This window comes from Styela clava, chromosome 4 (assembly GCF_964204865.1).
Source record: "Styela clava chromosome 4, kaStyClav1.hap1.2, whole genome shotgun sequence".
Taxonomy (NCBI): domain Eukaryota; kingdom Metazoa; phylum Chordata; class Ascidiacea; order Stolidobranchia; family Styelidae; genus Styela; species Styela clava.
Window position 1 is genome coordinate 2606226 of NC_135253.1, and position 72089 is coordinate 2678314.

General features: G+C 36.2%; 2 protein-coding genes and 3 long non-coding RNA genes across 7 annotated transcripts; all 5 read right to left on the bottom strand.

Annotated features, from left to right (window-relative positions):
- Positions 1-2370: 2370 nt before the first annotated feature.
- Positions 2371-6221, bottom strand: LOC120338135 (uncharacterized). Its single transcript, XM_078111852.1, has 3 exons — positions 5552-6221; positions 4932-5018; positions 2371-4606 (listed from the first exon to the last, which is right to left on the bottom strand). The coding sequence occupies exon 3, from the start codon at positions 4473-4475 to the stop codon at positions 3825-3827; it is 651 nt and encodes a 216-aa protein (XP_077967978.1). The 5' UTR covers positions 4476-4606; positions 4932-5018; positions 5552-6221; the 3' UTR covers positions 2371-3824.
- Positions 6222-16783: 10562 nt separating this feature from the next.
- LOC120334410 (solute carrier family 22 member 15-like) lies at positions 16784-28435 on the bottom strand. Of its 3 annotated transcripts, XM_078112273.1 has the most exons (12): positions 28347-28435; positions 26803-26888; positions 22981-23197; positions 22679-22783; positions 22370-22502; positions 21855-21983; positions 21183-21242; positions 20255-20390; positions 19901-20041; positions 19352-19437; positions 18539-18723; positions 16784-18034 (listed from the first exon to the last, which is right to left on the bottom strand). In XM_078112273.1, exons 3-12 carry the CDS (start codon positions 23071-23073, stop codon positions 17858-17860), a joined length of 1245 nt encoding a protein of 414 aa, XP_077968399.1. In that variant the 5' UTR covers positions 23074-23197; positions 26803-26888; positions 28347-28435; the 3' UTR covers positions 16784-17857. The 3 variants fall into 3 exon arrangements, with proteins under 3 accessions (XP_077968399.1, XP_077968401.1, XP_077968400.1); XM_078112275.1 differs by lacking the exon at positions 19901-20041; XM_078112274.1 differs by lacking the exons at positions 26803-26888; positions 28347-28435 and having other exon boundaries at positions 22981-23403.
- A 3892-nt stretch (positions 28436-32327) lies between these two features.
- On the bottom strand, positions 32328-43023 carry LOC144422268 (uncharacterized). The gene is made up of 5 exons (XR_013475248.1): positions 42124-43023; positions 37963-38112; positions 36060-36152; positions 35417-35567; positions 32328-34701 (listed from the first exon to the last, which is right to left on the bottom strand). It is a non-coding gene; the product is annotated as an uncharacterized LOC144422268 (long non-coding RNA).
- Positions 43024-45015: 1992 nt separating this feature from the next.
- Positions 45016-48081, bottom strand: LOC144422241 (uncharacterized). The gene is made up of 4 exons (XR_013475232.1): positions 47924-48081; positions 47015-47232; positions 45640-45810; positions 45016-45150 (listed from the first exon to the last, which is right to left on the bottom strand). It is a non-coding gene; the product is annotated as an uncharacterized LOC144422241 (long non-coding RNA).
- A 6924-nt stretch (positions 48082-55005) lies between these two features.
- On the bottom strand, positions 55006-56580 carry LOC144422250 (uncharacterized). Its single transcript, XR_013475238.1, has 2 exons — positions 56394-56580; positions 55006-55237 (listed from the first exon to the last, which is right to left on the bottom strand). It is a non-coding gene; the product is annotated as an uncharacterized LOC144422250 (long non-coding RNA).
- Between the last annotated feature and the right edge of the window lie 15509 nt (positions 56581-72089).

The window sequence follows — 72089 nt, forward strand, 5'->3', positions numbered from 1 at the left end:
TATTCTGTCAAATATAATTGAAGCATTCCAAGAAAATTGCCAGAATCGTTCTACTTAAAGCTGATTCCGCGCAAAATCCAACTGATTACTGCACTAGATGAATGGATATTCCTAAGTTTTCATAGAATTCTGACAGATGGCTAGTTGGGCCAGATTTTTTGCGATTGACTGAGCGAAGCAAACCGAAGCTATTTGCAATTAGTTTTGGAAAAGAGGACAAAAGAATACAGACACAAACTTTGATGACTCGATGTTGAGTTGCGGAAAAAGAACCGAACCTTGGAAGGAAAAATTCTGACACTAGTTTTGGACCCTACTCGACCCGCGTCAGGATTCTGCCTCCTTGATGGATGACTTCCTGTGAATATTCATGGGGGTGGCTTTGTCGGCAGTCCGCGTGGTTATAAGTTTCAGTTTAGTTCGAGTTGGGGAAAATATTCGAATATCCTATCGAATATTAGAATAACAGTTTACTGTTCTAAAGGTTCATGTAGGCCAGGGGTGGGCAACCTTTTTCGGCTCGCGTGCCAAAATCGGCTAAGTTTAACAACAAAATTCTTCCGCGTGCCGACCAAAATTAAAAACAATTCTTTGGTACTTCCAAAGCAAAAATACATAATAATAAACCTTTCAAACATGTAGGCCTACAGACGGATTCACTATTCGGATATATTATCAGTCCGACAAATAGATTTGATTACTTTTCTTATTCTATCTCAGTGAGACTTCTGCTGCTGCATTACCGCTGATAGAGATTTTACATTGGGTTTATATTATGTATCTTTCAAAGAAATATACGAACTACTGGTTTCAACGTCCAGGCTACTCCTGTTACGAGACGACTTATTAAAATTCCAATCATAACTGAGAACAAAGATTCACAAGCATATGCAGATGATGTAGAGCACTAGTCGGAAAACTTTATGTACTTGCATACACATTCCCTGTAGCGCGCAGGCCGCAATATCTCATCCTTCGAACAAGCGCTAGATTGAATTTCAAATTGTGGCGCATTCACACCTTCTATTATTGCGTTAAAAGCCTGCTACTATGAGATGTGTATGTGCCGTTTCTTAATATATATATATTATTCAACAACATATTGTTTTTATTTACTTGGTATTAATGTGAAGGATGATGTTTTTTGCCACTTGCCCCCACGGTACGTCTTCCAAAGAAGACCTGACAAGCGAGTACGAAGTTTATTCCAAGTGTAATGCATTTCAGATAAAGCTGTTCGCAGCAATATGTGCTTCCGAACGTGCCCATTACTTGTTTTGCACTGTCGCATAGATCAACTGTGGCGCAGTCCTGGGTCTCGGGTCGAATTTTTCGTCGAAGCACATTGGAATGTTCAGTCCTCGTCGCGAGATATCCTGCGTTTTCCAAACATTTTTGAATTTTAAAGATCACAATTAACTCGAACGACATGCAACTGACGCTACATATTTCAAAACAAGCGTCATACAGCAGAACTTGTTACCACATAAATCCGCGTACATACAATAATAAATGTGGGAACAATTTTTGCTTCATTTAATAAATGTCGGGTTGTTCGAGGGCCGCAACAAATTAGCTCGCGGGCCGCATTTGGCCCTCAGTTTACCGACCCCTGTTGTAGAATAGTGCATTGCAAAGTTTTCAAGTTTTAAAAAAATTCTCGGGAATGGCATCCCAATCATGTAATAGTTCGTTTTCTGCACTTCTCTCTTGTATTCCCTTTCCTAATAGCTTATATTTCTTTCGAAATCAAGTTATAACAGTAAGTTAGCACGTAACCCTAACCAACATGAGCTGCACAACTTCATAAATCAATCAGAAATATATATTACGTAACAATGTAGCCAAACGTTGTGTTAATTCCGACAAAATTCGTCGAGAGCTCAGTTGCTACGCCATGATATATATATTTCTTTGAAGCCATGAAAAGACAAAAAGAGTTTAAATAAATAACAGATTGTTAACAAACGATAATGAATAAACGAACACCGAGTTTTATCAGATAATTCAGTCTCGAAACTTTTTATCTGAAATAAGACGATCTCGTTTCTGAGGCCTCGCTCGCATGCCGAATAAATGGGCTCGCGTGCCAAGTTTGGCACGCGTGCCAAAGGTTGCCCACCCCTGAAGTAGGCAGAACCAAGTGGAATTCCACTTGGTACAAAATTAGTTTGGTATTGAATGTAATTGCTTTAAGCTTCATGGCATGTATTAGGGAAATTGTTAATCATATATCCTCGTTCATTATTTTTTTATAGCTTAAAAATTCTAGCTATAGGCATTCAGCAAACGCGAGTGTAGGTAATAAGCGGTGCTATCACCTAACTATGATGTGGAGTGATATCGTGTGATCCAATGTGCGTGTAACACCAGAAATACTTAAAAAGCCCGATCCCAAATAGTTCATCCAACATTTGTTGCTTTGACTTTATTGCATTATCGCAGTAGTAATGAACATCGATGAGTCAGTTTATTCCAGTAATTACACACAATTTAATCTAATTTATCATCATCACTCCAAATATTAGCTAAATAAATAAAACAAACATGAAAAATACGACTTACAAATTGACAAATTCCGGGGCTTAGAAACAGAGGTGCGCTCACTAAAAACTCAGAAAGAAGAGAGCGGCGTGCGGGAGAATTTACAGATGCCAGATTATTGGTCAGAATATACAGCCAAGTTGGCTCCATAAAATATATATTTGGGACTTCTCATGTATTAACCATGGGAATAATATGTGGAAATAATTATTAATATCAAATTTAGGATAATAATCACTCCATTTAGCTGAATACGAATGTACTACGCTTGTAAAATTGAACGATTATCGCAAGACTGGCATGATTGCAAAAAATAGATATTACGAAACACTTTTCGGGAACACAACCTAGTGACCATAATTAAAATGAGGAAACATTTCTTACATACAGGGCCCAAATTAGAGAAAATGAAAAGCATTTTATGTAATTTTTTAAAGCAATAAAAGAAATGTTCAAACAACACAATGTGTGAAACACACAAAAATTAATCAGAAATATTTAATCTGAAAGAATGAGCACCATTAGAGATACATAAAAATGGTAAACGAGAATCTCTAAGGAAAGGGTAGGAATGTGGTACAAGCATAATTCCTGTTGCGGTATGTATGTTGTGAATAGGTGCATGTTATGTACAATGTGTGTGTATGTGCGTGTCACTATATGGCCTCTAACAAGCACAGCTTGCGAACATCCCGTACATAAGTAGAATTTGCAGTACAGACTTTAACCCTTCGAACAATACCATGCTTGTCAGGGTATGTCTCATCAACAATCGCCTTCGGCCAATGACTGCGAGGGGAACTATCATCAAACATCAAAACCAAATCGCCAACTTCCAGATTTCTTTGTGTAGTGTGCCATTTTTGTCTTTCTTGTAGCAGAGGCAAATCATCTTTCTTCCATCTATCCCAGAATAAATCCAGGAGCCCTTGTGAATATCGCCATGTTCTTCTATATTCATCAGTCTTCATAAATTTGTCTAAAGGTAGAGATGGATCAAGTTTGGCAATTAGAATTGAATTTGGTGTCAAAACATTTAAGTCTTTAGGATCATCACTTAGTGGTGTGAGTGGTCTATCATTTAATATCCTTTCAACGCCAGTTAGGAAGAACCACAATGAATAATCTGAAAATGATCGACCATCAGTGATAGCACGTAATGTTTTCTTGACTTCTCGAACTAATCGCTCCACGACACCTGATTGATGACTGGCCAATGGAGGTGAGAAGTGCCATTGAATTTCTTTTTGAGATAATGAATTGTCAATCACATGTTTGTTTCAGTTTCTAATTCCTTCTCTCAACTCTTTCTCTCCGCCTATAAAATTTGTACCATTATCCGAATATACGTGGATAGGTCTTGAGCGTATGTCAGTGAATCGGAATAACGCTTGTAGAAATGCTGATGTATCAAGTGACTCTGCAACTTCAATATGTACGGCACGTGTGGCCATGCAAGTAAAAAGACATCCATAACGCTTGTATTCATTTCGACCAAGCTTGACCTTGATTGGGCCAAGGTAGTCTACAAATGTAGATTCGAACGGTTTCTTTCCAGGAACAACTCTACAGCTGGGGAGGTCTGCCATCCACTGCTCGCCTGTACGAGCAGATCTTTCTCTGCATGGTATACATTCTCTGATGACTTTTCCAACAGCTGATTGTCCCCGTAACATCCAATATCTTTCTCTAACTGACGCAAGAACATGGAGAGTTCCAGTGTGACCTGTATTTCTATGATGCATGTCGATGATCAGCTTTGTTACATGATGGTGAGGTGGCAAGATGATTGGATTCTTCTGTTGCTCTGGCAAATCAGATTTTTCAAGTCGTCCTCTCATACGCATAATACCATCTTGTATGAAAGGGTCACACTTTAGTAGAGGCTTGGCCAGTGTAGACTTCAATTTCTGTTTTTGTTCAACTAGCATTTCTGAGTTCCTCTACAGAAATGAATCGAGATGCAGGAACTCGGTCACATTTAAGATACTTCCATCTCATGTATCCTTGAAAACGCATCAACCAAACCATAGCACGCTGTAGTTTTTCAAACTTGGAATATCTAATGAAAAATGGGGGGAATGGAGATTCATATTCACAATCAGTAGATAAATAGTTGACTCTAAACAATTATCACCTGAAATTGGAACATTACAAGGGCGAGCGGGCCAAAAGGACTCATCCTTGCGCAAAAACTCTGGGCCATCAAACCAAAGATTAGACAAGGAAACTTTATTGGGCATGAGACCACGGGAAGCAATATCAGCAAGGTTTTCCTTAGTACTGACATGTAACCATTGCTCAGGTTTTGACAATAAATGGATAGTATTGACCCTAGTATTGACACTTTCAAATTCAAATACAAAAAATTCATGCGCTCCCTTTACCTTTCCACTGCCTCTACATCCAGTTGATGTTGTCCCAGCAAATCTTTTCGTCATTGCCAGCTCATCATTTGTCTCGATCCAAATCACCTGTAACAAAACAATGTCTCGTGTAAATATTCGTATTGTATTTTAGCTTATAATTTTAATTGTGTATTCCATACTGATGGGCTCAAGCCACTTGACAAGTATTTCTGTCACCAACACATTGTGGGTTGAGGTAAAGCCAAAAATTATATTACTAAAATTATATAACAAAAAAATTTCGCAGGCTTTTTGCCCTACTATTGAGCCCGCTCCTCAATGATCTTGGTCTCCTATTTAGTGTGTAATTTCTTGATATCTATTCTGTTAACTGCCAATGACAAATTCATGCCTACAGTCTAATGCCCATAAGTACACTTATTGTTACCATGCCATTTTACATGCCTCAACTGGGATCCAAACTTAATTGGCATCCTTCTGATTACTTTCATTATGGGCAGTCAAGCCTAATGTTGTATTTGTTTTTACTATTTATAATGCTTCGGTAACAGTGATCCAGGTCAATTGTTTTTATCCTTTTGATTAACTTAATTTTTTTTGTAAATTTTCCTAGTCTACTTCTATGGTATGATACTCACTTCATTGTGTTGTATTAATACTGCTGAATATTTCGATGTATATTTTCCTCATGTCTATACAATTCCCGTATGTGAATCTTTGACTCCAGCATCAAAACACTTGTTAGTCCAGGTCAACATTTCAGCTTTTACACTACTAGCTTGTTTCTGCCTCTAAGTGTCAATATTTTGTTATTTGCATACTTGATTGGTACGGTATTCTATACTTTTACAATTTGTGTACTCTTAACATCCAGTTTTATTTCAATCTGGACACTTATATGCACACAATCGACTTGTGTTGCACTTTACCGTAGCCGAACTATTTACCTGCTATGACAACACTGCAAGTCCGTTTGGTTCACTTAATAATTTCCATGGTTACCTAGACTGTGGTGCATGGAGTCGATTTTCTTATTTTTAAACGGCGATTGCTTGGTTTTTACCGGGTCGCCTTGACGCATCGATTGCGTTTCTTTATTTATTTATTAAGTAATATATTTTGTTCGATTTAATTATATTTATCACGTTTTTGTTAGACTTCCCCGAGGGTGCCGCCGCTCGATAACCAGAATTGGTTTTCGGCGTCTCCTTTCACCCTGGAATGCGGTCTTTTATATTTCCTTTATTTGTGTATGTATAATTCGTACTTTCAGCTTGGTGAAGAAATAAATTACTGATTACTGATTACTATTTGCAACAAATGTCTTAAAACGTTCAGCACGGTTGTTCAAAAACTGAAGCACTGAAGTCGAGTCTGTCCAGTACAGAACTTTATCAATTTTATAATCTAACTCTTTAACAATAGATGTGGCCAACTCTGCAGCAGCAACTGCAGATACCGCTTCGAGACGTGGTATAGTAATAGGTTGCTTGGGGGTGACACGGGAAACGCCTCTCACAAAAACAACATGAATGTTATTTGCTGCATCAATCATACGCAAATAACTCGAACAACCATAACCAACTCTGCTAGCGTCACAGAACAAATGCAACTGTACCTCAGTGGGTGTGAAGTCAGCTGGCTTGAAACAACGAGAAATAGACAAATAATTTAGGTTTGATAATGAAGCGATCCAATTTTCCCAACTTTCTCTAGGTGGGCCAGAAATGTTATCATCCCAGCAATAACCTTTATCGCACAACTCGCGAAGAATAGGTTTTGCGGGCAAGATAAATGGCTGGACAAATCCTAATGGGTCAAATACTTGACTAACCATTGACAAAAACCTCTCCGTGTTAGAGGACGAGGCTCTACATTTATACGTATTACGAATTTGTCAGCATCAATGCGCCAATGCACACCGAGTGTCTTATTTGAGGAATCACCTTGAATGTCAAAATCTACCATAGATGGGGCTTTATCTTCATCGGGTATAGAATCTAAAAGGATAGGATAGGATAGGATTTACATATTTATCCCGGGGGAGAGGAAAGCCGATAAGTCGGCTTATTCATATGGCGAACCACGACCTCTCGTCCGGTTACCATTCCAAGTCGGGTATGGGATTAGATTTACTGTATTGTTTATTTTCGGAAGCATGGACTTGGTGGTGGAGGAAGCCGTAACCGTCCAGCGGTTACGTGAACCACCCAACGACGGCGAGGAGTCCAGCAATCCTCTCGCACATAACCATCCCTGCATGGGATTCGAACCTGCGAACCCACGCAGAGTAGTTAGAGGTGCGGTGGCGAGCGTATTCCTAACGCTTAGCCCGTTGAGCCACACCGCCGCGCCACCACACCGCAAAACAGCTTGGTCATTGCTTATGAACTTAGCAAGATGAAACCCACATGTATCTAATAGCTTACGTAGTTGAGATATAAAACTGACGGTTTGGTCAGCAGTAGGCCAACTTTTCAAACAATCATTCACGAAAAAATTACGATTAACAGTTTCAATAGTGACAGAGTCAGCATTGGATAAATTATCATCAGCTACCTTTCGTAGCGCAAATGTAGCAACAGATGGAGAACTCTTACAACCAAATATATGACTCAACATTTTTAGCTCAACAGGGTCTCGGGATAAATCATCATTGGGCCACCATAGAAATCGCATGGAATCGCAATCAGGTGGATTTACCCGAATTCTATGAAACATTTGACGGATGTCACAAATTACCGCAACGGGTTACTGTCGGAAACGCAAGAGAACACCAACCAATGTATTAGTATTGAAAGGACCTGATAACAAGTTGTTATTCAAACAAGTGCCTTGAAACTCGGCTGAACAATCAAATACTACCCGAATTTTTTGGCCAGTATAGTGATGTGGTAAATATGATGTTCTGTTACTGTGTGGCAATTCATGTATGGGTAAGTATTCTGCATAACCATTCTGGATGTATTCGTGTATTTTATCTTTGTATTTTTGGAAAAGATCTGGGTCTTTCAGGAATTTTCGCTTGAGATATACTAGCCTCTTTTCAGCTAAAAAACGATTATTAGGAAGGGTTACATTATCAGATACCCAGGGTAAGGCAATTTGATACCTACCATTTACCATTTTCACTGTATCCGCCATAATGCTCAATGCTTTCTTGTCGTCGACAGAAAACTCTGTAGTACATGGATCAGCATATAAATCGACAAAATCATGACCACAAATATGACACATAGATAAATTAGTACTTTCCTCAATAGAATTTGCATAACTATAACCTGCTTTCAAAAAATTGACATCGACACAATTTGAAATTTGAGCATTTTTGTCAGGACCTGCTAGAGCCCAACCTAACATTGTATGGTAAGCAGTTGGTGAGCCTTGTTCACCAACACATGTGCCTGAGATGGGAAATTGTCCCAATACATCAGAACCTTTCAGCACTTTAATGGTGCCATTTACTTCGGGGAAAGATAAACCATGCAAGTGTGGATACTGTTCCACTATTTCCTGATGTGGGATAGAGTCACGCAAATCAGGAATACCATCAAAAGTCAAAATATTATTTATACATATTTCGTTAGGCTCGTTAATACCAGTAATAGTGAAAGATACTCTCTTTCCTGAGTGGGACTTTGAACCACTGGCAGTGTGAATAGTACACCCCTCAGTTTCACCTTGAAGGCCTAATCTCTTAGCAATATCAGTGGTGCAAAATGAACGTGACGAGCCATAATCAAGGAAAGCATATGTAAATGAATAACAATCAGAATCATTAGCAGAAACCTTGACTGGTACAACCATAAGTCGCACAGGATAATTTTCTATATTAGGTGAAATAAAATTTGCATGCACATTACTCACACCGGGCCCATTTGAGCCACTGGATTTTGCATTAGAATTAACAGGTTTCTGAGAAGACAGGGTGTCATCATGAAGAAGTGTGTGGTGTTTCTTTCCACAGTTGTTAACTTGCAATCCTTTACGTTGTGTCCTGCACGCAAACAGTTGAAGCATGCCTTGTATTCTCGAACGAAGTCTCTACGCTGTTTGGTATCTTTATCTTTGAACTTCGTGCAGTGATACAGAAAGTGTGAATCACCACAACATAGACATTGAATTTGAGTGTTCTTGGTGAATTTGTTGTCACTTTTCTTTTCCCTTGTAGTTGCAATTGTAGAACTTGTGGTTGTGTATGTCCTAGCTGAGCGAGGTCTAGGGTTAACCTGCTGCCTACTTTTGACATAGCGTTCGGCCATGAGTCGACCATAAAATGTGTTGCTCAGGTGAGCTCTTCTTTCAACATATTCTAGTAAATGCATGTAGGATGGAATAGGACCATTTTTCCATGATTCATCTCTGAGATAGTCCATTTGTACATGATATGGCAATCGATCAAAGATGTCTCGCAGATACGATTGTGCATCAAGCATGTGTTCCTTCTTCCAATGAGAAAGTATAACATAGCAATTTCTCATCTTCACAGCAAGGTCATAAAGCGCTTCAGCATCGTTAGCCTTTAGCTGAGGACCAGCAGTGAGCTGCTTTATAATTGCTTCAATCACCAAAGTTTGATTTCCGAATCTGAATTCCAAAGTCTTTCTTGCCATGCCATATCCTTCTGCTGCAGGTGTTATCACAACCAGATGCTTGATTGCGTCTTTCGCCTTTCCTTTACACATTTGAATGAGCTGTGCTAACTTCACATCAGGCGGATATGGATGTCTATCAATCATGTTTTCGAAGCCTTGGATGAATGAATGATAATACTCAGGGTTACCATCAAATGTAATTGGATCTAGCTCAGGCAAAGTGAACCCTTGACGCACTGTTTGCATAAGTGCAAATATATCATCCTTGCTATCTGCGTTGCTTGGTTGAACATTAGTAGCTGGACGGTTTATGTTGTACGAAGGAAATTCATATGATGGCATCAAACCTTGCCGTGCAAACCTTGCCGTCGTAGTGTTGACATCACAGGCCTGGTGAAATGGCTTTGCAATAGTTCAGGTGCTCTTGTGTTCACAGACATACCAACTTGTGGATAAAAATTTCTTGTGAGTGGATTTAGCTGTGACTGACTGTTGATAGCTGCTGAGCTTGTGTATATTTGCATTCCGCTAGTGCTTTGAAGAAAGCCATTGTCTGCCAGTTTCGCAGGGGAAGCTGGAGAGCTAGAGAACATGGGTTGATGGGAATGCAAATGACCTGAACTTGTTGCAATTGCCGGGCCCATAGACAACATTGGTTCACTCGGGCGAGTGGTAATATGGGTTGGTATGTCAGCAGTGGTAACACAGTTAGACACAGGGTGCATCAAAACACTTTGTGATGTAACAGGGATAGAATCTACAGCGTAGTCTCTGATTTGTAACACAGGTGGTGGTGAGATGCTAGTAGTTTGCGAATGGCGGAAGCTATGCCTTGAAGATCGGACACTACTTGCTGTAGCTATTACTTGAGCTTTTTCCATTTGTAGCTGGGCATTTCTCAAGGATATTTCGAGTTGCAATTCAGCTTGACGTTGATTGAATTCTGCTTGTAGTCTAGATTGAGCCAACTGTGCTTGTGCTTGCTCAACTTTTTCAGCAGCTTCTAGTTCAATTAAACGTGCCTTTGCTAGACTTGAAACAGATGACATTGATGAAAGAGATTGATGAGAGTGACGAGATTTTTTACTTTTGTGTGATTTACTTCGACTTGATGTCACACAAGACTCTAAATAGCTCTGGTATTTTATGTCCCACAGCCTTTGAGTCTCTTCAGCCCTTGCCAGTTGTAATTTAGCCGTTTCAATTTCTTCTGATGCAACCGGGACAGATGCACCATCAGTTCCAAGAGAAATATATTTTTATAATGTTTGCCATGAATTTAATGCAATGTCCAAATTTTCTTTGACTTTTAGGACAAGTACATTGTTCTTAATATCGGATAGAAGTGTTGACAGTTCGTGACATAGATCTGCCACATTTTGAGAATGTACTTCACATTGCTGCTTGAATGCTTGTGTAGGTTTATCATTTGTAGATGCGATAGTCTAATAGTTTAGTTCAGTTAGTGTTGCACACGTCAAATTTAGATTAAATCCAATTTGTAGGTAATAAACGGTGCTATCACCTAACTATGATGTGGAGTGATATCGTGTGATCCAATGTGCTAGTAACACCAGAAATACTTAAAAAGCCCGATCCCAAATAGTTCATCCAACATTTGTTGCTTTGACTTTATTGCATTATCGCAGTATTAATGAACATCGATGAGTCAGTTTATTCCAGTAATTAGGCTACACACAATTTAATCTAATTTATGATCATCACTCCAAATATTAGCTAAATAAATAAAACAAACATGAAAAATACGACTTACAAATTGACAAATTCCGGGGCTTAGAAACACGTTCTGCTGTGAAGTTAATGTTCTGCTGTGAAGTTAATGTGAAGGCCAACATACGAATGGTCAGGGTGGTTTGAGAATTTCTGCATGGTTTGCGAGGAATTCACCCTGTGTCCCAACCATATTTCAACTCTGGTCTTTGAACTAGCGTTTTAAAGATAGATAACTAATAATCAATATCTACTCGAAATAATATTTAATTCTAAACAAAAGTGTAGGGTAGTGCTGTTTCCAAATATGTAACCTTTGAATATCCTACTCGCAGATTTATTTTCTGTTTTTCAGGTCGTTCCGTGATGATCAATACAATAGCTAGTTTATTGAATATAAATGGTGTCAATGATGATCAATACAATGGCTGGTTTATTGAATATAAATGGTGTCTACAACAACAAAATTCGCAGGCTGATGTCTTATCCACGATAAACTTGAATTGACATCTATTACGCCACAATAATTAAATGAAGAAATGATCCTGTGAAATAACAATACTAATTCCTTTATTCCTAATTCCTCTATCCTTGCAGAAGTCAATATCTAATGAAAAAAAAAAACCTTATAACCTTAGCAACCAACATATTCCTATACCCTGTCTTTCTACCTTAATTAATTATAATTACTCATACTTATAAAGTGACTGATAGATTTAAATACTTATTACAATCTGGACTATAATTTGGCAATAATAGGCTCTAGTTTGGGCAATAAAGTGGTCTAGCCCAGTGATTCCCAAAGTGGGCGATATCGCCCCCCAGTGGGCGAAAACAATACAGAGGGGGGCGAAAAAGTCTAAGGGGGCGATAGGGGGGCGATTTCGCGAAAGCTGTTTTATGTTCGGCGCACTTAATTCTGTACTTTGTGTGCATTCGCAGACTTGAATCATGTGGGCGATATTCACACGCGAAAGGATTACTGGTCTCGTCTTTGCAGTAAGGTAAGGTAGTTTGCGTATCCCAGTGGTCGGCAAAATACTGCCGAAGTAAAATAATCTGGCCCGGGACGATTCACTGAATGGACCTTTCCCCGACCTTTGACCGCGGAAAATTCTTTCCATACTTTACCATTTTAAAATTTTCGGTGCTTATTTTAAGAGTGGTTTCGCGAGCTGTGGCCTGTAAAATGGGGTATTTGATTCAAACTATCATTCTAATACACACCATTTAACAATCTGCTTTTTAAAAGTACCGATAAAGAATTTTAGCCTAGTCTATCATAGCTATTTCTACACTAATTTTTGATTGCTGTATTTAAACTGAAACTCATTGAAAGACAAAGTAATCATTGACTTATTTGATTTATATTTAAATTTCCGAAAAACAACTAAATACTAACGAATATAATTCAAAAACGTGAAAATGAGGTAGTGCTCACGACCACCCCTGAAATCTGTCCGAGTGAGAGTGTCTGAGCGCCTGCGAAAGGGGCATTGTTACGTTTTTTGCATCTTGCTGATTGGCCAATGTCACGAAGTAAACAAGGAAGTCTATGTCCGGGGAAATATCCAAACGGCGGTTTTGACGATGAAAATTTTTTATTTATATTCTACGCTCGAGGAGTAAATTACATTTTTTTACGTAACAGAATTTATCGTGAGACACGTTTAGAGTAAATTATACTATATCCTAACAATTTAGTGAACAGCCACTCGTTTAACGAGCCTACAACTTAATTATAATTAGACAAATGGAAACACGCAGAAAAGTTGATGCTGAGTGCAGGGGTCAATAGCGCAGTAAATATTCGAATATATTGCAAAGCAATAAGGAAATAAAATTCATATTCATATTCGGGAGATTCATCATGCTTGATTTTTGTAAGAATGAATCTTCTTAAAGAAAATATATATTTATCAAAATTTCACAAATCGTGCGAAAATATTCACTTCGATGTTTGGAAGTACATATTTGTGCAAACCATTATTTTCGAAAATGAACATTACAAAGAACAAGCAAAGAAGTGGGTTTGGTGATGCCCATTTAGAAAATGTTTCAATCTTGGCGTCGTAAAGCTATCCAGCGTGATTCAGCAACAAGACAGTGTCACATTAAATGTCATTGTAAAATTTTTTTAATAAGACGACTGAGTTGAGTTCACGATTGTCGCAGTTTTCGCGTGTGTTCCGTTTTTAACTCTCCAAAAATATATGCGACCCGCAAAAGACTAGCAACCCTGAATTTTGTCCTGCGATCGACATAAAATTTGCCGACCCCTGGGCCGTAGCCGATAGTCAGTCACGGCTTCTTCCACATCCGAGTCCATGAATCCAAAAAAATGACTGGTTAATTATGGACTGGAGGCCGTGATAGGATGAGGAATCGGGGAGTTTTCCGAAATATTTTGGTGCAGGTCATCAGGCTGTACGAATGAATGAAATGTACGAAAATCATTATTATAAGTTTGGAAAATTAACTTTGTTCTTATTATTTTAATGTGAAATGGGGTGAATTTAGGAAGTGAAATGCTATAAGGCAAGAGTACACGGCGGTTTTTGAGGAGGTAGGACCCTGGATTCTTTCATTTCCGACCTATTATATGGTGAAAAAGGGGTTTTCAGCCGTGCTACTATTGCTATTAGAACAATGAAATCACCTTTCCATCAGTAAATGGGGTAATTTTAGATATAAACAAAACTCGCTGAAGAACACCAAGCTCATCTATCTCATTAAAAAACACTATAAACTATGATTTGTCTTCTTATTTGGTCTGTAATAAATTCGTTTCTGACTTTATATTTTTTTGTAGTGCAGGGGGGCGATGAAGTTGTATAAACTACTTTAGGGGGGCGATGGTCAAAAAAGTTTGGGAACCACTGGTCTAGCCCACCTCTTCATGCACCCAATTCTGGCAACTTTGGTTGGGCATTTTGGCATTTGACTCCATCTATAATCAGCTTGACAATATATTTTTTTATAAAAGTTTATCTTTACTGTTCACTCCCATTTATAAAATTGATCAATTTGGCAGTGGCAATCACCATAAATTTATTAATATGGTGTGGCAAGTAATTTTTATTTATTTATTTTTCATTAACTACCAGTATGTGATTTTTCATGTTCCCTTTACTTAATAACTTCTATATGGTTGTGTGTGTGGGTGCGTGTGTGAAATATTTCAATTATTTTAGGTGAGTGAACACGTAACGTACTTTACCCTATTATCGCCACTCGCCAATTTTCACCACACGCCTTCAGAATCGCCCTGCTGCAGTCGCACTTTCAGATAGCGCTGAATATGAGTTGTTTTCGGATTGCGACGTCGTAAGTGATAAATATTAAACATATTCTGTCACCCGGTGGCGTAAAGACATTTCAATAAAAACATACATTTTTGTAAAATGTAAAAATCAGCTGATATCACGTTCGGTCAACTTTTTGGGAGGGCGGTAATTACTAATTAGCAGCCCAAAATAGCGCGACAGTGTTTATTATTTTAGTTTTTGTCAGTCAGTGTTAGATCGACGTTGAATCAAGTTTGAAATGGGAAGTGTTTGTAAATATCGTGCTGTTGTTAATTATTGTATCCGCAGGGTGGCGATAATTAGGGTTGGATTATCCGGATAGCGGTTAACCGGATAACCGATTAACCAAGAGGTATTTTGCTATCTGAGAACCGGATATTATTGTAACGGTTAACCGGATAATAGAGCAGTATAAATAATGCATATGCGCATTAGTGATTTTTATATTTCTTGTTGAGTGGCCAATGACATCTCTCAGAGCATATAATATTCACTTATATCCACACCACTCTGCATATTTTAGTCATCCGTGTAATGCTGGAGTGAACTTGACTATAGTATTACATCACAAAACACGCAGAAAAATGTGATTATTGCGTATTTGCGGTATAGAAGAGCCCGACTTACCTTAAAATAAAAGCATTTCTACTCTAGATATGAAAATAAATGGTAAGCTGCACGAACAAATCCAATTTCCTATTTTTGCTATCTTGAAAATTCATCAAATTTGAGCTATTATTGCAATTCCAATGAGTATAATTTATTTAGTACAATAAATGCAGATATTAATTAGCTTATAGTTATATATTAACATTTTCTGGAGAAAAGTCGGGTTCAGTTTCGTCGGTATATAACGCCGATAATTGTTTTATTTCGCCCGGAACTGAAATGACCGCAGTATGTTATCTATCATCGTATCTATCTATCGTTAAGAGAGTAGATCTGAAACACACATTTTTGACTGACAATAAGGAATTGAATGCTCACGAAAATACCACGACTCTTGATTTATGAGACAGTGATAGATAAAACAAGACTCTATTTTAGGCGCTGTTGAATCGCCAAAATTTCGTAATAATCGTATTTACTGAATTTACAACAAGGGTAACTTTTCACGGGATGTAATTTCTTTTCAAATTAAAACTGGCATAATGCCGATGTTAATTCCCTAAATAATAACGCGATGCGGAAGAAAACGATCGGCGATGATAACACAATTAGCCTGTAAAATTCAACCGCCTTTATTAGTGACGTTTTCGAAAATTTCAAAATGAGGAGGAAAGGCTGTTATTACATTTATGGTTTTCATGGAACTTTCACAAACAAATTTGTTTGCAAAATGGTCTATAATATTTCAGAAAAGTTTAATGTGACAGACTCTGTATCGTGTCATGTTTTTCGTTTACTCATTTAGGGTGGTGAGTAAAGTTGTTCAAAAACTGGCGCAGCATTGTTTTGGCTCTGTTAATTTAGTTTAAAAGGTATTCGAATGGAAATAGATTTAAAGTTGTGGCCTAATTAGTACAAACGTGAGAATATTTACAGTGACATGTTAAATAAGTGAAGTTTTCAAATTAGAAGAAATTTCTGACCACTTCGGTTTTTTCATAATCATCAATTTGCTTTATTATTAAAATTTTTGTTCAAATGACTTATATTTTCCTATACACATCACGGAATTTGTTCCCCCTATATTCTATTTTTTGGATACTTCTCTCACCGAAATAAAATGTTCGAAATGCACGATTTTTTGTGTTCATGATTTCATTTATATGTATGCTCTTGTGGTATATATTAACAAAGTTTATTTCGTCGTGCAAGAAATCACCAAATATTATAGAAAACAAAATACTATACATGACAATATTAAATTTCATTGCAATTGATAGGAAGGTGCGGATGATCAGAAATGATCATTGTGAGTCTGCGACACTAAAATTTAGTACCAGTCAAAATTTAAAGAAAAGAGGCTCTAGACACAAAAAGAGACTCTTAAAAAACTTTACAATAAAGTAGAAATAATATAAATTTTTACATATTATTTGAATAGGGAAAATAACTTAGCAGTTGGGGGAAAAAAAATTAGGACACAATATTTTCAAAAAATGTTTCATTTTATTATTCCGCTGTACATCGGTACGACTACTGAGCTTAAATTATTATTTATTGACACATGCAATATTAAAATGCACATTAATTCATATTCAAGAAAAATAATACATATGTGAGTATTTACAACAGAACTGTGTGGTGGTATTCGTTCAATTCACCGCGAAAATCCTGCGAAATCGGTTCTCTAAAATCAGCAGTAACTATCCGGTTAACCGTATATTTAAAATACGGAATACCCGGATATATCCGTTATCCGGATAGTGAAAATTATAGGTATCCGAACTAACCCTAATCCCCACTGCTTCTAAGAAAAATCTGCTGTAGCCGCCACTTTGATTCACGGGAGCCAAAGAACAACACACCACATGCGGCTCAGGAACCGCAGGTTGCCGACCGCTTGTCTGAGGAATAAAATGTTCGCCAATCTGATCTCCGAAGGTCTGTTATAGGATTTACATATTTATCCCTGGGGAGAGGAAAGTCGACAAGACGGCTTAACCATATGGCGAACCACGGCCTCTCGTCCGGTTACCATTCCATGTCGGGTATGGGATTAGTTAGTTACGGTATTTGTTTTCGGTAGCATGGATTTGATGGTAGAGGAAGTCGCGATGAGTCCAGCAATCCTCTTGCACACAATTATCCCCGCATGGGATTCGAACCTGCGAATCCCGCAGAGTAATCAGAGATGCGGTGGCGAGCGTATGATGATCCACAACGCCGCGCCATATTATTTTATTTGAGTTGAAAAATTGAGGGGCCGCGCTCGTACTGCTTAAAATCATAGCAATAGCGAAATCAGCCATGACCTTTGAAATGCAGTTTGATCTAATTTTCGTATTCTTCTGTTTCTTTCGTGTTATTATTAAAATTGCTATCGTAGTCCGCCTGTACGTTTTATTTGATGATACAGGTCTGCTTGTGTGGGAAGGCTGGGCAACTGCTCTTGGTTATTGACCCATATCTTTAAATATTCGTTTGTTTTGGTTGGCCGTTGGCACTTGTTGGCAGTTTGAAGAATAAAACTTGATTTTTGTCTCTAACGGCTAATTTGCGTTATGAAAAGTCAAGTCAAAGTTCGTCGTGCCGTTTTTTTCAATTCCGAAAAACAAAAATAAGAAAAGACACGATAAACAATAATTTATTCAAGACGATACACAATAACTATATTCAATTAGTGTAGAGGACATAGTCAATGTTAGCATGTTATCGAATTACAACTCTTTTCGTCGTTGTCTTCTTCTTGTAGTTCCGCTTCTTCAAAGGTGTTCGGAATTAACTTGGCTCGGGTTTCAGGGAGGAAAGAAGCAAAAACACTGCTCAATAATCCCACAATACCAAAGGCAAGAAATGGGTCATTCGATCCAGAAAACACCTTCAAATGAAAAAGTAATCACAAAACGATAACAAGAGAGCTACGCCCAAATATATGGACACGTCTGTTCGCAGTACAGTACGGTTTCCGTACCGTCAGATCACAGTCTACAAATATATTCACACCAAGCGAAGCAGTACAGTAGGACACAAAATGGCGTCCAATGCCCGCAGAACATTCGGTGACGTCATAGCAAACAAAAACAAATCTCACAGAGCTAACAGAAATATTTGAAATAAATAAAAGTAATAGTCTTCTGGAGAAAAATTCCATCTTTAACCACTAAAAATTTCAAAGCAATTGGTCCAGTGATCAAAGAGAAAAGCGGTTTTTTAATATTTCCACTAGGTGTCCAAAAAGTGTCAAATAACAACAAGAACAAGAACAACATAACAACAAAACGATCGTTATGTCCACTAAACGTGTCCAATAATAACGACAACGATATATTTGTTCCGTTACCTTTCAGATGCTGCACAATAGTACTTCTCATAAAAAACTTACCGCAAGATTTGCTAAAAATGGAGCAATTACACCACCAACTCTTGCCCAGAACGACATTGAGCCCAGTCCAACGTTTCTCACAACTGTTGGAAAGAGTTCTGCAGTATATACGTAAATAAGATCAGAAGCTCCGCAGATTCCCAGTTTTCCGAAAACCAAAAGTGTCAATTTGTAGTTTGAGCGATCTGAATGAAAAACGGTAATTTAATCTTTCTGTTTATCTACATTTATTTCCAGATTTACATTTTAGTAAAGTAATATTATTGTTTTTACCAAAAAAATCTTGGTCGGGTTTGTTGTCGACTGAAACGGGATGGCTTATGAAGGCTGAAGCTCTATGAAAGATCAAAAAATTTTTACGATGTCTAACGAGAAATAAAAAAATTCATTCAATCGGCTATAGCTAATTCCAGTTAAACAGATTATCTTCCAGTTACAGCAATTTATAATACGTATGTATTATAGTCATTTGAGACAAAATTTACACTATATAATTAAATTACATTTGATCAATTAAAACTGGATTTAACATGGAAGAGCAGTTAATTAAATTGCTCCAACCAGGCCCCGCTTTATGTATTATGTACTTTACTTTCGTCCGAATCTTTAAATGTATATTTTCATGACAGACTATTTGGCCTGAAATTCTGTTTATGTTATAGAATTTCGTAAACAGCACTTTATTGTGGGTCCGCAAGCATCATTTCGACTTAACGAAAACTGTTCTGTTCGGTAGGCATCCAAGTAATTACATTAAAAAACATATTTTCAAATTTGTAAGGTTGCTATTCTCAGGTAAATATTTGAAATTACCTTGGCCGAAGGAAACGATGTACATGACGAACATACACAGTGCAGCTAAACCCATGAAGCAGACCAGCGTTCGTCTTCTACCAGCCCTGCATTGAGTAAATCGATTAAAACTATATATATATATGGGGATAAGAATTGAACAAATACAATCAACTGAGTATACTTAGCAACACCTCTTCAATTTCTTGCGTTATATACTAATAATATAGCATTTGCTGCTTATTTTCTATGGATGTGGCCATTTTTTATGGAGTCAAATATATCAGTATATAAATATAATCCCGCGGCCGGTTTATAATTTCACCACGATGCCTTTACTCATTTTCAAGGTCATATGATCTGTTCGTTCATTCACTTTCAACGATTCTCGCTTTATTTTGCGGTTATTTTGTAGGTTAATTTTTACCAATAGAACGAATAGATGTTTTTTTTTGGTGGACTCATTCAAGTTATCAGCCTGTCAGTCCCAGATTTTGACTACGTGATTTTTATGAAAGTTCAAAACAAATGGTGAGTTCGAGATTTTTTCCTGTTATGGTATTGGCTTACCATCTTCTCTCCATAAGATAAATCGTAAAGGGTATTGATGGAAGCTGACTCAATCCCGATATTAAATATGCAACATAAAAATTTGAACTAAAAGATCCAGAACCAAGTGTTATGCCGTAAAATACAAAACTTGCGGTGAACCTGAAAATACAACGTGATTTGAGTCAAGATAGACAAACCTAACCGGATATACAATGAAGACGGATTTCACACATGGCTATTTTTTTATATAAATACTCGAACGATATTTGTCCAATCAATTTCATTTCGGTATAACTCTCATTTAGATTGGTCGTATAGATACACATTACGGATGTTATTATGTCAATTTTAGCTATGCAAAATTATACATACCATTGTAAACTTAAAATGGCTGCTCTGTATCGCAATACAGGTTTTCTTATCAAATCTATAATTGAGCCTTCCTCGTCTCTTGAGGCATCTTGCTCTTGTTGTGCATATTCATAATTTTGTTGTAGCATTAGACGATCTAGTGAAATATAACCTTTAAAGTTTAGTAGGAACTTTTAAGTTTCGTAGGAACAAGATACACAACTTTAGCTTCCAAGAACAACTTCGTTGTGTCATATCATTTTCTCAGAAATTTTAAACACATCCCATCCGCACGACGTACAAAATTACCCGTATAGAGTTAATTAATAATAGTTTATGTTCATGGCGTGAATCACGAGGTCACGTTTTCAATGTTAATTCGTTATTTGATCAACGTACATATATACCGTTCAATAGATTTTCAATGTGAGCCGATTCTAGTTTTAAGAAGTTTTAAAATTGTATTCTGTATATCGTGAAAAACTACGAATGAAACCAAATAGAGGTTTTAACGTCTATTCATCCGCGTGGGTGTTGAGAGGTAAAGCGTGGGCTTAAGATTACGAGTCAGAGTAGGTCAACGACACTCTGGTCAGTCAATCCTGGGGATTCTGTTTAATCCCTACATTTGCAACTGTTCAGCAATTCTGTCCTATGATGTAAATGTTTCTTTTGGGAAGTTAAAAATATAATATCTTGACATTCATTCAAGTGTTCATCTAGATCCGACTTCATCCAGGAACGGTATTTAAAACGAGTTTAAAATAATTCCATCTCGTGCCTTCATTGACGTTTTCATTTCTATTGATGTCGACATTGGCAAGATAGCTGTTCTAAAATCTTCTGAAGCTGGTTAGAAGATTCTGTGTTTGTGAATTTCATTTGTGAGAATGTTTTAAAAAAAAACGTATATCTAGAATTATTTAATCCGCGTTTGATATATACGTACTTTCATTTTGATGTCCCTCATCTTGGCGTTCTTTCGCGTTCCCCGGCAGAAGAGCATATTCTTAATATATTAATAATAATTATCAAGCGTTATTGAAATATTAGAATCATATTATAGGAGAATTTACGTATCAGCAATTACACATGTGATTTACTTTTTGTTTTTCGTAAGCAAATATCTTTGAGTGATATTCAAATTTGCGGGCATCCAAAATATTTGTTCATAATCATATATATATATATATATATATATATAATATAAAATAGCTGTGTGGGGCGATCCATTCCACCTTGATAGTTTTTGCATCACTTCTTCTGCGCTGTCTGGTTTACCGCGAGACAACAGCCAACGCGGCGACACTGGGACAATGCTGAAAGGTGTTAAGCTAAATTTCTGCATCAATTTCATGTAATATGCACTTAAACTTTACTAATGTATGGACTAGCAGTATTGAAAATATTGGCATTTCGACAGAACTAGCACGGGATATATAAATATTTCACAATGCTATATCCAATTCACCATCGTTAAATAATACAAAAAATTAAACATCCTCGATATGAAAGCTTGAGATCCATTCGCTTTCCCTCGGACTTTGGCCATATTTTATCAATATTGAGAAAATGCGATTTATATCTTCAAATATATTCACTAACGTATTTTTTCACTTACTATAAAAAACAAATCCAAGAATTCCAGGTATCGTTGTAATAAAATACATTTGTCTCCAACTAGGATAAAGATAGGCAACCCATAGAAACGCTAACATATTTGCGGTGAATCCTATTGCACCGAGAGCACCTGAAAATAGATTCATTCAGTCCTATAGCTGTTGTCGAGCTTATTGGTTTTCGCAATTATTATTTATTCATTTTGGATTAAAATCATATGAAAGTCATATAAGCAATTCCTGTTGTACCAGTAAATGGAATTGGAGTCATTTGTACTCACCGTTCAGGACCCAAAGCTTCGATCCCGTGGTTTCTTGTATAAGTATAGTTGTCACAACACTTAAACCGCCAACAAGGAAGCCTGATATAGCTCTACATACTGTAAAATTGTTGCCAATTTTGACAAAATCCAGTGATAACTTAAAATATCAGAACTAATATGTATCCTGAAAATATATTTCAAATGCTCTTTTTAATTACTTTAAAATCGCAGAAGTCGCAAATAAATTTTCTCACCTATAACCGAAATTTTCTTTCTTCCATAGCGATCGGATAATTGTCCAAAAACGATAGTCCCAGGCATACAACCTACGTAAAAAATTGATTGAAGGAAGCCTGGTATCCAACTGCGATCTTCAGTTAAATCCCACTAAAGTATTTTTGCAATAAAGAAAGCATAACGACTAACTATAGTGATTTCGAATATTAGTTGAAAATCAAATTTTACATAACATGATCCCAAAATACGTGAATTACTAAATCAATGTATATAAAAAAAACGGGAAATCCCTAGATTGTTCACTTAATAAAATGAAACTACGTTACCTGGGACACAATGGTTTCTGCGCCCTGAGCGTGTGGATTGTCATCAAAGGCTGTCGACGGCGCAGCAGAAAACACCAATAAAATCACATCAGGGGGTTTCGACGACTAAATAATAATTATACTTTGTCAGATTTTTGTTTAAAATATTCATTACAATGCGATTTTGTATTGTTTAGTATATATACGATTCTATATTTGTGCCAATACTTGCTACGAATTATGCAATGCTTTGTTAGATTTAAGTTATTGAAGTCTCAATTGAAAATCCTACAGCTATTCGCAAATGACTATATTTTTCTTACCGAAAAAAGGAAAGCCAACGAAGAGAGAAAAATATACGCTCGACTGGAGACCGACCCCACTTCATTATTAAGAGTCTCATCAATATTATTCATCAAATATATATATATATATATATATATATATATTAGTATTTATAGTATCAATTTTATCACTCTTAACTGCCTTTATGTCTGCATATACATGGCAAGGTTTCAGCACCAGAGTTTGAAATTAAACCTGAAGGTAAATGAAAATAACATTTATAGTATAGTGCAATTTTGTACTTCTGCATACTATTTCAACATATCTATAATGATATTTTTGCTATCTTAGCTGGTATGAAAAATCTTTTCAACTTCAGTTGCTAATACCTCCACGAATACTCTATCAATTTATCTAAATCATTACAATGACAGTGAAACGTTAAGATTTTTGTTGGTCGCCTTTTAGCACATTCAATATTTTGGAGATTTAAAATATTTACATAATTTCTCAGTTGCTATCTCGTCTAGATTCGGTTCTTATTCCGCCAACAAATTCTTTTGATTAATTTTCTGTAATAAGCCGCTGGCGATATGACGACCCAATAACTTTGTACGTGGTATTACTATACGGGGAATTTAAATATATTTTGAAGCGATACGCACGTAATCGGTCGATAATTCGGTTAATGTATGGCTGTTTGCATATTATGCCGAACATAGAATTATTATTATCACAGAAGTGGAGCGTTGCTTGTTAACCAATGCAACTTTTTGTTGACATTGTGCATGTAGTTTCCGGTCTTGTCGATTGATTAAATCTGCTGCCTTAAAGTCACATCTAGAAATAACTTTCTGACACGGTCGCTTTAGCTATTTCTAACAAAATTAGAACAGACAGATTGAACGAGTTGAGAAGGCGGATAATTACACGATTAAATAAATACACGAAGCAAAGCTGTTGACCGGTTGTGAAACTCGATCCTGAAATATCGTTGCCTTCGACTCCAACACGTATTCTAGAAAATTACGCATAATTGCACTAAATAGTAGGCTACGGTTGAAATGACGTAAAGTCGGGAGGTAGACGACGGCGATTCAGAACGACCAAAGTAGCAATTCTTGCAAGGTATATGGATCGGTTGTCGTAAATAAAATGAGAAGTATAGAAAAAATTCTGAATGTAGTTGGATCTGTTTACAAAAGAGCTTATTGTATTTTATCGTTGTTGGGTTTTCTATTTTTGGTAAGTTAATTTCATATATGTGTATTGGTCGGAAAAACATTAAGACAGGGTTTCAAGTTTGATGAAAAAGAAAAATGACTCTGTATGTATGCATAGCAATGTCATTTTATATATCAAATAGGTGATATTTCACTGACACAGCACAAGCAACAGGGGCAAATTGTTGTTGTTAACGGTTAAGTTTAACAAACTAAAATTCAACGATAGTTTTAAAATATTTTTTAAGCTAGCGAAGCTTCCAGATCTTAACCTATATCAAATGCCAGACTGTTGAGTTGGACTTAGAGATAAAGACGCATCAAGTGAACACACTCCTGTGTAATCATAGTGTAATTAATCATATCGTTTATATTCATTTGTAAATAACCGATAAACAGCTTGGTCTTGCCGAAAAGGGTGTGGGTGGAATTGGAAGGTACCCGGTTGATGAAATACATCCCGAACCTTGAGTACACGGAAAAAAATATTGCAATATTGACATTTGTTCAGCAGGCAAAATATATAGTTACGAACACTAGAGCAGCAGCGTACAAATCCCGCCCACATCGCTTCATCGAACTGTCGAGCCCGCCGCAAACTGATTTTAAGTGGGGTTTTGTTCAAGTATTACCTGCTTTAGAGCGTGTTGTTATGATGGTCTTCACATTGGCAAATAGCTTACAGCCTTATTACCGATTTAAAGCAAGCTATTTACAATGCAATATCTTTTCATGGTTACAATCCTGGATATACTTCAAACCCAAAATGGCTTGGTTTCCAAGTTGATCCGGGATATCATGGAACTTCGAAACCGCAGTTTTTCCACGTTGCTGATTTGTTTGAAGCGGTTGTTACTCTAAGTTATGTTACCCGCGGAGAAGAGCTGAATTTTATATGGAATATAAATTTTGCCTTTAGATGTAGGAAGAAGTAATTTACTTGTGAGTAACACAGGCTGCGCAATTTAACGGGGTGAGCATGGCCAAACACAACAGCAATAAAATAAATCTCCACCTAACCACTAAATTTTGTATATATAAAAAGTTTTCAATGATCAATAACTTGTTCAGGACTCATATGAAGAGGTATGCGTAATACCATAAAGTGGATTTCGTTATTTACTATAATTGCATATTTAATTCTCACGCTATCTGACCAACGTTCTGACGAAGATTGTTGTTTGTTTATAATCGGCTTCGAAATAGCATTGTGTCTTCATTGTCTATACAGCGATTCTCATAGTGTTACAAAAATTAAATTTAGTTATTTCTGTTGCAGTGCTCTACACTTTGAACTAGAGATCTACCGATGTCAATGAAAAGGCACTGATACCGATATTTGAAATTGTCGACATCAGCGATATTCTAATAACACGTAATTTACATCAATGTAAATACAATTTTGTTGAGTGGTCGAAACGGGTAAAAATATTTGTCTGCGAATAGTATTTACAGTGAACATTATTTCTTCTAAAGCAGCGCTTATCCCAAAAACTTCAAATCCTTTTTTTATTCAAATGTATCAATAATGTGTCACTAGACTCACTTCTATTGGTTTATTAAAATACTTGAACCAAGTGCATCGTAGTATGCATTTTATCTTTGTAGGTATGCAAAGATGATTAGCACTCCCATTAGGCAAATTATAGCAGACATTTCGTTGTGCACAAGCGCACCACGCAATGAACATCTATGGGCAATCACCCAACCACTATACTAACTGTAATGAATTGAATGAGGCAGTAAATGACGCATGCATGTTCCACGTCCACCCACTATAATAACTCATAGTTCAAAGCATACTGGATGAGATCAGAGAGCTGCATATATCGGTTCATTTTTAAGCCGATATCGAAAAAATGGCCGATACCGATACATTGGTACATTTTTACGTCGGACTCTACTGTATATCATTATTCGTTATTTTCCTTTGTGTGTGTGATCGCCGATTATCGTCAAGCAACAGTGGATTGCGTCTGTCTTACTGCATTTGTTGTTTCGAGTATAAGTTCAATAATTATCTTGCTCTTGAAATTATATTGAACGATTGCGGCAGATCCAATCCACAGTCGCTTCCATGACCTTTTTCACAAAATTTGGGCGGCAAATCAGAATTCCATTTCCTGAATCCCATTAGAAAATTTCGCCATGTAAGCAGTGCCATACAAATGCAAGTTTCGGAATCCTGGCACGAAAAAGTAGCGTTGCAAGTGAGGCTCATTTAGTTGTCAGTGAGACTTAGTTTTGGCGTTTATATGAGGATTCGAAAGGTGCGTGTTCTCTATGATTGGTCACTTTGTAATGTTAGAATTTGTTAGCTCCTTTAATTCAATTATTATAGTGACTGTATTATTCAATATTTTTTATTGTGATTTTTCTCTGCATTCGCTCGCATGCATTGTCCTACCTTCAGCGCTACCAAATCGCACACTTGTCATGACTAGAATCCGATTCAGCAAAGGTATTTCCATGGTAAATATGTGAAATGCGTGTAAACATGTAATTGCATGAAGAAAGATTCGATGACCCAATAAATATTGACTATTCTAACAGATAGGCTATCTATTGTGTGCGCATCCAAATCATAAATATAAGTCACACAATTGATAAGATAAAAATCATAAAAGCTCCACTTACCCAGTCAGCTTACATGTGTAATGATCTAATCTAACAGAGTGGAGCTAGATCAATGCCGCAAGACACCCAAACACACTCTTTGGCTACTAAAATAAAAGTAATTTTCATATTTATTCCGGGAGAGAGGAAAGGGAATAAGATGGCTTAATCATATGGCAAAAAAAACACAGCCTATTGTCCGGTTACAAGTCCAGGCCAGGTATGGAAATAGTCAGTTATTTGTTTTCGGATGCATGGACATTCCGCTGTCCAGACTGACATAACGACATAGTCTACTAAACCTGGTGAACCTAGTAAATATTTTTAAGTTTCCACAAAATCAAATGCTAAATCACTCACCAAATAAAGTGTAAAAGCATATTTTTATGAAACCACACAATACATTATTTCGAGAAGTGAGTATTCGTGATAGTAGATTATTCCGTTCTGGCCATCCCTACCAATAACACTTTTTAATACCAACGACTTGCTTAGACAGAGATGTGACATGCCATGCAGCATATTGTTGGATAAACATAACTAAGGTTACAAAATAACTATAACAGAGCAGAAAAGCCTGAAAAGATGATTTAAAAGCCCTGCTTTTGCATCTACATTTGCTAACAAAGCCTTCATAACATTGAAAAATACAGACCCTGAACTACTCATTTTTAGTATAAATATTCAAAAACAAGATTTTTATTTTGCTTTGCAGGCTTGCAGCACAAACTCGACAAAATATTCATACACAGGGTTGGTTTTATGCTTTCCCTTTCTTTAAATCTTAATACTTCTAACAGAAAACTGCTGTTACAGCCTGTAACCAATTTGAATCACGAGATCCAGAGTTTCGAGGATAAAGAGCCACAGATCTACGGTGTTTAAATGACTGTCGATAAATTTGTTTAATTCATTGTATTTCTGAGGGGTACTGATAATGTATGAGGTACTGTAAGGGGTCGACAGTATAAAAAAGTTCGAGAAGCGCTGTTATAGAAGACTATTATTTCAAGGAATCCTTGACAACCTGGAGAAACGTTATTTTTATACAGATTCACGAACTTATATGATATTTTTAAAAATGCTTCTCACTACTGTCACTCCAAGAGTTTATTTATTTTTGGGCATTGCCTTTGAATACTTGAAGCTTACCCTTTATTAAGAACTTTTATATATAGTTTTTTTTTTAATTATTTGCACCGAACTATATATGAACACGAATGTCATATTATTAAACGATGCGGATACTGCTGTCTTAATTAGCAATAGGTAACTTACTTACAAAGAAGCTCAGTATGCTAGGATAAGCAATCACCAAAAAAATTTTTTTATGATTTTCAAAATCAAGGATTTAGATAAGGATAGCTTTTTTGTGACGATAGATCTATCACATGGTTACCATTATTAAGTTGTATTTTTTTCCCAACCAAATAAACATCTTGAATACTAAACTGCCTTAGCATATATATGTACAATTTCTGGATGACCTGAATTATATTTCTAATTTTCTACAGCTAGAGATATTTTAGACTTTAGGAAAATTAGATTATAAAAGTTCTACTTACATCAAAGTGTAGATGCAAACTAAGAATGATATACGCTCCAAATAAATTGCCCACAATATTTTCATCATGAAATGAATGTCTGTATAAAAAAAAAACGACAAGTGTTAAATTTGAGAACCAGTGAAGTGAATATTGATAAAAAAGCTACCGCATTGAAAAAATAGAATCCGCAAATAAATTGATTTTAAGATTATGGAGATGAGTAATCGTCAACTACTTTTAAACGCAGAGGTTTTCAATCGGGGTTTGCAGTGATCTAGGGTTCCGCAAGTGCCCATTAAAAACCGAGAGTTTATTTTATTGTATGTATTATAACTAATGGGTCTGTCACTAATATTGCACTTGCTGCATTAAAGATCATATTGTTTTGTCAGTATTAGGTTTCAAGTCATAAGACACCCATTAATATATATATATATCATAATATACAACATATTATTGATTGCATTTTGCAAACTTGTTCTAGCTCAACTTGGCGATTGCACTATAAAAATTCTACTTTGCGAATCAGAGTTTTGGTTCAGCATATTTTCATTTCAAATTCCAGACTTTTCAGGTTGTTGAAAATTGAAGTGGGAAATTTCTACAGAAAAAAGTTGACTAAACAATCTTTAGTAGGCTCGTATTAACTTAAATTTTTATTGCCCGGATTCTATATGCAGTGCACAACCTAATATCATATATCCTAAATATGAGTGCAATAACAAAATAATATAAATAAATAATAATAACATAATCTCATTCTACGTAATACCAAGTTCACTTGTTATCTCATAGTCTAATTATGGATCCCAGTCTTTCTATTCTTGCAAATTTGAGATGTATTATCGCTGTTGGGTCACCCAAACCTATTTTTGTTTGATGTTAGCCCAAGGGTCTAAGCCAGTGGTTCTCAAACTTTTTGAGCGCGCCACCGTTTGAAAATTTTTACAAACTTCGCGCTCTCCTCCCTTTTGCATTGAAAAAATGCTTTTGTGATGAGCATGTTGCTTTATATTAAGATGGCGCTGTAAGAGTGTTGGTCTCATAGCGTTATTGCTCTGATTGTTTAGGCATAAAACTTATATAGTACGACTTCGCCATTCACAGTCGTATGTATATTTTATCGACACAATCGCAGATTTAGTTTATCACAAATAATAACGAAACCATTTTAAATATGTATATCGATCATGAATTGACAGAAAAACCATTAAATAATAATATCTGTTGAAAAAGTCGGCTCTTTTAACAAGTTGCGTAATCTCGACAACTGACTCAAGAGCGTGTGAAGAATATGTATTTTTGATTTACCAATATACTTTATATTATTTTCTTTGTACTAAATTAAATATTCTTTCGGTGACTTTATACCAGATCTTTTTAACGACGATAACGAATTCGCATGAGCGCAATACATATCAAAACTTAATATAATTGGGCGGTTGATCTCGCATTATTATGTCCGCGGATTGGAGTGGTATTTTAGATCGGTAATGAGTTTATTTTGTCATATGAGTCGCCGCAAAGGCGAGTTACCTTGAACACAAATGTAGTAAAATAGAGATTAATAGATTGAAAATTTGGGGGCAGAAAAATTTATTATTAGAAAAAGCCGGCATTTTGAACAAACACGATCGTTTCAGAAGAAGTTGCATGAAAATTTTCGATGCCATCTTATGTCCTCTCGCGCCCCCCCTGATAGCATCTATTTCTGTTGGGTCTAGACCAAACTTATTTTTGTTTGATCCTAGCCCAAGGGTCTAAGCCAAAACTTATTGCTGTTGGGTCTAGCCCAAACTTATTTTTGTTTGATCCTAGCCCAAGGGTCTAAGCCAAAACTTATTGCTGTTGGGTCTAGCCCAAACTTATTTTTGTTTGATCCTAGCCCAAGGGTCTAAGCCAAAACTTATTGCTGTTGGGTCTAGCCCAAACTTACTTTTGTTTGATTCTAGCCCAACTTATTTATGTTTGATTCTAGCCCAAGGGTCTAAGCCAAAACTTATTTCTGTTGGGTCTAGCCCAAACTTATTTTTGTTTGATCCTAGCCCAAGGGTCTAAGCCAAAACTTATTGCTGTTGGGTCTAGCCCAAACTTATTTTTGTTTGATCCTAGCCCAAGGGTCTAAGCCAAAACTTATTGCTGTTGGGTCTAGCCCAAACTTATTTTTGTTTGATCCTAGCCCAAGGGTCTAAGCCAAAACTTATTGCTGTTGGGTCTAGCCCAAACTTATTTTTGTTTGATCCTAGCCCAAGGGTCTAAGCCAAAACTTATTGCTGTTGGGTCTAGCCCAAACTTATTTTTGTTTGATCCTAGCCCAAGGGTCTAAGCCAAAACTTATTGCTGTTGGGTCTAGCCCAAACTTATTTTTGTTTGATCCTAGCCCAAGGGTCTAAGCCAAAACTTATTGCTGTTGGGTCTAGCCCAAACTTATTTTTGTTTGATCCTAGCCCAAGGGTCTAGGCCAAAACTTATTGCTGTTGGGTCTAGCCCAAACTTATTTTTGTTTGATCCTAGCCCAAGGGTCTAAGCCAAAACTTATTGCTGTTGGGTCTAGCCCAAACTTATTTTTGTTTGATCCTAGCCCAAGGGTCTAAGCCAAAACTTATTGCTGTTGGGTCTAGCCCAAACTTATTTTTGTTTGATCCTAGCCCAAGGGTCTAAGCCAAAACTTATTGCTGTTGGGTCTAGCCCAAACTTATTTTTGTTTGATCCTAGCCCAAGGGTCTAAGCCAAAACTTATTGCTGTTGGGTCTAGCCCAAACTTATTTTTGTTTGATCCTAGCCCAAGGGTCTAAGCCAAAACTTATTGCTGTTGGGTCTAGCCCAAACTTATTTTTGTTTGATCCTAGCCCAAGGGTCTAAGCCAAAACTTATTGCTGTTGGGTCTAGCCCAAACTTATTTTTGTTTGATCCTAGCCCAAGGGTCTAAGCCAAAACTTATTGCTGTTGGGTCTAGCCCAAACTTATTTTTGTTTGATCCTAGCCCAAGGGTCTAAGCCAAAACTTATTGCCGTTGGGTCTAGCCCAAACTTATTTTTGTTTGATCCTAGCCCAAGGGTCTAAGCCAAAACTTGTTTCTGTTGGGTCTAGCCCAAACTTATTTTGTTTGATCCTAGCCCAAGGGTCTAAGCCAAAACTTATTGCTGTTGGGTCTAGCCCAGACTTATTTTTGTTTGATCCTAGCCCAAGGGTCTAAGCCAAAACTTATTGCTGTTGGGTCTAGCCCAAACTTATTTATGTTTGATTCTAGCCCAAGGGTCTAAGCCAAAACTTATTTCTGTTGGGTCTAGCCCAAACTTATTTTTGTTTGATCCTAGCCCAAGGGTCTAGGCCAAAACTTATTTCTGTTGGGTCTAGCCCAAACTTATTTTTGTTTGATCCTAGCCCAAGGGTCTAAGCCAAAACTTATTTCTGTTGGGTCTAGCCCAAACTTACTTTTGTTTGATCCTAGCCCAACTTATTTATGTTGATCCTAGCCCAAGGGTCTAAGCCAAAACTTATTGCTGTTGGGGTAGCCCAGACTTATTTCTGTTTGATCCTAGCCCAAGGGTCTAAGCCAAAACCTATTTTTGTTGAGTCTAGCCCAAACTTATTTTTGTTTGATCCTAGACCAAAGATCTAAGCCAAAACTTATTGCTGTTGGGTCTAGCCCAGACTTATTTTTGTTTGATCCTAGCCCAAGGGTCTAAGCCAAAACTTATTGCTGTTGGGTCAAGCTTAAACTTATTTTTGTTTGATTCTAGCCTAAGGGTCTAAGCCCAAACTTATTTTTGTTTGATCCTAGCCCAAGGGTCTAAGCCAAAACCTATTGCTGTTGGGTCAAGCTTAAACTTATTTTTGTTTGATTCTAGCCCAAGGGTCGAAGCCAAAACTTATTTCTGTATATAGTTGATATTTCATACAGGTCAACTATAATCTAAGAAATGTGGAATGAGATTATGATAATTTCTCGTTCAAGTATCCTTGTGGCTATTGCAATATAGATTATTAGACGAGGAGAAAGGAAAGGCAGCTTAATATACAATAAACTAGTACTTGAAAATAATATGTAGGATATTCGTCACGACACAAAAGCAACTATAAAATGGGACATATTCCTCTACAAAACTAGAAATAGGTATAATTTGAGATAAATGGATGTGTTTTTAAAGCAGTTTTTTTAATAATCAAGAACTTTTCTAAAAAAAAAATATATACTTCATCTCATTTGAACAGAGATATAAGCAGGTAAGGAAGTTGAACGGAAATTTGAACGGATATAAAAAAGAGAAACAAAAACACCTCAACCTCATAAGCAGTGAAATAAAAAAATTATAAAAAATGTCACATAGACAGAGGTGACGGAGTCGAGCAAATATACCCAAATTAAATCATTGGTCAAACCGCAGCTTCCGCAAACCCCTGCACATAATACAATACAATTGCAATAAATGAAACAATAAAAAAGAACCAAATTTAGTCCCAGCACAATACCCGATTTTTCACAGGAAGTATACCCAAAAATTTACTCTGAAATAAAAATAATGCCTACCGGTAACTACAAATCTATAACAGTATAAATCCCAGCTAAGACATATAACACGTAAATGACAAAAATCCCATCGGAGTTATAATCAATTGTACAAATATAAAAAATCATATATAAAATATTTAAAATCAAAAAACAGTTACACGATAAGCTTATAAATAAAACAATATGAAATCACAATGGAAATAAATCAAGTGGCAGGACTACGCTACACCTGCCATAGCAACGAATGATTCCGTGGTCATATTTAACAGGTTATTCTGGTCCTCTTAGTACGAACCCCAGGGTTAAAATATGAATATCATTACATCCATAATGTCATTACTATCAACAATATTGTCATTGTCAAAGCCAAAATCAAGCAAATTAATACCATCTAAAAGATGATCAACATAAGTAATCCTATATTTTCCACTCCAGAGATGGCCAATACCGAATGGCGAATAGTTCACATTTTCAATACATTTGGAATTATTATTTTCGAATATGAAATATCGGATACATTCGAAAATAAATTCAAATAAAAGAAAGCATATTTTAGTGTATAAAGAAGTTTGCATACAATAAACAATGGAATAACTGTTATCTACAACCTGGCTATTCACCAGACATTTTATGTCCGCACATCGCCGTGATATTTTAGAGTAGTTTTGTTTTTCACATTGTAGTAGGTACGAAAATACAAATTAAAAATTAATTATAATCAGGCAGTTTAAAACTTTTCATGTTGATTGCCGTGGCATTCATTTTTCGTTATTTTACGCAACCATGAGATAATTGAACAAAATCAAAATAATACAGCGAGGCATTTTAGATGCTGGTATCTAAACATTTTGCGCAACAGAAAATCATCCTAGTGAAAAGTCTATACTATTATCTATCATTATCAAAATTATTTGCAGAAAAGAGAGAAAAAGTATGAATTATATTTCCCAATAATTCCGACTTGCGACAATTTATTGGGTATCGTAACACTTGTGGCATTACATAACGTAAGTTTAAATTTTTCGACGTCATCGAAATGAATGTGTAAATTAGAAGCCTTGCAGGGCAATAGCGGCTATGTCAATCACTCAATCGTGCAACAATATGAGGCGCACTTTCACACCGAAGATAACAAACAATCAAAGTGCCAGGTCTATTTCATCGTCAGTACAATACAAAGCGCAGAAAACTGTTCGAAGATTTCACTTAGGAGGCAAAACACCTCACTGACAGCTGAATGCGGCTATTATTCAGAAAGGTACTTGAATCGCTTTGGACAACCCTGTTTACCAGTATTATTAACATTCTTGATATAATAAACAAAATGTGAAAAAAAATATAACACTTTGAAGGGTCTCACCCAACCAGTTGACCAACCTATTCTTACATGGATAAAAAATACCATACAAAATCCCCACATTAAAAAACAAAGATTTGACAGTTACATTGAAATTTCGTTTCTGCCAAACAGCAGATTTCCTGATTGATCCCTGGCAAATTCGAAGGGTTCAGATGGGGCATTATTGAACAGTTCAACAATTTCATCATGTAACGTTCATTCATACACAACTCATGGAGTTGTCTGTATATTTCAAGCACAATTAGAATGATTTTCCTACAGGTGCAGACGATAAAACACCCAATATAGAACTCCATCAATGACTTTCATTATCTTTCAGCAGCTGCACAAAATTCAAACTTTCCTGGAACAGAACAGTAGATCTACAGATAAAGTAGGTTGATCCAAGGTTTTCTTCATAGTTAGAACTTTTGAAATATGACATCCTTCATCCGCCTTTCGCATTCATATAATCTGATGCCATAATAAAACAATCACCAGGTTAGACCAGTTTGCCCCATCTAAAAAAATATAAATCAAGTCATTACAAATTTGAACTGAATTATACGATTTACTGATCAAACTCTCTTCAAAAATACGATTCGGATCACAGAGACAAACAACAGACAAAAACAAATTGTCATTAGGTTGAAAGCAAGAGCGCAAAAATGATAAACCTCATGAAAAAAAGTAAAATTTCAATTAAGTAGTTGAGTGAGTAGAGTAGTTGAAAAAACATCTATAAAATTTAAGTTTAGAGCAGTGGTTTTTCACCTTTTTGGTGGAGCGGGTCTATAGAAACATTGCTGATTGAAGCTTTTTTCCACTAGTGCTCTGATATGAGGCGAACTACAGCTCACTTGTCAGATATAGCAATAGTTCCTGGACTTTTTTTCACACGACCCAAATTTTTATACCATCTAAGACTACAAGTACTCCTGTATATTGACTGCAAGTGGATGTGGACGGTACACATTAGTCCAAAAATATATGACCGAATACGGCAATGCATACGCGTATCCACAAAATATTTTATGGTGTTTTTCGTTGAAATACAATTTTACAGACTTTGGGCTTTTATTTTATGCAAATCACTTAATTATTATATTACTTAATTTTATTTCAGAATATATTGGTAATTTTATATTCGAAAATAATAATTTAGAATGTATTGAAAATAGTAGATTATTCAGGTATATGAATTGATTTCAAAGAGTCTGAAGATACTATACTAACCTTTACTATGAATATGATGACTAGAAAATATGGCATCAACATTGAATTTTGTAAAAATAGTCGAAACGTGAGCACAGTATACATGAGTAATGTGATGTTATGTGAACTCAGAAGTTTAAGGCTGATGACTATCAGTAACTGGCACCAGAGTCTGCAATATGTATCGAATATAAATTGTTTTGGTAAGGCATTAATGAAATAAGGCAATAAGGCGTCAATTTACAGACAGTTCTGCATTATACACGTGTCAGAAATTTTAAATTCCAACTCCCAACTCTAGAGAATTCAAAACCGGACTCTGTTTAAAAATTTTGAGAATACGAGTCAACTACACAGCCCTATTGAATACTAGAGTCCAGAAATTTTGGGTCCAAGACAAATATTATCTACAGTTTAAAAAATTTGGAGACTAAACTATATCATCAATATTAAATTCACACCAATTCAAACATAATTCTATGTTTAAGTGGCTTTTCATACAGAATCTTTTTTGAAGCAAGAGATGCAATGTATCCTAAACAACTTTCCAGCTTTATAAATGTTTGGATAGAAGAATAGTTTGGTCACAGAAGTATCAGATAGACAGATATCAAACAGAGAGTAATACATAAATATTCAAACAAAGAAAAGTTATTTTAGTTACCTGTAATTCAATAAATGCTGTACTGTAATGTATTGCAAACAGAAATATTGCAATTACTGGATAGACAATCATGTCTGACTGAAGACGTTCTCACTAAAAATACGAAAAAATGAAGTTTTAAATAGGTTTTAAAAATCCAAAACGGAATCTTATATTGTACGAAAGTGATTCCCGTTTATAATAACATTTGTCACAATAAATCATAATAACAATATCAACATTAAGATTAAGGTTACTAAGAGTTGCATATCTGACGATATTGGACATTTAACTGGTGTATAATTGTCAGTGGTTCCCAACCTGGGTGTCGCATTTTTTGAGGGGGTTGCGGGATAACATAATTTAATGTGCAACTTTTTTCCATAAAATCTCGATGAAAAAAATAAATTTGTATATAACCGGAAAAATTATAAACGAGAAACAATGGAAACCAATATTTGAGGCTTTGGGTTGACTAATTCCAAACTAAGGTCTCCCACTTCAGAACACTCTTACCAATGTGATATATTATCTGTTGACACTACAGCATGCATTTTAATTTTGACTATGAGTTTGTGGTTCAGTACCCTTTCATTGACTTCCCCATTTACCTATTTTGGAACCCGGCCTCTCTCTCTCTACGAATTCTATATTATTTATTGAATCTATGATGAGCCGCTTTCCAGTCCCATTTTTGTACAGTTTAGGTGATTTATCATAATAAACTGAATATTTGTGCTACACAATTCGAAGTGCTTACTATATATATAAAAAAGCAAATTTCCTCCCTTGGGCAGAATTCTTCCCCGATTGGGAAGCATTGCGATAGGTGTCTCATTTTACCACTTGTGCGTTGGAGTATTATTCGACAAGAAACTTAGCAGTCGCGGCAAAAAAATTTTGTAGACATGGCAGCGTTAAAAATTGAGTATGTTCCTCATTTTTTTTTCAATTTCAAGTGTTGCGTGGAAATTGCGCAACTGTAAAGGCCCTCTCGTTCATCTTCTACTATCAAGTCAGGCAAACTTTCTATGAAATGAGTAACAAGAAAGTACAGAGTTATGCATTTTCATGAGCGTATTTTTAGCTACCACTCTGGTCAATTTTGACTCCCATTATTTTCAGTTTTCAGTAAATCAGTTTGATAAATTAGGTACCGGTAGGTCTTGTAAATTGCCCTAATATCCGGAAATACTGTACTCGTCAAATAGTACTGATAGTGCAATTTCTATTTTGGGAATAACAGGGTAATTCAATAAATGATAGTATTTGAATTGATTTGAGGATAACTATTTTGCAGAAAACAATAAAGCTTAACATCCTCTCTTTTGTATGGCATACTAATTTAAAATCAGCATATATTGTGAAAGGGTGCGGTAAGCTAAAAAACATGAGTTTTTTCCTGAAAAATTTGGTGCCGCACGAACAAAAAGTTTGGAAACCGCTGATATAAACAGTAAATAGGCAATTATAAAACTGGCAAAACAAAATGGTCTTCGAGGTGTAGTAGCAAACCTAATGTATATTTGATAATTTATAAGCAAGATACATAAATTAATTTAGACTCTCGGATTTGAAATTAAACTTGCGGACCCTTGCGGACTGTATTGGCAGAATCTTTGAGTGCCACGGAGCTAATGTGGAGAACCATTGCTCTATTAATTATGCCGGCACCATAGGTTGTAGACCTCTGGTTCGAACCCATCCGCGTTTGAATTAAATTAGAACTTACTTTGGCTCTCAATTACAAATTTGTTGAATTGTCCATCAAATAATGACTGTGGATTCAATGCTTTTTCAGTTTCTTTCAGAAATTACAAATTCATGTCTTCACCAAAAGTTTGAAATTTTGACTCTTTACTCCAATATCAGTAAAATCATGTCACTATCTAGAATCCGTCATCAAATACTAAATATAAATTACCTTCCCATCGCCATATCATCACACAAGGTATTTTGTAATGAACAAGTCAGATGTTCATAAAATGTTGAGTTGAGGTTATTATCATCCGATCATGGTCTTCTGTCTATCTGGGCTGCTAATCCTCTGTTAGAATGGCCCACTCTCTTTGTACTAAAAAATAGATCAACTGTGAGCATAAAATGTAGAAGGGTAATGAGATCTTGAGTAATAGTGAAGACTTTTTCAGCTAGTGCTCTGAAATGAAGCGATAACTACTGCCCACTTGTCATATATGACCGATACCAGCACCTAGGTATTGCATTATCGTGTCTTGCATTAATAAGACTCTAAAACATTGGTTCTCAAACCTTTAAAATCGCACCTCATTTATAAAATTCGTCAAGTCTTGTGTCAAACTCAAAAATAACAAAATAAGGGATTTAGGATTTACATATTTATCCCGGGGGAGAGGAAAGCCGATAAGACCGCTTATCCATATGACGAACCACGGCCTCTCGTCCGGTTACCATTCCAAGTCGGGTATGGGATGAGTTTTACTGTATTGTTTGTTTTCGGAAGCATGGACTTGGTGGTGGAGGAAGCCGTAACCGACCAGCGGTTACGTGAACTACCCAACGACGGCGAGGAGTCCAGCAATCCTCTCGCACATAACCATCCCTGCATGGGATTCGAACCCACGCAGAGTAGTTAGAGATGCGGTGGCGAGCGTATTCTTAACGCTTAGCCCGTTGAGCCACGCTGCCGCGCCACATAACACATTGAAAATATGTCGATAGAACGTAAATATCGAAATCTAACAAATATATTCATTTTTAATTACCGTATATAATTGCATATAAGCCGAGTTACTTTTCATAAACTAATACCGCAAACCTAAACTGAACGATATTATCATCAATGGCGCCAGGCTAACAAATAACATCGGCCATAGATACTAAATAATATTTAAGAGCTATTTCATAGGCTGAAAATGCAAAGATTTCCCGGTATGCTCGGTCACTATTGATGAAAACAATGAATTACGACACAATTTGCTTCTAAATTTATTGTCATGGTCACCCATGATATCTTGACTATGTTAAAAATACAAAAATAATTGTAAAATATTTTCAATCAAAAACATCCTCGATGTGTTGTTGTAAGTACTTCAAGTCGGCGCTCATTTAAATCCTCTCATGTCGACAGTAATTTAGTCGTGCCGTAAGGGGCTGTCTTCGAATACGAATACGATTAAACATAAAAATCGAAAAATGTTCTCAATCAAAATGTGTGTGCAATATGCCCTATTAATATAAACACTGAAAACGATACTAGAAGATAGCGAATACCACTATTTGAATATTAAATTTGAATTGAACATCATCGACTGTAATAGTTGCTTACAGCATGTTACGATTTGGAGAGTCGGCTTATACGCAAATTTTTATAAATTCACTATTTTAATAAAGTCATTTTTAGAAGGTCGGCTTATACGTGAGATTGGCTCATAAGTGAGGCTATACAGTAGCTGCACTCCAACTAACCTCTAGCGGGGCACACCCAACTGTTTGAGAATCACTGCTTTTAAATACCATAGCAATCTACGGACATAATATGTGTGGTAAACTGCCCGATTATAATTAATTTTTCATGCATATTTTTGCCATTCTGCGAAGTTATTATTTATTAATAAGCTACAAAGATCCGTGAAGAATCCCAAGAAATGTTTTTCATTCAATTAAGTATGATAATAATTGATTGAATATACTTAATAACATTGGTTAGCTTAATAATATGTCCATCATAGTTAGGGATGGGCAATTCAGAATACCAAATCCGGAGGATTAGAATTTAGCAGGATCTGACAATAGGTTGCGGATTCTGCCTCTTCATCATCACGCGTCAATTTTTTTATTTCAGGTTTCTAATTTAATATTCAAATATGAGCGTTTTCTCCCACGTGGAAATCTCACTGGTTTAATAATACTTGCATACCTTTGCGAAAAAAAAAACTGTGAAATCAGCAAACATGGTAATCTCAAGTGGCATATTCAGAACAGCAGCGACTTAGTGGCGATATTCTGATAACGTGATTGCAGCAATCTTTATTAATATTTTATAGAAATGCCTTGCTTTATTTTACATTATATTATGACCTGTGAGTTTTCCCAAAAAATGATGTAAACCAAAAGCCAGGCGGTAAATGTTACAATATTATTTGCGATTAGTTTAGATCAAATATTAAATATTATTATTACTTTTAGGACACCAATTTCCAAGATACAAATTCCAAAGTTGTATAGCAAAACATGGCAATCTGTCAAATTTATTCTTCACTAAATAAATATAATTTATACCTTTTCTTGCTTCGTGGCAAATAATTTTGATAATGATAGTTAAAAGTATCGAATTTTACTAGGATGATTTTCTGTTGCGCAAAATATTCAAATCCGTGAACAATACCAGCATTCAAAATGCCTTACCATATTAATTTAATTTTGTTTAACGTAACCCATGGCTGAGTGTGCATAGAAAAAAATAAAATCATTTGGCCTACTAGCATACTTTATTAAAATACCACGGATATAAAATGCATATGAAATGTGTGGGCAATCTGCGGACATAAAATGTCTGGTAAATAGCCAGGTTGTGGATAACAATTATTCCATTGATTTTAAAAACAATTTCAAAATGAAAATATTGCAACGAATATGGTTCTCTTTCTGTTTCACAGTTAATAAATTAAAAATTACGCCAAATTTGGCATTTGAAACTTTTGACATAAATCCTGATTTTATCTAGTGAACTAAATTTGATAAAATTTGTAGGCTATTTGTGATTGCACAACACAATAGTTTTAAAATGAAGTAATTTCTTGGCTTAAATATAAGCAGAAGAAGGTAATTTCTGCCTAATATTAAAACCAATAACCTAACTGACAAAAAGTCTCGCGAGGATGTTTTAGAAGATTCAGCTTGTGTAAAAGTTCCGCTCAAATTCAATTCTCACAAGAAATTGGGCAATTTATGTCTTCATGTCCTCGAGTAAGATTAGACTAGGGCCTATAGTTAGACCAACCATACATCCCGGTTTAAACGTCTGTCCCGGTGTCCCGTCCCGGTTAGCAAAATGTCCCGGAATTTTACTTTAGTGAAATTTTCAAAATAAACTCCGACCTTATGCAAAATTATGAATAATTCCGTCTCAAAAGGCATAACTTTAACTCGAGGCTTATATCTTAATTTTTTAGCTTATTAGGTTGAGTAAAATATCGCGCATAGCTTGAGAAATCCTTTGGCTAGGGAATAATGAGTGACGTTCATTTCGTCATTATTCTATTGACTCAAATGAAACTACAGCAATTGCTGCATCAGAAGCCTTATCATGCTTGGAGTTGGAGAAGGCATAATAACTTTCATTTGGTTTTGTTTGAGTCATATTATGCTGAAAGTAATCTAGAACTTGAGATTCTGTAGAGTAATGCAATATTAAAGCTTATAGATATGAATATGGAATAAAAATTTGCAAAGCTCAGGCCGCCGGCCTTTCGTCCAGTTATTTCATTCATAGTTTTGAGTTTGTCCCGGATTATGCCCAAGAAATTATGGTAAGTCTACCTATAGTGCTAGTATCGGTACATCGGGTCTGGTATAGTTTAGTACCACATGTACTTCTAGTTGACCTGGCTCAACAATTTTTGCATATGTCAATCCTAACCCCCACCTGACTACGTCACCGAAAAATTACGTCATTTCGACGTCACAGTGGCGTAATAAGGCCCACCGAAGTATGCGGATGGTCGTCCAAAACGCGCAGACGATCACCCGAAATCGAGCAAGCAATTTCTCCCGTTTTCTTGTCACAACGATCACGATAGGAGAGAGATCGCCGGCTTTAACAAGTTCGTTATCAGCGGCGCAGATGACATTTCGGGCGATCGTAATTATACTTTGGCAATCCCTATGACGTAATGGTGACGTCGTAGTGACGTAATTTTTGGATGGCATACCGGTAGTCAGGTGGGGGTTAGGAATAGCATATGCAAAATTCGCTATGCTACGCCCACCGGAAGTACTTGTGGTACTAAACTATACTAGACCCGGTACATCTTGGAGGTATTTGTAGACCATTAGCTTGTCTTCGCTGGTATCAGCTTGATATTAGGCCATTCGTTTGACTAACCTGGCTCAAGGAATCCATATTTCCAGTCTCGACGTCGCCTACAATTATTTTCCCATTTGTTTCTTCTGCCGGCATACCGTATGTTGATAGCTTCAATCGTTGCACTGTTTTGCCATTCCCGAGCCGAGCGACCCTTCATATATTAGCAGAAGGCAACAGCCTAGCCGAGGGCGAGGATCACGCAGAACCGCTGTAAGATCGCAGGCGACGTTGATCGAAAATGGCGCCAATTTACATCGTTACGCAATCTAGGTATAGAGGACTTGCACGGGTCACATGACTTTGTTTACTGACGGCAAAAAAACAAAAACGTCCATTTGGCTCCTGTCAGTTGCAAGTCGGATTATACGTTTCCGTTTTGTTTGGCTGTTGAAAATGGTTATTTCGTATTGTTCCGTTGGCTGTACGTATAGTATAGACAACGAAATGGATCTTCAGTTATATTCCACTGTTTTGAAAAGATCCGGAACGTCGCGCAATGTAGATATCATCTATTGGCAGGACTGCTTGGTGTCAAGTTCAGAAGTCATCTCGATTGTGTTTCACTGTTTGCGGACAGCACTTCGGTGATGGTGAGTGATAATTAGGGTTGGATTATCCGGATAGCGGTTAACCGGATAACCGATTAACCAAGAGGTATTTTGCTATCTGATAACCGGATATTATTGTAACGGTTAACCGGATAATAGAGCAGTATAAATAATGCATATGCGCATTAGTGATTTTTATATTTTTTGTTGAGTGGCCAATGACATCTCTCAGAGCATATAATATTCACTTATATCCACACCACTCTGCATATTTTAGTCATCCGTGTAATGCTGGAGTGAACTTGACTATAGTATTACATCACAAAACACGCAGAAAAATGTGATTATTGCGTATTTGCGGTATAGAAGAGCCCGACTTACCTTAAAATAAAAACATTTCTACTCTAGATACAAAAATAAATGGTAAGCTGCACGAACAAATCCAATTTCCTATTTTTGCTATCTTGAAAATTCATCAAATTTGAGCTATTATTGCAATTCCAATGATTATAATTTATTTAGTACAATAAATGCAGATATTAATTAGCTTATAGTTATATATTAACATTTTCGGGAGAAAAGTCGGGTTCAGTTTCGTCGGTATATAACGCCGATAATTGTTTTATTTCGCCCGGAACTGAAATGGCCGCAGTATGTTATCTATCGTCGTATCTATCTATCGTTAAGAGAGTAGATCTGAAACACACATTTTTGACTGACAATAAGGAATTGAATGCTAACGAAAATACCACGACTCTTGATTTATGAGCCAGTGATAGATAAAACAAGACTCTATTTTAGGCGCTGTTGAATCGCCAAAATTTCGTAATAATCGTTTTTACTGAATTTACAACAAGGGTAACTTTTCACGGGATGTAACTTCTTTTCAAATTAAAACTGGCATAATGCCGATGTTAATTCCCCAAATAATAACGCGATGCGAAAGAAAATGATCGGCGATGATAACACAATTAGCCTGTAAAATTCGACCGCCTTTATTAGTGACGTTTTCGAAAATTTCAAAATGAGGAGGAAAGGCTGTTATTACATTTATGGTTTTCATGGAACTTTCACAAACAAATTTGTTTGCAAAATGGTCTATAATATTTCAGAAAAGTTTAATGTGACAGACTAAAAATGACAAGAACGAAGAAAAAATCTCAAGAACCAGCTGCTCCCAAACCAACAAGCGAGTCTATTCTATCAGACCCTGGGCTGTCACCAATCATGCCGCTGCCGCCTCAACCAGATTCCGCAACTACATCCTCCTCGAGTCATAAAGGAACGAAGCCTTCATCACCAACTGTATCTCCTCTATGCTTATCTAAGATTCAAAATACCATTCAGGAAAATATAGAAATACAACTTCCGAGCATCATTGCTCGTTGTATCTCAGAAAATTTCAATACTCTGAATAGCTCTTCGGAATACTTACCAATGAGTCCAGGACTAAAAGAGTTTATGGATAATCAATCCCAATCCATGAAGAAGATTAAAGATGAACTGTCAATCATCAAAAATTCTCAAACATTTCAATCCAAGAAGTTTGATGATCTGTTAATACACCAAAAAACAGTTGATGAGCAGCTAAAATTGCAAAACAAAAAAATTCAATATTTAGAAGATCGTGTCCTGGATCTCGAAGAAGATCTTTGGTATTTAACGGAGCATGTAGAAGATCAGGAAAGACGCTCCAGGCTTGAGAACTTAGAGTTCCACGGAGTACCACCATTACCAAATGAAGATACTGACAAGCTGGTGCTGGAGATTTCAAAGCTCATAAAAGTAAACATTCAACCGAGTGACATCTCGTTTAGTCATCGGTTCCCTACTCGCAATCGCAAAAACCATCCCCCCATCATTGTCCGATTTACTAACTGGAGAATTCGCCATAAAATTTTCGCCGGCCGCAAAAATTTGAAGTCTGCACCCAACACTATAAACATCAAAGACACTTCAAAAGTCTTCATTTCTGAAAACTTGACCAATCGCAACAAGGACTTATTTTTTAAAGCAAAAGCTCTAAAGAATAAGTGTGGTTACGCATATTTATGGACCACTAACGGCAAAGTCAGAATACGAAAGAATAAATTGACGAACACCTTAGATATTCTTGAAGAAGAAGATCTTCAAAAAATCAAATAGGTTAGACTATTTTTCATTATGCCTTCATTTTTTCTATACTTCATAATTATCCATGACATCTGATACCTTATGTTCAGTATGTCATTCTTCATATCGTAGTGATTCATATATATGTTGCAAATCGTGTAATCTTAAATTTCACTTTACTTGCATAACTTTGCCATTCCCTAGTTCTAGCTACTTCTGCCAAATGTGCCTTGATTCAAAAGGCCTTACATGTCCAGTCTTGCCCTCTTGGGAATCTTTCAGTTTGTCTCCAACTGTAGGCCCCATTACAAGTAAATATGTAGAGTTCGCTAACATTGGGATAGTTTCATCTCAGTATAAGTCGACCGATTTTATTCTTCTTCACCTAAATGTAAGATCACTGTCAAAGCATATTGATGATCTGATACAAATGCTGACAAACTTTCAGAAACTCCCCCATATTATTGCGATTAGCGAAACCAGATTAAGCACATCCCCTATTAGCCCTATACATATTGACTGCTACAACCTGTTTCACTCTGCCTCTCCTACTAAAGCTGGAGGAGTTGGGCTCTTTATACGCTCTGATGTGTCATTCATAGAATCCCATGAGTTTAATCTAAATTTTCCTCATTGTGAAGATTTGTGGATTCAGGTCAATGAATCGCCCACCATCAACCAAAAAAAATTGATTATTGGTGCTATTTATAAACATCCCAGACCTGACCTTTCTAATTTCACAGAAACAATGGACTCGCTACTTTACAAATTAGAAAATTCGAGAAACCCATTCATAATTTTAGGTGATTTGAATATCAACCTAATAGCTCACGATAGTTTGACAACTCGGTACACCGACATGCTTCTGTCTCACCTGGCTATTCCCACCATAACGCGTCCAACAAGAGTAACTTCCACTTCGCATACTTTTTAATTGATCACATTTACACAAATGCAATTGATCGTTGTTCATCATCTTATATTATATTGCATGACATATCAGATCACTTTCCTGTTATGTCATCTTTTTCTTTTACTAGTGCACCTAAATACAAATTCAAAACTCACATGAAACGCAAAATGTCCAATTTGGACACAGAAATATTTAGATACAGTGCTCGTAATATATTTAATGGATTTGTATTGACACAACTGTCAACTGAGAACTTCAATGAAGTTTTTGGTATTTTTTTTATCTTCATTAAAGGACCTAATCAATACCCATGCCCCCATGGTCGCATGCTCGCGTAAAAAATCTAAACTGCTATCAAAGCCCTGGATTACAAAGGGTCTCCATAAATCCATCAATCGTAAGAGTAAAATGCACAAAAAATATTATTTACATGGCTCTCCAAGTGAACGTGCAATCTACAAAAAATATCATAACACTCTAGTTCACTTATTAAGAAAATCAAAGCAAATTCATTATTTATCAAAATTAGCCAATAACAGAGGTGATATTAAACATACATGGCAGACTGTCAAAGAGATTGTAAACACAAAACCAGCAAATGTTTCATCAATATCTGAATTGAAACTTGAAAATGGTTTCAAAACAAAAAACAGCCACACAATCGCAAACGAACTTAATAAATTTTTTTCAAACATTGGGAAAAGTTTAATAAATGAAGTTCCACAAACGAATATAAATTTCAAGAGCTTTCTCGGTGCCCCTATAAAAGATTCTTTATATTTACGGTCAACTAATGCGACTGAGATATTCAATACCATCTCAGCTTTAAAAATAGGTAAAGCTGCCGGTGCTTATGATATTTCTTCACATTTCTTGAAGAAAATTGCTGACATAATCTCGCCAGTTATTGCACATTTTTTTAATACGTCTATAAGAATAGGTATATTTCCATCTGCACTGAAACTTGCCAGAGTTATTCCATTGTACAAATCCGGCAACAAAACTAACCCATCTAATTACCGACCTATATCTGTCTTATCATGTTTGGCAATTGTCTTCGAAAAACTTTTGTACTGTAGATTAACTGAATTTTTCGAAAAAAACAAACTAATTAATAAATTCCAATTCGGATTTCAGACAAATCATTCGACAAGTCATGCAATTATTGATCTACTTGAATATATCTATGACAAATATGAAAAGGGAGAACATGTCTGCTGTGCTTTTTTAGATTTGAAAAAAGCTTTCGATACCGTAAGTCATAACATACTCTTACGCAAACTTCATCATTACGGTGTGCGAGGTTGTGCTAATTCTCTTTTAAAAGATTACCTACATGGCCGATTCCAATATGTGGAAGTCGAAAATAATCGTTCGGAGGTTCTTCCTATTGACTCCGGTGTGATCCAAGGCTCTTCACTTGGCCCTTTATTATTCCTCGTATTTATAAACGACATCTCACGATGTTCGAATTTGTTGACAAAATTGTTCGCGGATGATACTGGTCTCCTAGGTAGTTCCAAATCATCGACTAATCTTCAAAATTGCTTCAACCTAGAATTAAAAAAGGTCTATGATTGGATGCTCTGTAATAAGCTAACTATCAATATAGAAAAATCTAAAGTAGTCCACATACGTCCTGGTCGCAACGATCAGAAAACACCTCTGATAATCAAAATGAATGAAACTGAACTTGAATCTGTTCCCTCGTATAAATATCTTGGATTGAACATTGATCACCGTTTACGGTGGGATCTGCATGTCAAAGAGTTACATAAAAAACTTTCACGCTCAATAGGTATACTAAGCAAACTTCAACACTATACAGACCGGAGTACACTCAAAGTGGTATATTATTCACTTTTCCAGACTTACATCCAATATGCAATTGCTGCCTGGGGATCTGCCACTAAAGCGATCTTAAGAGCTATAAACGTTTTACAGAATAGAGCCATTAAAATCCTATATGGACTGTCCACTCGTGTTAACATGAATACCATGTACCATAAAACTGGCGTACTCAAACTTGATGATATCTACAAACTAGAAATATTTAAATTAATGCATCAATACCATAATTGTTGCCTTCCACAGGCATTTTCTAAATACTTTGTAAAGCAGAGTAGTGTTCACGATCACAATACTAGATCATCTGCATTGTCATCCTACTTTGTACCACGCCAAACCTACTCAAAGACACAAAAATCACTCAAATACACAGGTGCGATTATGTGGAATGCTGTACCTGGTGAAATGCGAAGCATGTCTTATCCTCTGTTTAAAATGAAGATGAAAAAATTTCTTTGGTCCAAGTATCTCGAATGAGGACAATAGTTAATTTATATTCCTTGAGGTCTTTCCAAACCCTGAAATCAATTCAACATAATATGAGCTATTAACTCGGTCCATAATATTAGTATGTACTTCTTTCTGATGGTTCATTGTCTAACAAATTTTTAACACTATTTGTGTTTATTTATTTATTTTTTACAACATGCCAATCTCATGCCAGATTTACCGAAATATACTCGTTTCATTTGATTCCCTCTCCCCTTAACTTGAACTAGATATGGGTTCTCAAGTCATTGTTGTAGTTCAGTAGCTATGAACTTTGTATTATATATATACAGATATATTGCAAATCTCAGCATCTGTCATGTTGAAAGTAACTTTTTTTATTACACACGTGAAATGCCACTTCAACACCTAGTCACATTGTTTCTTTTTTATTATATTGTGCAGTCCAGTGCGTCTGTACTAGGCCGCGAGCCGAGGCCATTTATCTTTCAGTTTCGTAGCGCACATCAGGTAACTACCTGAAAATGATTTTAAAATGTTCCTTAGAAATTTAGTAACAAATATTGCCTTGTTCCCACTTCCAAAAGTTGCACGTTTTACAGAAAATACGCTTTTACTACAATAAATATGTGTTACCATCTGTCCTATTTTCTCTGCTTTTCCGGTATCATGGGCCAATGAACGCAGACTTCTGCACGACGTAACAGTCAAGTTAGTCAGCTGTAGGTGGATCCCCAGTGGTCGGATGAATATCAGATGTACTCAACTGCTCGCTTTTGCGTTGAGTAGCCTTTCCATAGTTTTTTTCAGTTACCGGTAATATTAGTCCAGTTATTCTAAGGAGGTGTTGAAAAGTGTAGGTAAGATATTAAACACTTGTATATCCTTGCCATAAATAGCAATTTTAGTTGGGCACTGGCTCATAAGACGTTGTTAAATAGGTACGGTACGGTGCGGTAACTCCAAGGAAGGCTAGACCTAGAATAATACCGTACCGGTATGTCACAAACAACGATATTTTCTGGCTTGCATGAAATGTTTATGAATAATTTAATGACTCTTCTTGACTATTCAGCAGACTTATACTACTATATAGGCCACAGCATATTTGGAAATAGAAATGAATGGCTGTTTCTGTAATGCACGGTTGTGTGAAAGAGAAGAAATTAATCAATTTTACTAATGTCGGTTGGTCTAAATCTAAATTCATAGAGTCGACAAGAACCTGGGAAGCAATGATAAGTTATGCCGGAGTGGAAAGAAAGGTAGCATTGGAAATGATTGAGAGGTGAGAAATGAAGTTGTAGACAAACAGTTGATGTTTCAAAATATAGTCTAAAGTCCATACTCATACTGTCATAGGACATTTCAGACTGTGATATATCAAAATTTAGTATAGATATAGTCTAGTAATGGTATGCAAACACTGCTGGACTGTAGAACATGCAATGAGCATATATACGCTCATTTAGTACATCAGATAAAATGCATTATGTATTCAAGGTATTAGTTAGTATTTAGGGGTATTTTTAAAATCATGCTGCTCCAAATATTATTTTCTTCCTTATTTTAGATACTGTACTCCAAAGAAAACGGCAATGTTCCACCAATCCGACCTAACGCAGGCTCTGATCCCTGCTGCTATCAGTGCTATAAAATGGATTAAACAAGAAGTCTTGAAGCTTAAAGGTATATGAGAATCATAAAAGTTGCAAACAGCTTAGATGGGCTATTCATATTGAAATACTTCAGCACTTTTCTGCAATTGGAACTGCCCATCAAATTCATGTTGGAGACTTCATTGAGATTTTCAATTCATTTTTTTCCCTCGACTATGAAGATCTTTTGAGGTTAACGAGGTATTAATAAATAAAGCTGAGGAATTTGAAGAGGATATGAAGAATGTAAATGATACCAGGGCACGTCTATTTAACACTGTCAAACATAAGGATTATACTCTCCACCCAACAATGATTCACTGAGGAAGCATGTGGCCCTCAAATCAGTTCTTGAGTTGGCCAACTGCAAAGAAAAATAGTCAAAATAATTTATGAAAGTGTGCCAAAATCAACTTAAATTGCACAGATTTTTGTTTTTGTATTGACTGCAGAAATCACAGTACACCTATAGAGGAAAAGTCGATTTTTGAGATAGTGGATTTCGAAAACAATTCAGAAGAAAGTGAATTAGATATTACAGTTGATTTAATAAGTATCATACATTTGTTTTTTTTTTCGGACATTTGTTAGTGTCGTAGTCCTGTTTCTAGAAATATTATTGCCTTTGTTCAAATACATAACCACATAAACTAAAAAAAGATTAATTGTAAATTGTAATATTTCTGTTCACTATGTTATGTACATATTGTACATTCATTTAATTTTCTTGACTTTTGCGGTAAATTTCTAAGTGAGAAATAACTGATTTATTTGTGTTTTCGTGCTCACGATGTTAACTTGTGACTTCATTGCTTAAAAATAAATACGTTTGATACTTGATAGCTTCTATAAAATGGATGTAGCTTTTTATGCTGTTCTTGTTGTAAACTGCTTGTGGGTATTACATAAAATTTATTCTCAAATGTGAATCAGCGTTGTTGGTGTCGCTGCTTTCGAGGTCACTCCCGACTCCTGTCACACAATTAAAGTATTTTTCGTTGTTGGTTACATGTATGCCATATTTTTCGTAATCTACCTAATAAATTATGATTGACTGAGGAAGTCCGATTTTGGTCAGGCAAAACATTACAGGAATACATTTGTGTTAGTGTGCTGTAGGGCTCTCGAATTGTATAGTTCTCATGTATGCGTTGTAAACTTATGGTTATTGAATTTCCGGGAACCTCTTATATTCAATTTCGCACCAGGATTGTGGAACAAGCTGTAATGCGTTCATTATGTTCGTTTTCACACAAAACTGAAGAATTTATTTAGTTACCAGATGTGCGCTACAAAACTCATTTTCTGGGCGTTTTCATGGTTTCGTCTCACGGCCCATATCCGTGGTAAGGATCTACAAGTGTTTAATAATTTACTTATACATTTTTCAACAACGTCTTAGCATAACTTAACTAATAATAACTAAACAGGGCTATGGAAAGCCTGCCCAACTCAGCGCAAGGTCGAGCAGAAATAACTAATATTCATCCGCTCGCTAACAGCTGGTTTAATTCAATTGTTACGTCATGCAGAAGTCATTGTTCAGTGCCGAAAATGTGGAGAATATAGGACAGATCGTAGCACATATTTCTTGTAGTAAAAGCGTCTTTTCCGTAAAACGTGCAACTTTTGGAAGTGGGAACAAGGCAATATTTGTTACTAAATTTTTAAGGAACATTTTAAAATCATTTTCAGGTAGTTACCTGATGTGCGCTACGAAACTCACTTTCTAGGCGTTTTTCAGGGCCTCGGCTCGCGGCCTATACAGACGATAGAATATTATTCATCACGTTAGCGGTACCGTACGGTATTTCATATTCGAGTACCGGTACGGTACTGTGCGGCAGGTTAAACATCTGCTTCAATAGATTTATGTCATTTATACCTGTTCTTTCTTCATCGTCTCCCGTTGTCCGTCCACTACAACTGATGATTATCATAATTTGGTTGTGATAACTGAGCCACTACAAATTCCCGAATATTTCCCCATAACACGCTTTTATTCACTGCCTGTAAGCTACGAAACGGGGAATACCCCAAATTACTATCTGATGTATTGCGTGGCTCTCAGATACACCCTAGTGTCATGACGATTTCTCGTTAAAACCGTATTAGTATATATTTACGGCTAAACTATACTATGCTATATTGATCTACTAAAATTATATGTTAATTAAATAGTCGAATCTTGGGTGCCGCTGCTAGATAACCAACTTTGGTTCCCCACGGCTTCCCTTCCCAAGTAAAATTATGTTCTTGAATTTTTGCTTATTGCTTATTTTTTGCATCATTTATTATTTTACTGGTTGGAAAAAATAAACTTGACTATAGACTCTGTATCGTGTCATGTTTTTCGTTTACTCATTTAGGGTGGTAAGTAAAGTTGTTCAAAAACTGGCGCAGCATTGTTTTGGCTCTGTTAATTTAGTTTAAAAGGTATTCGAATGGAAATAGATTTAAAGTTGTGGCCTAATTAGTACAAACGTGAGAATATTTACAGTGACATGTTAAATAAGTGAAGTTTTCAAATTAGAAGAAATTTCTGACCACTTCGGTCTTTTTCATAATCATCAATTTGCTTTGTTATTAAAATTTTTGTTCAAATGACTTATATTTTCCTATACACTTCACGGAATTTGTTCCCCCTATATTCTATTTTTTGGATACTTCTCTCACCGAAATAAAATGTTCGAAATGCACGATTTTTTGTGTTCATGATTTCATTTATATGTATGCTCTTGTGGTATATATTAACAAAGTTTATTTCGTCGTGCAAGAAATCACCAAATATTATAGAAAACAAAATACTATACATGACAATATTAAATTTCATTGCAATTGATAGGAAGGTGCGGATGATCAGAAATGATCATTGTGAGTCTGCGACACTAAAATTTAGTACGAGTCAAAATTTAAAGAAAAGAGGCTCTAGACACAAAAAGAAACTTTTAAAAAACTTTACAATAAAGTAGAAATAATATAAATCTTTACATATTATTTGAATAGGGAAAATAACTTAGCAGTTGGGGGAAAAAAAATTAGGACACAATATTTTCAAAAAATGTTTCATTTTGTTATTCCGCTGTACATCGGTACGACTACTGAGCTTAAATTATTATTTATTGACACATGCAATATGAAAATGCACAATAATTCATATTCAAGAAAAATAATACATATGTGAGTATTTACAACAGAACTGTGTGGTGGTATTCGTTCAATTCACCGCGAAAATCTCGCGAAATCGGTTCTCTAAAATCAGCAGTAACTATCCGGTTAACCGTATATTTAAAATACGGAATACCGGATATATCCGTTATCCGGATAGTGAAAATTATAGGTATCCGAACTAACCCTAGCGATAATAGGATAAAAAAATTTTGGCTCGCCAAAAGGGAGAACCGGAAAAATAGTGACAAAACAAAACAGCAATGCTCAATAATGTGAGGACAAACATTAAAACGAAGTGTTATCAAATCTTTCACAGTAACGGTAATCTCATTTAATAAAAAAAACTCCCGATTTTGCTGACCCCCTAAATGTGATCGCCGAACCACCATGCTACGATGCGCAATTTTTTTAATTTTGATGACATCATCATATATAACTTTGAAGTGAAAAACAAATCTCGTAGGGCCTACATAAATGTTTGAAATAAATAAAAGTAATAACCTTCTAGCAGCAGCAACACTCTTCAATCATTGAAAATTTTAGAGCAAATGATTATGTATTTAAAGAGAAAAGCTATTGAAAAAATTTGGAGATGGAGATTGCAAAATCATTTCTATAATTTTCCTCAGCGCCTCGTCGCCAATGATCGCACAGTAGTTTTCAAATTTGTCAAACAGAACGCGTAGTTCTGCAATAAATTTAAAAAAAATTAAACATCGATATCCACCAGAGCGCAAGACTTGATACACGCGTGATTAAAAGAACCGACATTTGTATGTGGAATGCCGAAATAATCACGCCATAATCGTGAAACATACTTTAGCGGGAGTGGTTCCCAAACTTTTTAGAGTTGGGACCCACTATTTATTACCAAAGCTTATGGCGACCCACTTAACTTTAATTTAATTTTAATTTAACAGAACACAGCAATGGCTAATCATTGCAAAACTACCGTGTTTCCTCGAAATGAAGACCTGGCCTGAAAATAAGATAATAATTTGAATTTTTAAAATGATTTCAGAATGACCCTACCCTTAATATAAATTTAAAATGTGTGGAAGAAGAAAGGTTCATTAACCTGAAGTAAGGTGAAGATCACACCACTATTAAAGATGGTGTGATATCACAATTAAGATATTTGTCACTTGATTTTTGTATAGAAAATACAAATAGAAACTATGGATGTCGGTTTTTATATAATATTTAGTAAAAAATCTTGTGATTTACTACAATGTAATTTTATTTTTGATAAATGAACACAAAAGACCTATTCCAAAAAAAACCATAGTGTTATTCTTCAGAAGAAATAAATCTATATCCTGTCTAAATTTCGGGGAAACACGGTAAGAAGTGCTGTACAGTGTACAAAACTGCTACGCGTAAAAAAGCCACATGGTCATTCTTTGTGTAGCAAATTTTTGTTTCTTTGAGAAGATCGTAAAAAAGAACCAATCACAGATTCGAATTTAAATTCAATTTATTTTGTTTTTTTGAAGATTTACGTATTCGAGTCTCCACCGATCCTAATAACCAGTATAATTACCCAAAGCTCTCTACATCTTTGCACGACCAACTAAGATTCATTTTGCGACCCACCAGTGGTTCGCGACCCATAGTTTGGGAACCGCTAAAGTTTAGCCTATATAAAATACGGTACTAAAATTTAAACATTTAAAAATGTTGGCTTATGAACTCATTTAAGTGCGGGCTGAACGCGGCCCGTGCATGGGGCGTTGGTTGGACAGCCCAAACTATGTTTTTTTATTCCTCTTCGTTTTCTTTTAGATATATTCTATATGCGGTTATAATTTCGCAATTTTTAGCGTTTTAACGTCATAATGATTCTATCAAAACATATGAATTGTGTTCTTTTATTCAGATAACAAGCGATTCACGCTAATTTACAAACATTCCTTAAAATGTGGAGCATGAGAAATTGACACGAAACTCAAATACCTTTAGTTTAGAGAGAAGAAAACCAGAAATTAAAAGGTTAATGGAAGATGTGAGTTTAGCTTTCTGTGTAGACTTTCGTAAGGGTGATGAAGGAAGCTTTTGATCCTTCTCTAGAAACATTAGTAATGTTTCATTTCATTTCGAATACTTGAACACTTGCTCATTCTTCTGTTTTGCACGTTAGTATATTCTTCAGATTCAATATTCTAGAAATGTTTCCGACCATTCAAAAGAAAAAGGAAAATTTACATTCGTAGCTGATTATTATTAGTTGGAGATCTTTGACAACGCGCCACAATAAACAACAAGTCCTGTCACGAAGTTAACGATTCGTTTCTGAATCAGTTACCAGTGTTTGATATTAGAGAGCAAAGTGCATATTGCCTGTGCCTTAATGAAATTCATCTTAGAATCGGTGTAGTTTGTTCAGAACAGTCAACACGATGGAACTTGGAATAGAATCAGGAACATGGCATCTGCTGAAAACAATGAACATAAACTAAATATTCCATACGGCAAGACAATTTTGCAATATCATAATATCACAACTCTCTAACTTTTAAATCAATCAGCACGATATAGATTAAAAACATACAAAATTTAACAGTATATATCCTACCCAATGTTTCGACTTTCTAAGTAACACAATCAAATGAAATATTCTCTAAAGCAGGGTCGGCCAACCTGTTCTGGTTTTGCTACACAAACTACAGGTTAATGAACAAACAAACAATACCCTCACACCAAACTTTCACAATTATTAGAATAATGAAACTGTTGTTTCCCAACCATTGATGGGGCGCCATCAGTGATTATTCCCGAAAGTTTCGCCAAAGGCAAGCGAAGATGCTTGATCATTTTTATCATAGCTCCCAACAAATCAATGCCTCCAGTCGTGGCTTAATAGGGACAATGATTGCGAGCTCTTTGGTAATTTAAAATCATCATTAACTCCCCGCAAGAAGATCGCCAAGTTGTCAACTGAGCAGGAAACTTGATGTCAGTGCTATTGCCAAGCGCCAAGGAATACGATGAAAAATTTCCCGCTTTTGCAATTAAAGTTTCCGCTATAGATTTCCCAGGCTCTTCAACACGACGAGTTATGGTCTGTCTTGACAGGCTATTTTTGCAAAAACCTCTTTTATTTCTGGACGTAAAACATTGACAACCCAAACAATACATAATATACATTTCTTAGATTGTTTTGCCATATCATCATATAGAGTAGTAAAAGACCAAGAGTGTAAGCGACTATGGCACCTTTATGTATCGATATCTCCTCCAGTTGGTTTCGATTCAAAATGACACTCATGGCACGTTTGAAAGGGCTGGCAGAGCGCATTTTAGAAAAATAAAAAAATCGTTTGTATCACATCTTCACTCAATATTTTTTATTCAATTCTGGAAAATACAGCGCGGGCCATTCTAAATGCTACCGCGGGCCACGGGTTGGACGACCCTGCTCTAAAGTAACTAAAATCCAATTTTTATGACTATAATATTAAAGCAGTAGTCATTGTGCTAATTTGACAGTAATACTGCCACAAACTATATTTATATTACACTTGAGAACCTCAATTCTTATTGTTATTTCCAACAGATACATAACGAGTACTACCAACAATACAGAACCTGTAAACACTGATTCACACCGAATACTGAGCTAGACTGAGACAAGACATCCAACCATTGCGCTTCCAATTTACTGATTATCTTAATAAATTGAGAGACTCACAACTTACCATTGTGTAGTACGTCTGACGCGCCTTCGTTGTTTACCTAAAAACGTCAAAATTTGCCCTGGCCAACATTCCGATGGAACAGTAACAGCCTATAATTTATAGGGTAAATCAGGGTGGACCAAACCGCGGCCCGAGCACACATTTCCTGCGCCCCGCAGAAAAATTTCAGCGTGTACTAAACCATTGGTAGATATGAGAAAAGATACCAAAAATACCACGATATTTCTTAAGAAGCAAATGAGTAAACTCGCATTGTTTTATCACTTTTGTGTTTTCTCCTACTGCGGCCCGTAAGACATCGTCAAAAATTTTCGCATCCCGGCAACTTTGGACCACCCTAGGGTAGATCTTATATAACGAATTCTGCAATTAGTAGAAACAAAAATGAATGAAGCCTCGATAAAACATGTAGGGAAATCGATTTTCAATACGATTCCAGAAAATCTGTGGATTCCACACATATAAAAATTTAGATTCAAAGCTCGCTCTATCCCAATCGCTAAGACAAGTAGTAATTTCACAACGTATTCATATATCACAGAGTTGGTTTAGGATTAAATGTAATTACTTTAAGCCACATAACATGTATTTGGAAGATTGCCAATCATATCTCCCTGTCCCTTATTTTTCTTTTATAGTGCGAGAAAATTCCATTTGTACAGGCATTCAGTGAACGAGAGTAAACTTTTTTCCTATCCTAGGTAACATTCGGGACACGCGAAAGACCACTCATTTAACCTTATTTCTTGACACGTGTGGATACCAAGAGATAACCACCAAAGACTTCTAGGAGAATGATAACAGCAACAAAATATGTGGATAATAAAATATGTAAATTTAGCGTTCTTTGACTTGTCTTCTTCAAACCTCCCCTTTCACACTAAAGTCATAAAATCAAACATTTCGTACAGTACATACCGGCCCCGGTAATTTTATGAACTGTTTTTTGGATAACATAGGGAAATGATTTTCAAAAAAAAAAGAAATGTTTGCTCAACTTCCAAAAACAATTGATGAAATAAATACAGTAACAAAACCAATGAAGATAAGCAAATTGCCAATGCAAGAAATTCAAAAAAGGATAGAACCAAAAACTAGCCCCCACTCAAATATAATTCGAATTTTACACCTAATATTCCCATAGTGAGAATGTATGTGTGACTGTGTATGTGTAGTGTGGATGCTATTTATGTAGTGTGTATTTTGTGCGTAAATGTACTCAAAAAGCGTAGACAGAGCTTCATTATGTCGCGCATATAAGTAGAATTGGATATGCACACTTTCACTTTTCACTCCTTGAGCATCAGGGTGACAAGATCTCCAACTTCAAAGTTGCGTTGAATCTTGGGTCGGCACTGTAATTGGGGAAGATATTCGTTTGTCAAGCGATGACAAAATAAATCATGTAATCACTGAACATGTCTGTATTCCTCTTCTGTATTCATGTGCTCGAAGAACAAATCAGGTGGCAAAGACGGTTCTAATCTATTTATCAAAATTGAGTTTGGAGAAAAGGGCATTCAAGTCTTTCGGATCGTCGCACGGTGGTGTGAGTGGACTTTATTTTTTGACGCGTGTGGATTCCAAGAAATTCCTTCAACGAGAATGATAATAGCAACAAAATGTGGGGATAATAAATAATGTGAGTTCAGCTTTCTGTGACTTCTCAAATACTGGCTATGTGAACTTCAAATCTTCCTTTCGTATTAGCCGATTCTTCAGGACTCTAGCAAATGCAATATTTGTGCATACTCTACATCTTTCTATCTGGTTCTACCTAGTTACTTCTCAGTGGTGTCGATTTGAAACCGGAAAAGTCACAACCGTTGGTTACAGGAAAATTAATGAGTAAACCAGCGTTATGCTGCTTTAGTCAAATGTAAGTTGTATGTTCTTGAAGTTGTGGGCAACAGTTATAAATATACCACTGCCTGTTTCGAGTTTACAGCTATCATCAGTTTTGCGCGAATCGGTTCTAGTACAATATTTCCAGGATGTAAATTATTTATTTCTGCATGTTGCAATTTCAAGATTGGGAAAAGTGACAATAGCACAGCAACTAAACGCCAGTTCTTTTTTAATGAGCAATTCGAGAGTCCTGCTGCACGCTTACACAAATGTATTTCTGTAACTTTTGTCTGACCAAAGTCAGACAAGCAGTATACAACAATCAACTTTTTTATTATTCAGGGCTAGGCTTTTATTAGTTTTAAAATGCATCCTCATTCTATTATATGACGTCATAATGGATGTTACAAAGCATTTAAATTTTGTTCTTTTAATTCAGATAAAAAGCGATACAGGCAACGTCCGCACATTTACCCACATTACTTGAAAATTATGGAGGATAAAAATCAACTCAAATATCTTCAGAGAAGAGGAGATTGGCAGAGATCAAAGGGTTAACTAGCTTCAAAAAAATTATTTATTTGGGCTTGAACTTCTGTTTGCGTATGATATTATCAGAAATTTCGCAAAATTTTCAACCACTCAGTTTTCTGCTGAAGCGCAGGGCATGGAAATGAAAGAGTTCAAACGGTGAATACAGAACATTACGTAGTTGTGCTAAGAAAAATCTGGACATTACTTGAGGGATTGATAGAGGACGCCCCATACATGAAATCAGACGCTTGCTTTCTTGAGGAAAAAGTCAGAGCAATGACATCCAGTGGGATGTATCGGGATATGGCCGAGAAAGAATTAGAGAACAGGAAAGTAAATAATTATCATAATCATCAATTACGTTTCATTGTTTTGTATATCTTCTATTGACTACACAAAAATATTATTTCAGTAACACCGCTCTACTTGTTGTTTTGATCGCGAATGTTTTTTTAATTTTCATATATATATATATACACACACATATATATATATATATACATATCACAAAATTAACAGTAAATCCATTATCTACAAAGAACAAAATCATCTAAGACTACCTTTTCTGTCCCATGTTCTTGTATAGTGGTATTCAGACCACAGGATATTGTGAATGAAGTAACCCATTGATAAACATTCTATTTCCCTTGTTAATCATTCCACTAACTAGTTCCGGTCTTCCGTAGTCAACTTGAAGTCATTCGGCCTTTTGATCTGTCCGCAGGCAAGTAAAGTTTAATATTATAAAAAACAAAAACTAGAGAGTGAATACTTTTATCAATTTATCAAAAATGAAGTATGTTTGAACTGTTACACCTTCTTTGCTACGTGTTATATACACGTATATGTGTATAACTAACTATGTCTGGCAGCTCACATCCCCAATCTCCCCTTTTAGATCAATTATCAAGCATCCCGTCATACGCATTATGATTTACGTCGTATATCGATACAGCTTTATTAGCTGAGTCTGGTATCTCTACTTCTCATTCCCATTTAACAGTATAAGCCTATGCTTCGAATATGAACAAAGAAATATCCTTAAAATGTAGGAAAGGGTGGGCCGAATAATCTGCGTGTTTCTTCTCCGGTACTATTTAACATACTTTAGCGGAGTGAACCCCAGCTGACTTCTTCAGAGGTCAATAAGTCCACATTAGATTGTAATGCCAATGTTCGTATATTGTAAAGTCGTACGATCGATGTATAAATAGCAGATGAGGAAACACACGTAAATTCTTGACACGAATATATAGTGATGGAACCAAAATTTCTAACTAAGCAAAAACGATAAAACAAAGACAAGCAACTCTTGGGCGAGGAAAAGTTTGTTCTTCGGACGGTTATTGTGAACCAATCACATAAGGTATTCTTCCATAGTACATCCACAGGTGTCGGTGGTTTTTCCAAGCTTCTAAAGCAGTGGTTCCCAACTTTTATGACTCGTGACTCGCTTCCGGATGTTTTTAGCACTCATGACCCTCTGTTTATCATTACAATGGAATTTATAGTGTTGTTATGATTTGCAGATTCCAAATCCAATTATGTTCGAACAATTGTGATAAATTAAATCTGCGATTGCGTCGATAAAATAAAAGCACCAGTACTCCAAAATAACACGGTAATCCGCAACCATAAAAATGTCGATTACATTTTGTTTTGATTTGTATTCTTGCCAATTTCACCAATATGAGCTGTCCCTGCAACTCTTACTCCGCTCTATCGCAATGCCACTACTCGATTAATTTCAAGATATCACCGTTACAGATATTCCTAAGTCTGCGATTCCACGGAGTAAAATTTATATCAAGTCTGTAGTTTTAGAACACTACTGGTGTGCCGCACGCACAAAGAATTTATGAGATTTTCAATGTCTAATAAAGTGTTTTTAGTCTGTCGCGGTCCACCCCAAAACAGAACTCATGGCGTTTTCCGTTTTATTTTTAGTATTTTATAATGCCACTGTTACAATAAATTTTAGTTACGGATTCACTTCTTTATTCTATCTTTAGCATCTTGTCGCTGATGATTATAATAAAAACTAACTCGTTTCCCTCAGAGGTGTCATGGTCATGGTTCCATTCGAGAACAAAAAAAGTAATTATAATCGTCTTCGCGGCACAAGAATATCTCGAGGGAAATTTCGGATTTAGGAAAAATAAACACCGAAATCAAGATTTTTAGGGCTTAAATAACACGCCACGCTGATGTAAACAATGGAGATTTAAACAAAATGCATTTGCAAACGCCTTAGCCACAACAATTGATTGACATTTTACGTGTCCTATGTAAACGTTTAAGAAGAAAATACATTAAAGCATAGGTTTATTGCCTGTTTAGTTTTGCTTAATAATTAGTTTGACTTTGCCAAGTATTGCAAACTGAGCGGAAAAACGAGAATGTATGATGACCAACCACTATTTGGCTTTATACATACGACAGTGAATGGCGAAGTTGTACCCCGAAGCGTTTTATGCCTAAACCATCTGAGCAATGACGCTGTGAGACCAACACTCAGTTATAGCGCCATCTTAATATATAGCAACCTGCCCATCACAAAAGCATTTTTTCAAAGCAAAAAGAGAGGGGCGCGAAGTTTGTAAAATTTTTCAAATGGGGGCGCGGCTCAAAAAGTTTAAGAACCACTGCCCTATACGAAAGATGTTTAACTGTTCATGGCAATACAGAATCGGTACATTTGGAACGAGAAGGAAATTTCGAAAGCAGAATCTCTGTCGATTTAGGTCGAAAAAGGGGATTCAATAAGACTGGCACTGCCCCATATCTTCCGGCCGGAAATGGCGCGTTAAAAAATCGATCAAGGCTGTAATACGAATATTGCGAAACTACGTTAACAAAACCCCACAACTGGGAATTTTGCGCTTCCGTTGTAGTAAAGTACAATGCCAGTGTCCGTGCTAGCACTGAGATGACTCCGCACTGTTTGTTAACTGTTAACTACTTGTGTATCCAAGTGGATCAATTGCATGATCATTCACGACGATCGAGTTTTGAGACCCTAGATCAGGGTTGTCCAACCTTTTTGGCAAAGGGCCACATTTAGTTTACGAATGATTGCGCGGGCCACTTGACATGGTTGTTATGTTCTAGCTTTCGCTACAATGACTACTGATTAATGAAAAAACAAACAAAAAAAACATCACACCAATATTATAAAAACAATGAAAATACGAAGATACAGTTAGGTCAAAAATTTTTACCACACATAGATATTTTAATGCCAAGTATGACACCGCCTTTATCCAGTAAGTTTGTCAATATTCGGTGCGATGGACGATGCAGCCATGCATAGCGAATTTTTCATATGACTATAAGAAATTAGTGATCTCGCGGGGGATTTGACATGGTGCATCCGCAAAAAAACTTGCTCGTACAAATAACCGCTGTCAAATATTAAGGTCATAAAAAATGCTTCTTCTAACTTCACAGAAAAAAAAAGGAAAAACAGATTGAAATACAAGGCAGACGATAAAAATAAATTCAAACATTTATTTCCAGCAATAAAGCTCACAAATGGACATAAATAAGAAATAAGCTTTCGATAGCTGGATGGTACTTCTCGAGCGTTTGAATGACCAGGAATAATTTTCTTATCAGAGTTTTCAATAACGGCCCATATTTGTGAAAGGCATTGTGATTCGGAGATAACCGCGCGGGCCACTCGGAAACCTTCGGCGTTTCGCATGTGGCCCGCAGGCCACGGGTTGGACGACCCTGCCCTAGATGTTGATCTGCATCGCGAAATATCGTTTGTCACATCGATGGGATCGTATAAAATATAGATACCACAAAAGTGCGGTAACGCGTCAACATTGCGTTGGAGACCTAGTTCTTGTCCTCAGCTGTGCCACCCGGCGGAAACAGGAGCTTAAATGCCATACACAGGTCTATACGTCGATATGCGCGTTTTATCTCGAGTGACGTATAGCATGTGCAGTGGTAAAACTATAAGCGTTCATATCAAGTGTCTTTAACATACTGAAGGAAATTTTGATAGAACAATCGATGATTGCAATGCATGCACAACCTACAGAATAGCCCAGAGCCAGAACTATTAGGATTTTATTTTGATTCGGTTTTAAAGAGAACTAGATAAAATCGTCCCGTCAGAAGTCGAGGAAGACCCGCATTTTATCCCGATGTTGTAAAGCATAATATTTGTAGTTTACTTCACGAGTGTTCGGATTTTTCACGCATTTGTAATTTGTATGTAAGTATAGCACCAGTTACACTGATTTGATATCCTTACTAGAATACAATTTTTTATAATTTAGTTGTATGCTTTTTTCGTTTGAGCTTGGTGTTATTTTGGTATATATCCAGTATTTGATACTTTGCATGTGCAGCATGACCAGAAGATCATGACATTTAATTGGGGGACTGTGTGATGTGATTTGTCTGTGTGTCGTTTACCCTTTTGTTTTTGTCATTCGATTCATTATCTGTTTGATGATGATTGCTGCCAAAATCAAAAGCCAGGAGGCATCGTCGGTCACATTTTTGACCTTGATCTTTACACAGTGCAAATTACCTCCCACAAGATCGTATGCTATTGAGCACTCCAGACAGGTCAACCATAATCTATTGAATTACTAAGCGAGACATTTTTATTGAGAGCTGTGCTAAAGCTCGTACATTTCTGAATGCAATTGCACTGCGTATTCATTTACCATCTAAATAACATTTTCTATATTTTTCTGAAGGATACCCAAAAACGAAATACACAAGACTCAATTGCTGACTTCATTCAAACTCGCAGAGCAGAGAAGAAATTGGAAAAGTGAACTTGTATGAAGATTAATCGATGCTTTACTATTTAGCTTGGGATCCGAATAAAGAAGGCTAGAAGAAATAAGTTGCTAGTTGGCAGTTGCAATGATAAAAATGATCGCGTGTTTTAGCTCAAAGTAAAGCAAACACCTATTTATGCCATTAGCATTCCGAGCACCTCTGATGAAATCTGCCTTGGATCAATGGTACTTTCCTGTCAATCTTTTTTCAATCATGTACTCATGAGCCTATTTATTTTTATTCAAGTTCAATCACGATAAAGTCTATAGCACTAAACTAAAAGCAGTATTGAAACAACATGCTGACACTTATGCTACAATATAAGTTGTCCTTGCAGCAGAGATGTTAACATATACGACTGGTGTGTTGTTTATCACTCATTCAGAGTGTCAAAAATTAGAAACCAAATTTCTTTGTTCAACTATTTCTTGCAGGACAATTCATGAGTTATTTAAACTTTTTGGTATAGAATCCCAGAATCCCTTCGCGTAAGCATGTAAGGTTAAAATATAGATGATTGCGGTGTCTCCTCAAACCATTTCCGATGTTTAAGTACTTCCGACAAAGTCCAATGTACTACAGAGCCATGCGACTACTTGATGCGCTTAAATAGCACATGATTTACACCAGGTATATTCATGTCAAAGATGAATAAAGCACAGCCGGTGTATAGCAAAACGAAGTAATTTGCCGACGTTTCGAATTTATATTCAGAAAAACTTCATCAGGGCATGATATGAAAAGCATAGTATCGTAAACATATAGAGCAGAAAAAAGAAAAGGTAAAATAATCATGGCTTAAAAAGTGGACAGTACGATAATAAATTCGAGGGAATTAGCACAAGTTCAAACAAATATGACGACTATCTAAATTCTAAACAATGACTAATACACATGCGGGAACAAAGTAGTTTCTTCATTGTTCATTGAATTTTTCTCTTTGTTAATGTGTTATTATTCGAGAAATAGTCTTTTACTGCAGTGAATTTCATTTTCTGATATTCTGCTGTTTCCTATCTCCTGCTGTTCATAAGAAATTAAAACTGAACCCGTTAAAATCTACTGAAAGAAAATTGGCAAAATTCGTTTGGAGATTATTGCAGGAGGACTAGACCAATGAAGCTACAGGTTAGCTATTGAGAATAACTGATTCTTCAGATCCATTGCTATACGGACTACCCAAAATTCATAAGGAAAGTTTCCCTCTTTAGACCCATAATATCATTTATAGGATCACCAACGTACGAACTTTCCCAATTTTTTAGCGAATTAATCAGCCTATTGGTAAAAAATTTGGAAAGACATGTCAAGAACTCTAAAGGTTTTGTTGACAAAATTCTCCATACAACGGTTGCTCTTGATAAAATTATGGCATCCTCTGACGTCGTTTCACTGTTCACCAATGTCAGATTGAAGTGGTGCTAAGAGTAACCCGGAAACGATTAGAAAACGACATTACGTTTTAGAAGAGAATAAACATTCAATCGACCAAATTTGTGAAACCCTAACAAGTTGTTCCAGCGCAGCGAATTTAAGTTTTAGAAGGGAACAATATCAACAAATTTTCGAAACAGCCATGGGTTTTCCTGTTTCGATCGTGGTGGCAAATATGGTTATGGAGGACGTAGAGGAAAGAGCGTTAACGTCTTTCCCTAATAGCCCAAGAATTTGGGAAAAGTATGTTGACGATACCTTTAACATTACCAAAAAAGAAGTCTGCGATGCGTTCCATGACCACATAAATACGATTGAATCAATTATACAATTAACTATAGAAAAGAAATCGATAGGACTATTGTCTTTTCAGATGTATAGATACATAGAGAAGAATATGGGAAGTTAACGAACGATATATTCAGGAAAAATACCCATACAAATCGCTATCTGAATTTCAATTTAACCACCCGGTAAGCCACAAACGTTCCGTTGTCAGCAGTCCTATAATTCGCGCCAAAATCCTAATATCAGATGAAAGAAAGCAAAAGCAAGAAATTAACAATGTTAAAAAGATCTTAAGACAAAATGGATATTCAATGAAGATGTTTAGAAATCAGAGCAACTTTCAAGAAACGAATGAGAAAATGAAACCGATCGCGTCCACTACTATCACGTATGTTAAAGGACTTAGTGAGAAGATACGAAGAATCGAAGACGTCTTTCTAAGCGTTCTTGTGGTAAGATATGGTTCGCAAGGGAATTGCTTAGTCGCTGAATAAAAACTACATTTACCTCTCTCTTCATTGGTCCCGCAAAGTTAAATAAATATGAAAAATGTACAGGTCCAATTATGCAAAGAAAAATAAGGGTCCAAAGTCCAAACCTTCCTCTAGTCTTGGTAATAACTGCGTACTCTGTCGTTCGCAGATCAATTTTAGCTGTACCATTAGTTCAAGTGCCTTAGCATCAGCAGTGGTTATGAACTATATATTTAAAAAATTTTGATCTAACATAGATGAAAATACCTAAAAATACCTTTAATATATTGCATGCAGTAAAAATATATCTCCGCATGTTTAGGAGATTTCACCAAAAGATTAAGGCAAATCCTACTTAGATAGTATCAAAATTGCAAATAAGTTTTGTCAACTTCGTGATAGTGACGGTAGATTATTCACCTGGTAAATATTTTACATTTTCCGACATAAATCAAGAAAAGTGTCCTGCTTAGAAAATGTAAAGAGCTATTAGCACTCTTATGTGCGGAATATAATAACAATATGAAGATGAAATTTCGAGTGGACACGGCGACTGGTCAATATTTTAATTTATGTGTGCAGCGTACAACCTGTACGTTTTGTTAAATTTCACCAATCTTCTCAGAGTGTGAGGCAAGAGAGCATTCAAATTCTATATTTTTTGTGGCCACTGTCCAAACCGCCAGCTGGAGAAAGCAAATCTTTCTCGAGAAAATCGATAATTTCATCAGCTTCATGGCATAGATAAACAGTGTGAAACGAATAATTTTAAATGTTCTGTATAATGTTTGCCGGTCTTTAAATATCAGTTCAAAAACAGGCGTGTTGTTAGCCTAAAACTGCATATAATGATTAGGGATGGCGGAATTGACTCCGGATTTTATTCCAGAATCGATTCGTTGTGGAATCGATTCCGGTGCATTGAAATCGATTCTTAGGGTTAAAACTTGGTTTGCAAACAAGTATTCACGTTCTGTGACAAGTTCTTCACAAATATGTATGTATAAACTAATCTATGGAGTTGCCACAACGCCGCAAACTTAACTATATTTTTACAATGTCCTTCTCACTCGTTTGCGCTGGTTGAGGGCACATGCCACTTTAGGCCATTTTTGTATATTTCCTCTTATTTATTGCGTTCATTACTTCTATTTACTTGGAGCAAGGGGCATCAAGAAAAGTAAAAAGTTTGTTGCAGTTTATAGGAAGTTTTACACCTCGGAAAGGAAACAGTCTGCAGTCAAACAGACCGGAATAGCAAAAGAACTCTTCCCTAGAAATAATGGAGCATGTATTGAAAATATAATTAGTGATGGTATGGGTATCTCTTAAATGACTGGCGGTGACATTGGTGAATTGACCAGGGAGGTGGAGGCTTGAGATGAAATATAAAAATATTTGAATGACAGAATTCTTGTCATATCTACGACCCACGAAGAAATGATGCAATGGTGGCAACAAAGCAACAACAAAAAACGTATCCAAACATCGCAGTTGCCGCCTAAATGTACCTCTGTGTCCCAGCAACATCCGCTGCATCGGAAAAAGCATTAAGCTTAGAGTAGCTTTCCATATCCAAATTCCGATCGAGCTTACAGGATGTCATGTGAACGAATTGAACTTTTTACTATGACAGTAATTGTTTGACACAAAGTGGACATTATCGTTTTGTTATTTAGGTATTATATCTTTGTTAAAAAACATTTTTTTGTTTTTGTTATGAAAAATATCTTTTATCATTACCTACTGTACCAATTGCTGGAAAACTTTCAGTGTACATTTTTGTTTTTCAATTTGCCGCTAGAAGGCTATTAAGTTTATTTATTTCAAAATTTTTTGTAGGCTCTAAGGGATTCGTTTTTTTTTGTGTGCGATTTTGTCTACTGTGACGGATTGAAAACCCATACTACTTGGTTTAGGCTTTCGTGTTTGATTCGCTAGTATTGTTTTAAGTAGATATGTTTTCTTGGTAAGCTACATCGAGGAATCGAGAATTGGAATCGAAAATTTAGGAATTGGATAAGAATCGAATACTTGTAAGTACTCATACTTAGCATCCTTGATAATGACTAAAAAGTCCTAATCCGCTAGCCTAAAAATTGTTTCCAATAATGAGCAAAACGGATTAAATACACTCATTGCAATGTCTTCCTATGCATAGGAAACAACGAGAATGATCATTGGTTAGACTGGCACACCAGAATAGACGATGCGCGTACAGTGATATGTTTCTATCGCCATTTCTTTCCAGAAATATGTAATTTCTTCTTGTTTGCCATTTTTTCATGCAATGTAATAACACTGCATATTGTGTGTTGATAGTCAGGCAAAGTTCGAGGCTAGATGTAATACGTAAATTTATGTGCTTCAATGTTTTGGACCAAATAAAGAAGTGTTCGCGGAGGGAGTTTCCCATTTTTAGAATTTGGAGGAATGGCTTCCACAACGAAATAAATCTGACATACAAAGATGAGCTCTTGCATAATTCTATAATGACAATTAAATATTTTTGCAGCTTGGAAGCTGAAAAAATATCGCTACGGCGTGGAATATACCCTTAGTTTAAGTACTGGTGCGATAGGGTTTTCCGTGTGTTTCCAGGGAGATGATCTTGAGGACTTTATGATATATTCGACTCTCATTGCGCTTGTGTGGATGCCTCGCCAGAGTTGGGGAAGCATGTGGTGATTATTTGTTGAGATAGTGAAACTAAATTGGACATCAAGGATGTTCGAGGAAATAATTACGACTTACAGCCAGGGTCAGCAATCTGTGGTTCGGATCCGGCCCGCGGAGTAATATAATTCTGCCCGCACCGCTTCACTGAATTATAGTAATAAAACGGCCGTTTTGACGATCATATTCTTTACGTAGCAGAATTTATTGTGAGACACTTGTAGACTAAATTATATTAAAGCCTAACTATTTAGTGAGCCACTCATTTAATGAGCCTATAATTTAATTATGATTAGACAAATGGCAACAAAATGCAGAAAAGTTGATGATGAGTACAAAGGGTTCAATGGCGCCCAAAATATTCAAATGGGATTTTTTGAGATGCAATGCAATGAGGAAATAAATCTATTTTCTATTTGAGAGATGTATCACTGCTTGATTTTCAATATAAAAAGTATCATTCGTTCGGTTTTCAACTTTTTAAAAATATGGGCGGCCCGCCAATGACTTGCAGTTGCTACCCTTAATGTTGGCCCGCGAGCAACAAAAAGTTGCCGACCCCGACCCCTGGCGACATAATCGAGCGAATACGGTCTAGCGAATTTGGGTCATTGCGTTTGCATATCAAGAACCATATTTTGTACCTACTTTAATGAAAATATTTTTTAATCGGACATCTGTTCGTATAATACTATAAACAACTGCGAAAGAAGGCGCATGATTTTTTATGAAGGCGCTAGATTAGAAGGCGCTACAATTTATAGAAACCGGGGACAGTGATCCGAATGGTGAGATTGCGATCATCAATGCATCAAAAACAGGGAAGTCTAGTTGCGCATTAAATGAGGACAAATAATCTATCGTGAACAAAATTACGCAGATGCGACAAGTAATAAATATGAGGTTTGATAGGTTGGAGCATCGCGTAAGAGTACATAAGAGCGCCCCGAGGACCCAACAATGTAATAATCAAGTGCCGATGAATCGATTGAGACGCTTCTTATGTATTCATTTTAACAAAGACAGAAATAAAATGAGGAGAAGATCATACAAAATTCTCTTCCACACTCCAATTTGAACAGCACAAGTTTATATTTTGCATGCATAACATAAACACATATTTTTAAATATTAGCTCTACTAAGAATCAAAGAATCGCTTTAACTGAGTTGCGTAGTTCAATCATTGGACGAAATGATGGCTGGTATTTTGGGTGACCGTACATTTGAACCCACGTACATTTGAACCCATGCGTATATCCACGGGTTCAATCTATATGCGGGTGCTAAAACCCATGGGTTAGGGTGCAGCATACAGGTGCAATTGTCATGGGTTCAAATGTACGTGGGTTCAAATGTAATGAAACCGGTATTTTGCAGTATGGAGTGCCCACTCGCCCTCAGAAGCCGCTACCTTGTAGTATATTTTAGGAAGTTCTGCTTGTGAAAAAGTCATCGTACTTTGGTTCCCCAAAATGCTTATTTCAAAATTCCCCTTTTTTTTCTGCTCGCGCCATGATTCAAATTTTCCCCCAAAATACTAAAATAGTAACATGTCAACTATGAGTAAGTTTTATCGTGTCATTTGACATCAAGAGTCCGGTCCGACAAATTGTAAAAAGTGAAACCCATATTTTTTTCCCTGTTATTCCACTTCACCACGTTCATATTATATTCTATTGTGATAATTAAATTGTAAATTCAATAATTTCATTTAAGACGAAATAAACAAGTATCGGTCAGATCATCGTGGCCAAAGAAAGATTCGCAAAGCTAATTGCGCACTCACGTCGAATACTGGCTATGTTTGTCAGTACTTAAATTTGCGAGCAGTTTTTCATCTATGAAAGGTAGCAAGTCAGCCCTCCGCACACGACTAACGGTCAACATTTGTATGCTCCATTAGGACTAGCAAACCAAGGCAAAATAAGGTCAAACATCGAGTCTCTTTCTCTTACGGCTGAAAAACGATGTCAAATATCCAACATAAGTAAATAAATATGTTTCATGTCTCGTTTGTTCTAAGATTCAAGAGTAATTCCACTAAATACAGATTTTTCTTTTTTATGTATCAATTTTGTACTTAATTTGTTGGTTTGTGGCCCGCGTCGTCAATGAGGTTCAAAAAGCGGCCCATGACATATTTTAAGTTTGATACCCCTAGTCTAAATTATTGTTTAACCCTAAAACTGAGCAGCAAGTGCGTCACAGTAACCCTGCCTATAGGCGTACATTCATCGGATATGCATCTCGAGTAATGACTTTTTAGTGATGATAAAACAGCGTACTAGTTTCTAGAATTTTGCGCTTGAAACCTCATAGTAACTCTTTCCTGTTTTCCAGTAATTCCTCTTGTTATTCTCGCGCTTTTTAATGACCCTAAAACTGAGCAGCAAGTGCGTCACAGTAACCCTGCCTATAGGCGTACATACATCGGATATGCATCTCGAGTATTGAATTTTTAGTGGTGATAAAACAGCGTACTAGTTTCCAGGATATTGCGTTTGAAACCTCATAGTAGCTCTTTCCTGTTTTCCAATAATTCCTCTTGTTATTCTCATGCTTTGTAATGATATTTATCAGGGTGGTCCAAGGTTGCGAGGTTGATGGGCCGCAAAAACGCGTGAGGACGTCTCGCGGGCCGCAGTCGGAGACAACCCGGAAGTGATCAAAACATCGCAAGTTTACTCACTTTATATATATATATATATAGGAATAAGAGTTTATCGTTCTAATCAGTTTTTCAAGGAAACTATATAAAGCTTTAGATATTTTAAAATTGCTTCTCGAGAAATACCATGGCCATTTCGGTATCATTTCTCGTGTTTGGTTTTGTAATGTCGCACAAAATTATATTCTTTCGTGACGGATATTACTTGAAAACACCTGAGACACTGTGGTTTAACGTTGGTATGGGTTAGGAAATACATTTCCTCTCAGTTTTCTTCGCTCACCTTTTTTCTACACTCATTGTATGGTAAATTGTTATATTTGGAGTCAGCAGGCCTAGTGCTGCCGTCAAAAAACAAGCAAGTCTGTTTTAGGTGGGACCTCGGACCCAGATATATATATATATATAAAAAAACTTGATCGTGCGGGGCTATGTCAGCTCTGCGGTTCGTCACTGCTGTCACATGGCCAATGCCTGAAAATAGAGGAGTGTTTGTACTAAAATAAAGGCACAAAACGCCTCTTCAAATGATGAGTTACCGTACTTGACGCGAGCTCATCCCATCGCCTTGGCCCTGTCTGCACAAAACAATTTATTCTCCTTTTATCGGCCACAGGACGTTCATTCCCATATAGGCACAGACTTGACGCTTATAGATACAACAATGAAATTCCGTGATTTTAACGAAAATCTAACCCGACATCGGGATTAGGGGAAGGACTATTTCCAGTTGGAATAGTTCAAAAATAAATCAAAATTGTTCCGTTGAAAAATACAAATATTTGCCAATGGTTTAGTAGTGTGCGGTAAAATTGCTCTGCGGGCCGCACGGAATGTGTCGGCGGCCCGCAG

Coding starts and splice junctions, on each gene's coding strand:
- LOC120338135 (XM_078111852.1), bottom strand. CDS start 4,475: ATGCTAGTTGAACAAAAACAGAAATTGAAGTCTACACTGGCCAAGCCT.
- LOC120334410 (XM_078112273.1), bottom strand. CDS start 23,073: ATGAATAATATTGATGAGACTCTTAATAATGAAGTGGGGTCGGTCTCC. Junction 22,503..22,678: donor CAGAAACCATTGTGTCCCAG/GTAACGTAGTTT, acceptor AAAATACTTTAG/TGGGATTTAACTGAAGATCG. Junction 18,724..19,351: donor CATCGTTTCCTTCGGCCAAG/GTAATTTCAAAT, acceptor TTTTTCATTCAG/ATCGCTCAAACTACAAATTG.